This window comes from Diceros bicornis, chromosome 4 (genome assembly GCF_020826845.1).
Source record: "Diceros bicornis minor isolate mBicDic1 chromosome 4, mDicBic1.mat.cur, whole genome shotgun sequence".
Classification (NCBI taxonomy): domain Eukaryota; kingdom Metazoa; phylum Chordata; class Mammalia; order Perissodactyla; family Rhinocerotidae; genus Diceros; species Diceros bicornis.
In genome coordinates, this window is record NC_080743.1 from 34,694,702 (window position 1) to 34,766,790 (window position 72,089).

General features: G+C 38.1%; 1 long non-coding RNA gene across 1 annotated transcript; it reads right to left on the minus strand.

Moving 5' to 3' along the window:
* Positions 1-2,142: 2,142 nt before the first annotated feature.
* Positions 2,143-56,767, minus strand: LOC131404194 (uncharacterized). The gene is made up of 3 exons (XR_009219742.1): positions 56,585-56,767; positions 43,194-43,465; positions 2,143-4,189 (listed from the first exon to the last, which is right to left on the minus strand). It is a non-coding gene; the product is annotated as an uncharacterized LOC131404194 (long non-coding RNA).
* Positions 56,768-72,089: the final 15,322 nt, after the last annotated feature.

Below are 72,089 nucleotides of genomic sequence, written 5' to 3' on the forward strand. Positions count from 1 at the left end.
AGTTCAGGGGTCTCCAAGAACACACTTAGGTTCAATAATTCACTAGAAAGACTCACAGAACTCACTGGAAGCTTATGGTTTAAGATACAAATTAGTTTAGGTTAAAAGACAGAGATTAAAATCAGCCAAGAGAAGAGGCACATGGGTCAGAGTCTAGGAAAGTTCCAAACACAGAACTTCACGTTGTCCTCTCCCCATAGAGTCACGGACAGCATTACTTTCCTGGCAACAACGTACGACACACATGGAATATTGCCAACCAGGGAAGCTCATCCAAGACTTGGTGTCCAGAGTCTTTATTCAAACTCCATGGTTGACTGCCCACATGGCTAACCTCAGTTTCCAGACACTCTGGAGGTCAAGTTGATACCATGTGACTCAAAGCTCCTACTATAAATAACATTGTTAAACTATCCGGCATGGCCCATAGTCCCCAGTCACACAAAGACACTCCTATCAGACACAGCATTGCAAGGGCTTAGAGATTACCTCCCAGAAGCTGAGGGCAGAAGACAGACCTCTCTTGGGCAAGGTTTAATTCTTCACTACACGAAGAGTTTAAAGAAAATCCAAGGTTTTTTCAAGAATATTATTTTCACATGCATTCTGATATATTTTTTGATGTAGGAGATCTGGAGGCCCAGCTATAACTGGGGGACCAGGATGTGAATATGAACATCATCTTCCAGGCCTGCTGTTACTTCAGAAAATAAAATTTAAAAGGGAAATAGAGCTGATTTAGAAGGCAGCCAAGTACAAGTATAAGCATAGATTAGCATCAAACTGCAGTAGAGACCAACATGCAATTATAGCTATTTCATGTGACCAAATTAGAAAATTTAAATATGGAGATAGATTTTAGAGTGTCCTTAGTTTAGGATCGAGTCCAATAACTAGACTTTGAAGTCAGGTGTCTCCTATGTGATTGTCCCAAAAATGAGTCTCCCTCTTAATTCTACCATATTTTCCTCTAGCCCATCCCACAATTTTTGCTCTTCATTCTTTTGACTGTCAAGGAAACAGGTGGCTTGCCCATCTGGAATTCCAAGTTTCACTCCATTCTGTTTATTTTCAAATATGCTGAAGTCTCAAAGGCTTACATCTTGTTTCAATTATTTCAATTATTGGGTCTTTGGGTTGAAAGCAACGGTAACTTAATTCCAATTAATTTGGGCGAAAATTTTTTACACAGACACACACACACAGAATTCCATGTGATTTCTGCTGCTTAAGCCACCCAGTTTGTGTTACTTTGTTACAGCAGCCTTAGCAAACTAATATACAGACTAAATATGTATTTCTGGGTGTTTGAACATCATGTTTTATAGTTATCTGATTGTCGAAATCCAGTAGAGTTCACAAAAGCATTTCCTCTTTTGCATCTGCAAATCCAGTCTCTTTTATTTCATTGTCTTTCATCAGCCTACACATATTGGTTTCTCTGTTCACATCACAAATTTTATTCTATGTGGCAGATAACTACAATTCCCACGAGAATCTAGACTACTTAGCCATATGTCAGGCATAAAGACCTGAATTTTAAATATTGTACTTTGCAGACCCAGATCTCTATTAGATTCTTTTAGTAGATTCCAATTTTCTGTTGAAGTACTCCATCTTTTTACTCATTTTGACCATCTTTTCCTTTATTTTTTTAACATATAAATCATGGTTATTTTGAACTCCTTACTTTATCCCATATTTATATCAGCTCTAAGTCCTTCTTTATTTTCTATTTTATCTCTTGATTATTAGTCACTTTTCCTACTTATTTCCATGTCTAACACTTTTTTATTTTATGCTAGATGTTATAAACGATACATCATAGATGCTCTGAAGTATGTTACCTTCTAAAGAATGTTAAGTTTTTATCTGGCAGGCAATTAAATTACCAGAGGGTCACCCAGATCCTGCCACAGCTTGATTTTTACCTTGTTAGGATAGATCTATTTTACTTTTTTCCTTTCTCCTAGAGTCTAGCCCTTACTCCTAGCATACTCCTAGCATTCTCCTAACTTCTAGGATGTGGTATTGCAATGAAAACAAGCCGAAGGTATTCACTAGCTGGACCCAAACTTTAATGTCTCCCCAGAGTTGTGAAACCTCTGAAATTCCTGATTATATTTCAGCCTCCCCCCACCATTTTTCCTCTGTTCCTTCTCTTGAAATCTCATTCTGTGAATGCACAGCTTTATGAATCAACCAAAGACCCAATGTGAATTTTTATGTAGAAATTTGGAGCTCTTTCTCTGCGCTCTGTCCTGTCTAATACCCTACCCCTCAAATCCCAGTCACCATGGTAACTCCAACACCAGTCTCTGTTTCCTCTAACAGCAAAACCACTGTTTTCTGCTTGGGCTCCATTCCCCATACAATGGTTTGGGAATTGCACTCAGGGAGAGATCAGGGTGAATGCAGGATGTAGCTCACATGCTTCCCTTAGCTCAGAGATTTCGCAGCCTGGTATTAGTTGCTGCTCACTTCCTGAAAACAACTATTTTATATATTTTTCCCTATTTATATACATTTTTGAGAGAGGAGAAGTCTGATACAAGCTAGTTAATCATGGCCACAATTTAAAGTCAGGCATAAAGTTCTTAAACACTGAGTTAAGTCCTCATGATTCATTTCTTTACTCTTCCATATCCCCTTCTCTGCTCTCTCTCCATGCCTTACTAACCATAACATAAGAAAAGCATATTTCCAGCAGATAATTCCATAAATAACTATAATTCTACTATAGGAAGAATAAAATGCTATCATCCTAGAGAAGAAAATCTGTAATAGAGTGACAGTAGGACTGCCAATCAATGAACAAATTGGTATCTAGACTTTTTACCTTCTGTGAGTTTCTAAGGAAGAAATATGTATTCTAAACATCTTTCATAATTGCCTAGTTACTTAAAAGCAACCTTATGAAGAGACAGACCAGGCAAGGGGTAAAGACAAACACTACAAACAACACATAGTGGAGGCACAAAGAAGATTTCTTAGGTTGAGTTACAGATACGGCACTAGCAGAATTCATGTAGTTTCCCATTACTACATGGGATGCAGTAGTGTAGTAGATGTCCACTTTGGCCAGGCACAGCCAGATATCTTTCAGTTTTGTTCTATGAAAAGGACTCTGATTTCAGGTTTTCTCATATCTACAGAAGGGTTACGAGTAGGGAGGAAGCATCCAAACTGACTAGACAGAATCCTGGTCTTTGCAGTCGGAGTGACCTCGGTTTGTTTTCAGATGCCAATTGCCCAATAAGCTTGCATATCCACAGGTTTACAACCTGAGACCTTGAAGCTCTCCTAGATGATCCAGCTGGTCCACTTGACAGAGAAAACTTGATTGTCTCTCCACAGACAGTAAGGAACTGCCAATGGGTTATTATTTCAAGGTTATCATGAAGGCTTTTTCTAGCAGGGTCTTTGTTTCTTGTTAAAACACAAATATGTCTAGGAAACATAGTACAGATTAGTCAGCAACACTTCAGAATGATGCCTTTATTGACTCCTTTTCTGATAACTTGTTTTGCTAGTTTAGAGACACTGGACCAAGTGCCATGGGCTGTGAAAGGAAGGCAAATAGGAAGAAGAACAAAGGAATATGCAGAAAAAAGTTTGGAGGCTTGATGAAATAGCTTCAGATTTAGCAGTTTGGGCTCTCACTGACATCTGGGTGTTTGCACTGACATATCTTATTAAGTGCATATTAGTACATTAGTGCAAGTGGTACCATATATGTCACTTAACACAGTGGTTTTCGATTTGGAGCTACACAGAAGAATCAGCTGGGGAGATTTTAAAACTCTAGGTGTCCTAAACACAGCCCAAACCAATGACATTGGAGACTCCGGAGATGGGGCCCGGGCAGAACTGGGTTTTAAATCTCCACAGGTGATTCCAATAGAAGCCAATTTTGAGAATCACTGACTTAAATTCTCTTGGCTTTAGCTCTCTTCTATAACAACAAAGCATCAGTTAGAGGATACCTGAGCATCTTTCCAGTCTAAGTTCTTCAACTTCATAATCCTGCATGAAAACAATTTCTTTACCCAGTGTTTTCTTTTCCTGCTCACAAAACAATGAGGAAAATCCAGTGAGGTCATTTTTGCTTTGGCTTTGTGACTTTGGTGAATACGAATGTTCTCCAAGGTTTATATCGTTTCATAAGATGTTTGCCATCTCTGCTCACCTGGTCATTCATCAGAGGAAAAGGAGAAACAGCTATTAGGTGTCCAAAGAAAACCACAAGTCTAGCATGAAAGATATTATAAAAATAAACATTTTAGAAGTGAGATGAACCCTTTTTGTAAATATAAGGAAACACATGCTTATTGACACTTTGCTATTGTGGAAATTGTGTATAAATGTTTCATAATTACAGATCCATGTTCCATATATGTAAAGAAAAACTGTTTGCATGGCTCTTTTGCAGAAGACTTTGAGGCCTTTTGCTTAAGCCCTGACAGTGCTCAGTTCTTTTCTCTCTCCCCAGAGCAGATGTGTAATGAGAAACGCCGTGATCGGCCACACGGGCTTTCACGGGGTGCTCTGAGAAGAAGAAAACCTGGAGCCAGGCCCATCTCCACAGCATACTCACCTGCCGTGAGCCGCTCAGTTCATGTAAGGTTTTTTATCCACAGCTCTTCCCACATCACAGCTGTGTTATAAAAGAACTATGTAACGTGTAAGACACTCCAAGGTGCTGTGGAGCAAGAAACTAAATAAAGATAGGCTGTTTACCTTGCCAAAAGGCATCATCAGCATCTCAGCATCCCAAAGGAAGATGCCAAGTCACCTGCTAAGGTCAAGTGGTTTGTGATCTGAAGCAAATTTCCTCTGTTGAAGATAAATGGTGTAACATCCTCAGCCCCCCAAAAATCTTCAGTGTGACCCACTTACATTCTCCTTACGCATACCTGCACATTTAGGCCTTCTCACTCCTGTTCATGCCTTTGCTCCACCGGCAAGATCTGCCTTTATTCTTCTGCTCTGTCTCTCCTATTCCCTCAATCCCAACTCCCACCATGGAAATACAACTTATCATTCAAGCCTCAATTTGACTAAAGCAGCTGCCATTGTTCAGCATTTACCGTGTACCAAGAACTAAGCTGAATGCTTTACATAACATTTTTTTATCTAATTCTCTCAACACATCTCCAAAGTAAGTTTTGTTAAGCCGGTTCAACAGAAGACAACCAAAGCTCGGAGAGGTAAAATAACTTGCTCAAGATCACAAAGCTACAATTCAAACCTAGGCCTGTCTTGATCTAAAGTTGATGTTATTACTTAGTATATCACGCTGTCACTCTTACCAACTCTCCATGAAATCTTTCTTGATGACTCCACAGTATAGCAGTTTCTCCCAATCTAAACCAAGCTCCCGTCCAGAAGATAATTTGATATGCTTTATACTGTCTTGATTTCTGTTTGTTTTATGTTGCTATTTAATTTTAGATGAATATGTTTTATTTCTTTCCCTAAGTACATTAAAGCCTATTAAGGCCACAAAACTGTTCAAAATGCTTCAACTAATACGCCTACGTTCTGTAGGCCAAGCAAAAATTGGTCAACCTTTGTAGTCATGAGCATAGGTTTTTGTTATCCTCTTAGCACCCAGCATGTATTTATGCTCAGTAGTCTAACCCAGCCAATAAATTGTTCCCATTCGTCAAGGGTCCAAATGCAGGGAGTTAAATGACAAGGGTGAAGCTGAGAGGGCCAGTGGAGGTGTAATCAGAGATGAACCTGCCTACTTCCAGGGCATCAGCGTGTGATTGCAGAGTTGATAAGAGCTATCAAAACTTAACAAAATGTTCCTTTTTTGTAACGTATAGAATGTTTGTCAAAAAATATTGATATCAGACAGTATTCTATCTATGCATGAGTCATAATATTTTCCAATCAGCTGTGAATAGTCACTAGTGTCTTCTTTGTACAGAATGCTTTTCAATATGCCATAGCACAAAGGTAGAATCAAGCATAAAATAAATGAACATAGTATTTTACATTTCAAGAATAATGAACACTAGATCTTTCTATGCAAAGTGGTTTGGTGAATTAAGAAAAGTATTTAGAAAATTCAAAAGGAAAAACCCTCTAGTCAGACAAACTTAGAAAATGGAGGGAAAACTTTTAGAGGTTGAATTAAGTAGATAATTTCTTAAGAGGAAAAAGTAAATTATATAAATAAGTACTTATTGATGAAATGAAATAAAACCTAATACTAAGAGATAAAAATAATTAGCACCCAGGAGAAACTGACCCCACAGGGACTTCCTGTACCAACCACAGTATGGTGTTTTTACATAACTATGTGCAGCAGGAGTAAAGGTTACATTCTGTGGCTTCCTGACGAGTATGAAATTACTCCAATGCTCATTTTTCTAATTCCAAAACTCTTGGCTAAGAGTGCGCAAGCTCTTATTTGGGAACACAGAACGGAATATGCAGAGAAATAAGTTCAAGTAGAGAGGCAGGCATCTCAGTGAGCGGTGCCTTTGCTTACTCAGCCACAAACAAGCCCTGAGTACCTCCTCAGTAACCTGTCACCCCTGTGACAGGGGTGTAACAGTCACCTCTGTTTAGAGTGCTAAGAATATGAAGCCACTCCATGACGTAGAAGTCAGGAATGTGAGAGTCGCCTCACTCTTGTCCCCTGTTACAGTGTGTGTGAGCGTAAAGGGCAGTCTTCCTTTATTTATGAGTTTGTTTCCCATTTGCATAGATTGAGATAATACCCACTTACTTTCCTTCAAAAGCCTCAGGGGCCAGCCCAGTGGCGAAGGGGTTAAGTGCTCGCGTTCCGCTGTGGTGGCCCAGGGTTCACAGGTTCGGATCCCGGGCGTGGACCGATGCAGCACTTGTCAAGCCATGCTGTGGCGGCGTCCCATATAAAATAGAGGAAGATGGGCAGGGATGTTAGCCCAGGGCAATCTTCCTCAGAAAAAAGAGGAAGATTGGCATCGGATGTTAGCTCAGGGCTAGTCTTCCTCACACACACACAAAAAAAAAGTCTCAGGGATAATTCATGAAAAAGTCTCTTCAAATTAGCCAGTGAGCTAAGATGTTTTAAATAATAAATAATTTTCTTTAAGCCTATAAAATCTTCCATCTGCATATAACTACTACCTAGAATCTCAACTGGCTTTTCCTATTTTTTATTAATGCCTGTGAAACTTTCAGGAATTATAACTGTGGGCCCCCATCATTCCCCAGCCTCCCTATAGCTATAGATTTTCTAGCCACATGCTCTTCCAGAGTCAGCTTAGTTCCAGATATGGCGTCAAATGACTTATGTTCAAATTTCAGCTCTGCCTTCGTTAGCCTGTGACCTTGATTAAACCAAGCAGTTCTCTGAGCCTCAGCACATTTATCTCTGAAAGGGGAAATAATACCTGCCTGCACTTACCCGCAGGTGTGTGGTGAGACTCAAGTCGAAAGGTATGCAAAAAGGCTGCCTAAATCACATCTCTGTAGCAGGATTGTTCATGCTATTTTAAGACTTTCTTCTATCCCTTTCTTCCCTATCAGCCAGAAGTAACTACTGTTAAGATTTTCATTTATTTTCTTCCAGTCTTTTTCTAGAGTACATGTATATGTGTTTGTGTATATGTTTAGAAATACCTCCTAAAATGCAGTATTGTATTGTGATACAATTATGTATTATGATACTTGCATATATTATGACACATGTATGGATGTATCCCTAGGTTAATAAAAGTTCTTCCAAAACATGGTTAAAACAGCTTAATATAATGTCTATCATATACAATATATATAATGAAGTATGATGTATATATGTATACATTTTCATGTTACTAAAAATTATTTCCAAACATCGTTAATAGTGGCTCCATTAAAAAATACGGTAGTAAGTAATTCTACTCTATGAGTGAACCATAATTTATTGATCATTCCCTATTTTTAACTCATTAAAAATACTTGTTTCCAAGGTTTTTTTGTTTGTGTTTTGTTACTTTTTGTCATTGTTGACGTTATTGGGTTTATTTGCTATCATAAACAAGACTGTAGTAAACATCTCTGTGCAAAAACCTTTTTATGAATCTCTAATTCCATAGAGGAGATTTCTAGAACTGAAAGCGCTGGATCAAAGGTATGGACTTTTCTAAAGCCTTTGCTAACATTTTGTCAGATTCTGTTCCTGAAGTATTACACTGTTTAGACAATGTAAGAGAAAATCAATTTTTTTGGTAGCCTTGTCATGATTACCTATTTTAATCATTACTAATTTCATAGGCAAAAAAAGGATCTCTTTATTTTTTATGTTTATATGATTACTTAGTGAAGTTGAAAATTTGTCGTGTTTGTTGATTTTAATTATTTCTGCCATGAATTACCTCTTCTCATCCTTGTTCCATTTTCCAGTATTTTCCTTACCCCTTTGTAAGCATTATTTACACTTTAAAGAAATTAATTTTTCACTGTCCCTCATAAAATTTTCCAAATTTGTCACCCACATTTTAATATTGCTTATGATTTTTGATATTGTTTTTTAAAGCTTTTTTCTCTTCCAGCTTTATTGATATGTAATTGATGTATAACATTGTAAGTTTAAGATATACAACACATTGATTTGATACGTTTATATATTGCAAATGATTACTACCGTAACACTTCCATCCTGTCACATAATTACCATTTCATTTTTGTGGTGAGAAGTTTTTTAATCTTTTAAAATCAAATTTACCAGCCAGTTTCTTCCATTGCTTTCCTTTTTTATACTTCGTGAACTAAGTCAGGGGAATCCCTACGGCATCCGTATATCAATTCAGTCTTTTAATAAACACCAGCCCCTATGTTCAAAGACTTAGCAATCTAGCGTAAAGTTAAGGTGTGATAATACTGATTATTGCTGTTCTGCCAGGAAGCCAGTTTGAAATCATCAGCAGGGAGATTATTAAGTATTTCTGGTGCAGGAGCAATTGGCGCCAACCCAGACACAGCTCTATTTATAGGCCATTCAGATACCTCCTATGCTGGGGCATTTAGCCAATGGTGAGGACCCAAAAATTCTGACACTTGGAAAGCAGAAGATGTGCAGTGGTACATCTATGAGTCAGAGGGGCTCAGGCTCAGGGCTACTGACACCAAGGAGAAGATGGGAACAGAGAATAGGACAACACCAAAATCAGTTCTGCTGGGGAAGAGTGGCTTGCCAATGTCTGAGATGCAGAAGCTGTAATTAAAGAGGTGACTCTAACAGGAATGTAATTTAACTCCCAATTCTAAGAGTCTCTGTTTCACTGTTCTCTGACTGTATTTGACTCTGTTCTGAGTAAGGGCCAGTCTCTTGCTTGCCTTACATTTAAATTCTACACATCTGTCTTTAGAAAGATCCCTGAGTAGGCAAACTTGCCTCCTCAGTGGCATGAATATTAATCATGGCTAATAAAATTAATATTACTTTACATTGATTAGGCTCTTACTATGGTCCATATCCTGTTTTAAGCCCTTTATATTCACGGAACCCTTCAAAACACTTTGAACTGGTAAGAACTATAATTTTCTCCATCTTACAGTTAAAGAAACTAAGGCATAGAGAAGCTAAATTACTTATCCAGGGTCATACAGACAGCAAGAAGATGAGTCAGGATTTAAAACCAGACAGCCTGTTTCCAGAATTGGCACCCTTACGATATTCTATCATATTCTGTATTTATTAATACAAATTTTGAGAACAAGTATTAATTTTAATTTATATATGTGGAGAAATGTATACATATAAGTTTATACATCTGGAAAGATATATAAAAATTATTTCCTTGCATATCTGTTTTTATTTATTATTGTCAATGAAAGGGAGTGTTAGAAATTAATTAAAGAATTCTTGGATCATCTAAGCCTTTGGTTTTCCCACCTTCCAATGCTTCTACCAGAAAACAAAGACTAGAACAAAGGAAAAACACAAGCATGACAATTTTTTTAAAGTTTGATGTTAGTTCTGCTGAGAACTGGTTTAAAAAGGAAACAGACTGAATGTAATGATCGAAGCAAGATCAAGTTTATATATACACTTATTATATTCCTATGATCACTGGTGCTTCCCTAGGTACCAGTGTAGAGTGGGACAGTGGATGGTATAGAGTATGTTTGGTGAATTCCCAATAACAACACAATTTTACCCATCTCTGAGTGAGCCTTAGCAGCCTAATTGATGGACTCTTGTCCCTTTCTCTTCCCACCTTCGTACCCATGTAGACTCAGGGTCTCTCACGGCTGCAGTTTCAGGACTACTTATGACCAAATCACCACTTGAGGCCTCACACAGTGACTAGGAGAGGCCACTCCACAGTCATCGATGTTGTCTCTCATCTCCTTCCCTCCACTCCATCCTCCACAGCCCTGCTAGACTAATATTTTTAGTGTGTGAATTTAGTCACATTCCTCTCCTTAAAATCCTTCCGCAGATGCTCACCTCCTATGGGATAAAATCTAACCTCCCTGACACGGTGTACAAGACCCCTGACAATACAGCTCCACCCAGCTGTTTGCCCCTCCTGTCCTCACCACCTTCAAGTTTGCAGGCCAGGCTTCCTGATCTCCTTGTAAGTGCTCGAATATGGGCTTTGGTCTCTTCTAGGCCCAGGTCTTTGCATATTCTACTTCCTGTCCCAGAATATCCCCGACCTATCCCCCCACATCAACATATACTTACATTATTAACAACATTGAGTCTCATTTTAAGCGCTGCCTCCTGTGTGAAGCCTCTCTGACTGCTTCAGGCCACCTTAAGTGGTTCACCATAGGAACTATGTTTCAACCTGCCTCCCATGTGCATTCATCACGTTGTGTGGTAATTGTTCTCTTGTGTATCTGTCTCCCACTTAGACTATGAGCTCCTTACAGGAAGAAAGCCCTATTCTTCACCTTTGTGAATGGCATTTAATAAATATTTGTGGATGAATGGATGGGTAGATGAATGGATGGCTCAATGAAAGAATGGATGAATAGTGTCTTTTACACGGTGATAATTTCTTTCATTTATATTGTTCCTTAAAATTAGCAGAGAACCCCAATGAATGTTATCTCAATTAGACATGACAACAAATTTCTGAGACAGGTGTTATGGACAATTTACACATGAGGAAGCAGGCTTAGTAAGGTTAAGAGACTTGCTAGACATCACAGTTTTGGTCACACCAAAACTTGTAGCCCTTCTAATGTGTCACAACTCTTTCGCACAATACATTAGATTATTTAAATATAGTCATTTAATGGTCCACAGATTTATAGAGTTTTACGGCTGGGAGACTCCTCTAGTCAACCCTTCCTATTGGAAACATGAAAAAATTAGGCCCAGAGATATGAAATTGCTCAAATTTGCACCACTCATTAACAACAGAACCAAGGCTGGAAAATGGCTTCCTGGCTCCTAATTCCAACTTTCTAGATTCTTAAGTCCAGGCTCTGGCACTCACTGTCTGACTGTGTGACTTTAACCTCTCTGTGCCTCAGTTTCCTGTACTCATAAATTGGGATAATAATGTACCCACCTCACACGGTTGTTGTGAGCATTTAAATAAGATCATCCACAGGAAACTCTTACAAGAGTGTCTGAGAACCCTGAGGGCTTTGAAAGTATTAGCTATTACCTATCATCACTTCACTTGGGCGAATTCTTCCTCCTTCACAAATCAGTAACATTAAAGAAATGCTCGTGTAGTGATAGCAGTCACACAAGCGAAAAAAGGTAAAAGGCAAAGGCAATATGATGCATCTTCAGGAACAGAAATAGTAAGTTACAGGACTGGAAGATATTATGAGTGAACAACAGAAAAACCCTACCTCGAGGTCACAGGCAAACACGTTGTGTTCGACTTTTCCTTCCCTGAAACTACCCCCACTTTCTGTGGGGAGGTAAATTGACATGAATTGCATTGCATGGAAAATAATAAAGTAACAGGAAACCACTTTCACTCCTTATTCCTCCCTCCAAATAATTAATTTTATTCCTCTCTCTGCTAACTGAAATAGATAAGTGCACAAATATATACATAAAATATAACCAGCAGTGAGTACTTATCTGCTGAAGGACCACTGGATTACAATCATTGCCTCTCCTGTTGAGTTCCAGCCAGCTGGTTTTCTATAGAGGGAAGGATTCTCCACATTTCTCGTTGATCAGCCCCATCAGAATTGCATTTACTCATTGATGTCTTGCCATGCTAGCTTTTAGTAGCAGTCAGATTAGGCAGGGCTATGCTGAATAACAAACAAAATTGCATTAGCTTACAAGAGCAGAGGTCCATTTCTCACTCGTGGCTCATGTCATGACAGATTAACTGCAACCCTACACCTCTTTTCATTCTGGGGCTAGCCTGAAGAAGTAGCCTCTGTCTGGAACATTGTTGGCATCACAGTAGAGAAACAGTGTGGCAAAATGTGAACCCGCTCTCAAAGCTTCCGCCTGGGTGTGACACACATCACTTCCACTCACCTTCATTGGCCAAAGCAAGTTGCATGGCCAACCCGGTCTTCAGTAGGTTGGGGAAGTAGATATTGATCAACAGTAATATAATCTTTCACACATTCCTATTGCCACCATTATTGGTTCTTTTTTTTCCCACTGAGTTTCGGTAGACTTTATTTTTCCAAAGTTAATGTAAATTGTCTTTATCATGCTTCCTGCTTATTTCTGTGTCACTCTTGATTAGTTCTGTGGTATCTGGTACTGAACACAGTATTACTATCCCAAAGAAGACACATATTATGAAAAGGCTAAAGGTTTTGGGGATTTTTTTGTTTTTTTTTTTAGAGCTTTTTTGCCAAAGTTGGGTTATCAGATCACAATATGAATTCATTCTAACATAAATTCTCATGAGTTTCTGTATTCTTTCTCCAACTCTCTGTTAGACTAGTAAGTACGTCTTCTAATCTTCTAAGTCTTTACCCCATGGGGCCTGGCACTTATCATAATTACACCTTTTGTGTTTTCAAAAATACTTGCTAGTAAAATGATTAAAATAAACTGAGAGCATTTCCTAAAATAAAATAGGCTACAATCCAACTCTACCACCAAACTGTTGTGCAATCTTAAAAAGGGCAGCTCTCTGTCTTTGGGTTTAGAAAGTGATGATGTCACTCTTACTGGAACTGGTGAGATGGGAGAGTGTTCATTATTTAATGACTATAATGGGCTCTGAAAGCATCCTGCAATCCATGTGCCTTATAATGCCAAGCCACCAAAATCCAAGAGAAGGAAAAAATTAGTTTGGAAGTCATTCTCTTCATGAGTCAGGGAAAAACCAACTTTTATATAATTTACCTCACATACAGTTTCCAAAATTACATTAACCAATTTGAGTTTGTAGAGTATTTTTACCCAAATTACCTAGACTCACCTCAACTCAGTACCCTATCTCCATGAAATGGACCAGAACCAGAACTTAGGTAAAGCAAGTTACTTTATTCAAAGGGCTCCATAAATTTCACCATTTTGACAAAATTCATCTATAGCAGTGTTTCTCAACCTTGTTTTCATTGTCAGCCCCTTAAGAAGCCTTTTTAGATTTTTGTTTTCTAATCACTCGCATACAATTTTAATACCACAGATATGCTGTGTATCTGATTATTTATTCTACGTTTATCTGTGCTTTATACATAAAAAAGTAATTACCATTTTTACCCTCTTGGGAGTAACATTGCTCCATTGAGAACGCATGATCTTTAAGACAGATGCCTTTTCTCTCCCATGCACTTCTGCCTATTTTATAATTCTGCCATAATTTTCTGCTCTTCTTCCTCAATCATGCCCTTTTGTGTTTTCTCACCTCTTGATCTTTTCTCATGCTACACTTCTTTCTGGAATAACCTCCTATTTCGTTGAGTCCAACCATTTTTCAAGGACCAGATCAAGCCCTACTTCCTCCAAGTAAAATTTTTTCCAAATACTAAATCAACCTCCTTCCTTCCACAACATTTACCTTTAATAGAAGCCATTTTCTTTACCATAATAAAATATCTCATTCTACTTTAGACTAAAGTTATTTAGGTACATGACCCCCTCACTGGATTGTAAACTCAAGGACTATTAATCTTGGGTTTCCCACTCTTCTTAGCAGAAGACTTTGTTCAGAGAAAGTGCCCAATAAACATTTGTTGTATTGAGTTTATTAATTTATGGCTCAATTTATTCCTGCTGGCACCTCATATTAAATACAGACTTCAGCTGCAAAGAGCTCATGTTGTCATTTAGATGAATACATAGATATAAATGCACACATACACATTTTCCACATATGTAGGTGGAGCAGCTTGGGTGGGAAAATGGATTATTCCTTCAACCCTTCATCCTCTGCACATCAAAAGTGGGGTTCCTCCTTGGAAAGTTCCCTGATCTATCCATAGCACAACTATTCTTCATATTGCCTAGGCTCAAAATTTCAGAGGCACTTTAATGCTTTCCTCTCCTTCATTGTCCATCTCTAAGTAGTTGCCCAAATTTGTCCATTCTTCATCTTTCTTGAGTTTTTGATTTTTGCTTTTCTCCAGGATCCTACTACCAACACCTTCCTCTAAATCTGTGACATCTTATCTATAGTCAACTCCTCCATCCATAGTTCACGTCTTTCCACATCACTAGTCATAACCATTCTTCAAACATTCTTACTCAGGGTTATCTTCCTGAAACATAGACTGTGATCTTATTCTGCTGCTCAGCTGCTTAAGAACCTGCAGACACTTTGGAATAAATCCAACCAACTCGACATAACAGCTTTGGACTGAATTGTGTCCCCCTCAAAATGCATATGTTGAAGCCCTAAATTCCAATGAGATGGGGTATTTGGGAGGTAATTGGTTTTAGATGAGGTCATAAGGATGGGGCCCTAATGATGGAATTAGTGCCCTTATAAGAAGAGACACCAGAGAGCTTGCTCTCTCTCTCTTTCTCTGCCATGTGAGGATACCGTAAGAAGGCACTGTCTGTAAGCCAGAAAGAGAGCTCTCACCAGAATTCAACCAAGCTGGCACCCTGATCTTGGACTTCCAGCCTCCAGAACAGTGATAAAATAAGTTTTTGTGACTTAAGTCACCCAGTGATTGTAATGTCAGCCTGAATAGACCAATATAATGGCTTTCAGGATCCTGCTTCCAATGGCCTTACTTAATCAACCCCAACAGCTAAGGCTCCCGAGAAGGAATATTCAGATCTAGTTAGGCCTACGTCCTTTCAAACACATGCTGGGATAAAATTATCTCTACTTAAATTAGTTAAAATGCTTTCCAAAATAATTGTTTACAATAAGGATTATTATTGTTTAGACACATTTTTCAAGGAATGTTCTTGCTAAAGTGGTCTATAAGGCTCAACAATTATAAAATGCATAAATTGCAGGGTCTGCCCTAAGGCTAAGAGGAGAGCAGTTGTATCCCAATTCAAAATACCCTAGCTTGGGCCGGCCCGTGGTTTAGTGGTTAAGTGCGCACGCTCTGCTGCTGGCGGCCCGGGTTCGGATCCCGGGCGTGCACTGACGTACCGCTTCTCCGGCTGTGCTGAGGCCGCGTCCCACATACAGCAGCTAGAAGGATGTGCAACTATGACATACAACTATCTACTGGGGCTTTGGGGGAAAAATAAATAAATAAATAAAATTATTATCAAAATACCCTAGCTTTTTATACCTAAGAAGTAATACCTACTTCTTATGCTTTTTAAATTATACCTAAAAAAGTAATAGTAAGAGGGAGAAATTTGATCACTCATATTCATGAATTGAACAAATATTATTGTTCACCTATTATAAGCCAGGCCTCTAAGCTAAGCAGTTTTAATACAATAGTCAAAATGGACAGTTTCTACTTTCCTAGGATCTGCAGTCTAGTATGATGGAGGAGTACAGATCTTTTCTGTAAGCAAGCATGGAATATTACTTCCTTGCAGTTTCATGTTTGGGCCATAGAGAAGCTAAGTGGCTTGCTCATCGTCTCTCTTTTATTTCCATCTCTGAGGCTGCCTGTCTATCTCTCTCTTTCCTTTCTCTGTCTCTCTTTCCTACACTACTTTCTTCTTATGTGTAGATGAATGGAAGGAAAGTTTTCCCCCAACTGAATTTTTCCTTATTCAACTACAGAAGAGAAGGTTGAAGAGACAACTCTCCACTGTGCTTTAGCAAGACTATCCTGAGAGTCAATGGGCTTTCTGGGAAACTCATGTCAGGAAGCTGTGACCTGAGGCCAAAGGAGGTTTTCATGTCTGAGGATTTACTCCCCATGGACTTTACAAAATAAACTGACTAAGTACAACAGAGGGGATCTAAGAAATTAAGCTTGGGCTCATGTTTTGGAGGATAGTTTTTCTCTTTCTAAAGTTAAAACCTATGCCCTACAAAAGATTTGGATTTAGAGAAAATAGCTTTAAATTCAGATCTATGGATTTTCTTTTTGGCGTTAATGTAACCCCAAACAGATATAATTGCGTTTATTTCCTTTTGTGAGAATACTTTTCCATATTTTATGTGTCCTTCAATGTCACAAAGCAGCATTCTATTCAATTGATGACATAACCTTCTACTTAGACAATTCTTTTCTAAAGATTAAATGCTGAACTACAAGAGGATTGAAGACAGCCAAGCACAATTCCAAATAGACCCTCAGTCCTTACAACAGACTTTTATTCATAGCTAAAAAGAGGTTGTATCATTCACTACCTTACTGTCTTTTAGGAGCTTAAACTCCATCCACGTGAGCTCCCCTCTCACATCTGATGCATGTCTTGCACATCTTTGTGAAGGACATTATCCTTCATCAACATGCCTGATGTCCTTCACACAGGGGAGGTCTCACTAGGCAGCAGTCTTGTCTTTTTAAAGTCACAAATTACGTAGAAAGTACATGTCACAGGTCTTTCGGTGCTATGGGATTAAGGGTGACAAGACTTTTCTGGGAGAAGAAACACAAATGCTGATAACTTGCTTTCCATTGAGCTGTGTACCACAGCAAAGAAAGAAAGAATAGAGAGGCAAGAGATCTTGTTCCTAGAGACCAAAATCTTAGGCAAACTTAATCAAGTCTTTGGCCATTTTGTGCATCATTTTCCTTTGTCTTTCTTTTCCTTTCCTTTCCTCTTTCTCTCAAATAGAAATAATAAAAGTTTCTCTTTCCTAATGTCCTACTAAAAGCAAAGCCTTGAACTTTTTTTCAGAAGGAAGATTAAGCTACTTGAATATTTTCAATGTATTGCACCTTAAAAAGTATATTTATTTCAAAAAATAATAGCCAAAAATTATTGAATGCTTGCTGAGTGTCATATATTTTGTTAAATTCTGTTTCATCTTCCCTACAACCCTATAAGTGGATATTACTATTATCTTTATTATGCAGGTTAAAATATTAAGGCACAAGGAGGGCACACAACTGGTAAATATTGAAGCCATGACTTTAACCAGCGTTCTTTATCACTACACAATATTGCACCTCTGTAATTTTCATTAGGAGCTTCATTACCATCACCAGCCCCATCACCAACCCACTATCTCTACCCGACGAGCAGACAGAAGTGATTCAATACATCAGGCAGAGCTGAGTAGATAAAGTTGCGGAGCATATTGGTTAGGATTTAGACTGCCAGCTCCCTCTTACTCCTATGGGAGCCTAGGCAATTTATTGTGTTTTGTTTTCTGATCTGTAAAATGGAAATGATAATAACAATATCTACTTGCAGGGTTCTTATTAGTATTAAATGAGATAATCCCCATAAAGCGCTTAATGTCTGCCACTTGCATCAGTTATTTGTGTTAACCCATGAAGACTGTATCTTTTTAAGCTTTGTATTCTCAGTGCCTTCTTAATGTTTGACTTATGGCAGCTTCTCAATAATTGTCTGATAAATTAATAAAAATGAGGTAGGCCAGGGTTCATTATCAAAGGAGTGTTAGCCTACCCCAACACCAGGTTTTGTAGCAAATGTGAAGTCAGAGAGATAACCAAGGTCAGATACTCAGTTGCCCAAAAGAGAGATAGCAGATGTAAGCAGAGTAAACATGACCACTGGGACTAAGAGCAAAATCAAGGTCAAAGCTGTCAGAAGCTAAAGGAAGAGAATTTGCAGGACGTTGGAATATGGGTGCATGCACCAGATTATAAAAGGTGACTTTTCTGCCATTTTTATTCCTTTCCTTCTATAAACAAACATTTGCTGGGTACTTTCTATGCATCCAGAACTGTACTAGGCTTTGAGATTATAATTATTAAACCATTAGATTAGTGAATTTGCTTATTTCCTTATTATGCCTATTTGAACTGCAAAGAAGGTTGCTACTAAAGTAGTTAGAGGGAGATTTCTCCTGCCTTGATTTCTACTGAGGCAACAGTATGATCTATAACAGATGCCAAATTGCAGGTGAGACAGATTGCCATCTGTAGAATTTGTCCCCACCAAAAAGTTAGAGAAGTGATTTCCTTAGTCATGGATCCACCTCACTCACTTTGAAAATATAAAAAGGAGAAAGAGAGAGAGAGAATGAAAATGGAAAAGGATTTGAGAAGAGATTTCTTTGGAGAGAGCTACACTTTAAATTTCTTCCTACTTACTCAGGACAGAGGAATGTTCTGGTATTACCTCATTTCTCTCCAGCATAGTGAACAGACTTTCATGGCACCATTTGAAGAACTAGGTTTTCTCTTGCAGCTGATGGGCACAGAAGACTTAAGCCTGACTCAAGCCTGAGCTAGCCAGAGTGGCCCATGGCAGGCTCCCCAATGGGGTGGCACTGTTGGAATTGAGCTCCTCTCCCAAATTTTTGTTGGGACAAGGGTTGTATGAATGTTTGTGGTGGACGAAATGCGAGTCCCTTGGAAGAAAGAGCTGGCATGGCGTCAGAGCATGTCCTGTGAGGTAGAGTCACCTGGAGGAGCAAAGGAATCCCAGGAACAAGAAGCTAGAAGACACCTATTCCTGGGGACTGTGGAATAGAGCTAAAGTGACAGTGCAATATAGAGATAGACCTGACAGGGTCAACAAACCTAAAAGTGAGAGGTCTCCCGGGATGAGAATACCAGAAGAACCCACAAAAATGCACACCAGGGAGAGAATCACCTTAGAAATGTACCCAGCCCAGAAGAGCCAATTTATGACCTTTTCTATCCCCTTACTGCTACCCTTCTAAATCTCAATAGGATCAGGAACAAGCTCAAAAACTGTGATGAGAAAATTGCTAGGGAGGAGGAAAGCACAAGGCATAGAAAGACAGAGCCACCCACATCACTCCCATCATGTCTACCAACTAGAAGACCTGAGTTGGAAAAAAGGAAAACATCTGATATTGAATCAAATTCAGTTCATCTTAGCATCTTAGACTTGGCAACTCTGATTTATTCTTGAGACTAGATTTGTTTCTTAAAAGAGATTGTAAGATGATAATACCTAAGTGTGAGCAGAAAAGTTATGGAACCTACCCAAGTACTGATTCAGCAGCAAGAGATAATTACTCTAACTCAATGCCTGAAATAGGGCTGTGGGAGACAATAATACAGTTGTGTTTTTGTTACATATCATGAGTCACGTTTTTCCACAAAGGGATGAATCTCTCATTTCACAACTAATCTGTTTCAATCTCTCTGTCTTCTCTCTCTCTCTCCTGTGTGTCTATCTGTCTGTCTCTCCTTCTCTTTCTCAAGGATCTTAGGAATTATTATTAAAATGAATTGAAAAGAAATGATATTGTAACATACCGAGATAAGTAAATAACATTCTCAACACATTCCAATTTGCACTCTCTATTAGTCAGTGTTCTGTTGCAGAGAGCAGAACTCACACATAAAGCACTTAGTCCAAACAGAGCCTTGCACATACTAAGTACTCAGCAAATGAAAGCTATCATTACTTTAAACACCACCTCTTGGGCATTGCTGAAGGACAAGTCATCTTGAGAATCACTCTCTCTTTCTTTTTAGATATTGTTCTGCCTACTACTTACAAAGAAATGCATTATATTATACATTCTCTTTCAATTCATACCTTTTGTTTGCAGATACCAAGCCTCTTTCCAATCATTAGAAATAATAAATCACACTTGTACATTCCAAATTCTGAAGAAAGTTAAATATTTACAAAGTTCTGCATGGCAAATAAAGAACAATTCATTGAGACAGGCCCTATAAGAATGACTCTATACACTTTTGGAAAATTCTATCAGAAATTTGGCCTGAACATTGTAGCCATAATTTATCTGACCTTTAATGTTATCACTGCTTTTAACTTCCTCAGATTCATGCAAGAATAAAATGCAGCAAGATCAACAAGAGCTGCTAGTTAAACTAGTATTCTTCCATAGGCTAAAGTTTTGGTAGTACCAATTGCAATCACCTGGAAGATATAGTAGTAGGAAGTGGAATTTTTTTCCATTTTCCTTCTGCCTTTCTCTGTTCCAAAGTCAAATGGTAAAAAGTGCTCAAATTTTCAGTCATCCAATGTTATCAGAAAATCCTAAATTTTCTGGATTTTTAGAAAAACATGCATCCACAAAATTAAACATCCAAATAATAATTGATTTTATGTATCAATTCTAAGGAGCACTTACACTATTCATCACTCTTGCGATGTTCCTCCTTCTCCCATGAGCTAGTCTTTATCATTTCTAGATTATAGATTAGGAAACCAAAGCGCAAGGCCAACCAAGTAATGAGTGCTGGGTTGGAACTCAACCATTAGACTTCTGAACTCAAACTCACTGTTCATTTCAGTATTTCATGCTTTCTCAGCCTCTTTAAAGAAAATACTTTCTGCTGTTTACTGAAAGTTGGTCAACTGTAGGGAAGCAGAGTGATCCAAAATTTAGGACACACGAGGAGGACAGAGGAAATCTTCATGCTTCTTTTCCAGTTACTGAACGACCAGGAGAAGCAGCAAATACTCTCTGGGCTTTCAGATTTCCTCCTGTGAAGTAGTCGTTCTCATTGCCTTCCAGGGAAGGTAGTGAAGGCGGGAAGGGAGCAGGTGAGGGTGGGGAGGCGTATCGCATGGTAACTGATCTTGAAAGGAAGTAGAGCTAACTTTAGCCTTTCCAAGTGTGTGGTTTAGCATGGACATTGGCAGATGGCATGATCACATTCAGAGAGGCTATGGAGAAATGATTAGGAGGATCTCAGCAGACACCCAAAAGCTAGCTGATTTGCTGGCTGCAAATCCAGCATTAGGCGGGGCTGGGCAGCTTTATACACTGAATGTATTAGTCAGCAACTCTGGTTGAACTCCCGTGGTGGGCTGGGTAGGTACAAATGCTGTGTGGGTTTATCTGAGAGGATAAGGCATCTAAAGAAACAGAGAAATTGTCCATGAAGTGCTTTGAGCTCTTTAAAGATAAATACTGCTACTCTGAGATGCCATCAGCCATGACTGTTTGAGATACTAGAAGAGAGATGTTAATTGTGTATTGTAAGCTGGTTTTGCTTATACCTACAAGAATAGTAACTCACCAGATAGACAGTTCATAATCTCACTCTCACTAGTACACAACGGAAAAGGTTTTATCTTAGCAGCATTGCTTGCTCTCTTTCTATGCCATTCTTTAAAGATTGCTCACCCCCATTGGCTGTGTTGTGAGCTATGTTCTTCCTGTTTTCCAAAGACCTGCAAAGAAGAGTTCTGCCCCCGTCTATGATCTTGCCTGCTTCCCCCATTAGCTACATTCTCACCTTTCCTTTACCTAACATTTCTTTCCCATTTACATTCACACCATTAAACAGATATGTCCAAATTTAAGAAAGTTTAAGAAATAGAAAAAATTTGAACTTATAAATATAGTAATCATGAGTGATATTTCTTAAATATTTCTTTAATCTACAAAAGATTATGATAGTGTTGTAAATAAATATTTTCCAAAGTGCATTTAAAATGTTTTTAATATATTTTTAAGTATATTACCAAGTACTTTTCCAATTGCATAAGATGAGATTCACTTTATATTATCTCCCTTTAGAGAACCACTGGATAGCAAAAAAAAAAAAAAAAAAGTCAATAGAATCAGAATTAATCCTCAATATGCAATTATCACATTCTTATATCATATTGACCTCAGCAATGCCATGAAATGGATACTACTAGATCAGCCAATGGATTTCGCGAAAGTTGTAGCTAAATTTTAATTTGGGCTTCGCTACAAAGATCATTTCAGGCCCTCATTACTTTTTGCAATGGGACAATTTTGTGCTTCCTCAACGTACTAATGAGCCTGATGATATATAAAATGGGAGAATTGGACCATTTTAGTACTCTACAGTCTACAAAAAGGCCACCCAACTCGAGTCATCCTTCAAAATTACATGTAAATCTTTGTGGAAGATATACTGGAGAAAAGCTTTGAACAGTTATTTCCTAAAACTCTTTTCAAGGCATAATGTCTTGCTCCTAGAATTCTTTCAACATGCAAACTAAAAGCCAGTTTTAAATTTGTTAAAATCCCCTCACCAAGCCTCTTCTCCTAAGGCCCATCCAGGCCACAGAGACAAATTGCTATTCTCACACCACCGGGTTTAAAATTCCATCCCCAGGGATACCATAGGTAAGCTCCGTTGCACAAAGAGAATTAAGCTTAGAAAATACGCGCAAGCTAATCTCTCTATTAGGTTAGCAAAAGAAAAAGTCTCCTTACAAAAAAAAAAGCTGTGCTTAATGTGGGGCCAGCATTATACCTTTACTTTTCTTTCCCTAAAAGGCTTTAAAAGTAACAATCAAGGTGCTTCAAATAAATTGACTGCTAGGCCAAGGTGAGGTCACGTCTGCTAAGGAGATGCTTTGCAGCATTAGCATCAGTGAATCACCTTGTCAGGAAACAGTTATAAAGAAAAACCATGCCTTCTCCCAGGCTCCACACCTTATAGGCTTGTGGGAAGATAGATAGATAGATAGATAGATAGATAGATAGATAGATAGATAGATAGATGATAGATAGATAGATAGATAGATAGATAGATAGATAGATAGATGATAGATAGATAGATAGATAGATGGATGGATGGATGGATGGATGTAATGACGAAATCCCTCCTAACCTGCTGAAAAGCCACAAAATTATGTATATGCTCATAGATCCCCAGCTGCAGCCACATCACACATATGGTTTATTCCCTTAACATAAGATAAAAGGAGATGGTATACATCAGGGTATACTTGTTTTCATTTCTATCTAGTTCTGACCCAGTATTTAGATATCTGTAAGATATAATTGTTTTTTATTTTCTATTTCTGGACCCCTCCAAGATTATCAAATATCCAGCAACACTCAATCTATCTCCTTCAGATATTCCAGGAAAAGCTTGCTTGGGAGAAACCAGTCATCCTCTGTTTTGATCTTCTGAAATCCACTCAGTTCAAAGGAATCTGTCCCTACCAACAGGTCCCAGGCATGCTTAATACCACCCTCTGTAGTTGCAATCACAACATTTACCACTTTTTTTTTTGCCCACCCACTAATTCAACACAGCCTAACAAACACTTGGACTTAAGTCAAAATTGCCTGTATCCAAAAAAGTTTTAATGTTGCAGCCCTCCCCACTTGCTAGCTACAGCTCATATTTATCAGCCTTTTCTTTTTCTTCCATGACTCTAAGTGTTCAAATAACAATAGACAAGACCTTCTGCACTGCATTTTTCCTTTTAGACACTCAGATGACCTTTAGTAGTAAACAGGGTGATTGCTGGCATCAGGATGGTTAAGGTCAAGCAGGAAAACACAACTGTATGGTGTGTGTTTTGTTAGCTCTGCAACGATTTGCTTAAGACGTATGTTTTAAGGAAAAACTCAATTTTCCACCTGTGTAGGGAAAAACCCAGTTCTTCTCTCCTATGTCCTCCTTTCTGTGTGTTTCTTTCCTCCTCACATAGAACACTTCATTTCTGACACTCTGGTCACCAAATGTGTGGAGATTTTTCCCCATACCATGCTATTCTCTGCGACGCCAGCTGGGTATCCTGCAATTTAACTCAATTCTGACACTATCTACCTGGAGGTTCCACAGAGGTGTCTTAGGGGCCACCTCAAGGGCAAAGGTGGGGCCAATCTAGCAGGACGCCTGCTCTAGCTTAGCACACATACACACACACACCCCCTACATCTGATGTAGCACCACTGTTTTTACTTATTTTGAATTTTGAACTTCTATGTAAGCTTTCCTTTGAAAAAAGGGTTGCACTGTCAAGAAAAAAATTATTGACTCTACTTTAATCCTCTTATTTTATAAATGAGAAAACTAAGGTTTAAAGAGATTAACTAACTTTCCCAAGGCCACACGGATAATGAGTAACCAAACAAGGACTTGAATCCAAGACCTCTGAATCTATATCTAGCCTCTTTTTAATACTTTGGTTTTTTCTTCATGTCAAGCATTCAGAAGTTTACCAAATGTGTCTGATTCTGTGACCTACACTAGTTTATCCAAAACAAGGTAAATCTACTATCAAACTATTAATTCCACCAATTGTGTTGACTGAATAAATAAAAATCAATAAAAGTAAACTTTCTTCTCTCACAAATTTTTTGAAATCCTCCTAAATCCCTAGATGGAATCTTCCTTCAAATCTTTATTCTGATAAATGTCAATAAGTTCAAGAAAGAAGCCCTGTAAAGATTATATAGCTCCCGTATATCTATCTGTCAAGGCAATGTAATTATGTGGTCAAAGATGACCCACATCCAGACAGATTTTTAAAGTTTCATCAATAAGTTTCTGAAAATAAGCCCTTGAGGAGATGGGATGGGGAAATGATATGACTAAGGCTTACGAAGATGATATTTTATTTTTAGCTCATCAATATTGTCTATAAGTATGAACTGATCACAGAAAAGAAAGGGATCCAGAGAAGTAAGCTCTGCATTCAGGGCAAATTTTTTCTGGAGACTTCTGCTCTTTTAGGAAAGAAGCTGAGATTCTGAGAAGAGATTTTGAAAGGCTTTCAGGCTAGAAGAACAAACATTCTCTGGTAAAATACCCCATATTTTGGGTTATGACCCCAAAGATCTGAACTCTAGGAGTAAGGATAAATTTACCAGAAATAATTCAACTTTTGCAAGCACTAAAGCACAGCTTCATATCACATTAATTTCTATAATTAGAGTGAGGTGATCTGGGATTGCTAGTGTCCCTAGGCTCTTGCCAAAGAAAAAATAAGGCCTAGGATAACATTATCACGTGCTTCAAATTATTTTACAATTTTCCATATACATTGTTTAGCACAATCAAAAGTAACCAGGCAATGTAATTAAAACCCAAGGGAAATAAGAGAAAACAGATTTAGAGCTGCAGGAGATGCAGATGATGAAGGTTTTATACACAGACTTGAAGCCTTTATTAATACGTCCCAAAAGACAAAAACAGCATTAAGAATCTTGACAAACAAATAGAAACTATAAAATAAAACCAAACAAATTTTGGACATGAAAATACAATAACTGATATGAAAAACTCAATAGATGAGTCTAAAATTATGTTATCCACAGCTGAGGACAGAATTAGTGAACTGGAAACAAAATTGGTATAAAATCCTCAACGTGAAGCACGGAAAGATAAAAGTACAGAAAATACAGAATAGAGAGTAAGAGATATAGGAGATACAGTGAGAAAGTCTAACTACTTGTGTGTTATTGAAGTCCTAGGAGCACAGACAGCGAATGCAGCAGAAAGAAGGAATTCCAAAGGTGCTGAGCAGGTCTCTCAAGCAGTTAAAATCAGCTAGCTTTAGCAGCGTCTTCTGCAACAATCAACACTGGAAGAAAATAAAATGATAGAATTCTCAGTCACAGCCCAAGAATTTTATAACTAGCCTAATTGCCATTTGCCTAAATTCAGAAGAAAACTATGAAAGCTAGTCTCCTTAGGAAACTATTTTAACTAAAAGAAATTAGTGTTGAAGTGTACGAGTTATATTAATTTTTTTTTAGTGATAAAAATAGTTTTAATGTATTTTATTTTGTTTTATTTTTTGTGAGGAAGATCAGCCCTGTGCTAACATCCATGCTAATCCTCCTCTTTTTGCTGAGGAAGACCGGCTCTGAGCTAACATCTATTGCCAATCTTCCTCTTTTTTTCCTCCAAAGCCCCAGTAGATAGTTGTATGTCATAGTTGCACATCCTTCTAGTTGCTGTATGTGGGACGTGGCCTCAGCATGGCCAGAGAAGCGGTGAGTCGGTGTGCACCCAGGATCCGAACCCGGGCCGCCAGTATTGGAGCGCGCACACTTAAGCGCTAAGCCACGGGGCCGGCCCTAACATATTTTATATTTTTTGCTTTAGCACTTGTAAATAAAATGCGTATTAGCCTATAAAGATCCAAAGCAAAAAGTATCCTACAATTGCTTTAGGTAAGGTTCCAAATGTAACTTAAGTTTCAAGGAAGAAGACACAGCAAATATTTGGCCTACTCCTCAGTTAAATATTCTTATCAAACTAAATGTGACCAAGAGGTAGCTGAACTCTGGGGAATTTTTGCCCAGTGATGTGGCACTGAGTAATCAATTAGGAACACAGTCAGTCTCTGGGGGAAGTTTTAGTTGTAAAATGTGTTCAAATTTTACAAAGATTCTCTCTGAAAAGCTGAGGATAAAAATTTTGCAATTCCCAGGCACTAAAGAAAGATGTCTCTCGTGGAAGCCAATTAACCTAAGGCTTACTTGGATTTTATTTGATATCACATAAAATGAGCTTGATTGGACTAGTAACTCACAGTGCGTGCTTTTGAAGTTGAGAGAAATCTGATCATAAATTGCTTAATTCATTTAACAATAAATGTCTCCGGCATACTGCTTGGTGCCAAAGTTACCTGAAAGGATTCATTTACTTCTAAAATGCGAGTCATTTACTACCCACTCACTGGTTGGATGAGGTCAATATTGATGAGGATGAGGTCAATAAAACTTTTCCAATACTGTCTTAGTAGTATTCATTCCCAGACTAACTGAGAGGGAGGAAAATTGGTTTGATACACAGTGCTTCTGGATAATTGTGCTTCATTTTATCAAGCTTGATGAATTATGCTCAACAAAACATACACAAATGAAATTTCTTCACAATTCCAACATGTTGTGAAAGATCACAGGATTCCACAACACCACTGGGTTAACCTGATGATAATAACAAAGGGTCCTCTTACATCATGCGGTAATTCCATTGTTGTACAGAGAAGGAAATTTAATGCTGAAGTGATTATAGAGGCAAGTACATGATAACAGTGATTTAGAAAGTTATTCTCTTTGGGAAGTTGAAATATTTCTGGAAGGCCTATCAGAAATAAAAAGAGAAAGAAAGTAGAATTCCAAACAGAGAGAAAGCAAACATCAAACCTACCCACAGAGCATAGTTCATGTAAGGACCAGCAGACAAGAGGTCAACAACATCAGAACTAGAATCCAAAACAGGGTTCATAAGTCAGAGCAAAAGTCAAGCTAAGAAAGGTAAGCAACCCAGTTCAAATTCTTTCCACACATAAGCATGAAACTATTAGACGAACCAGAATATTGGGCAATCTGTCTCCTTTATGAAAGAAGAACTGACTGATAGTTTTGGCCTTTGAATGATGCCAATGTGGGTCAATATGTCACTCTGCTCTCATCAATCAACGAGCCATATCTGGCACTGAGCCACTGGCAGGACAATGTTTTCAGTGTTAGTTGAGTGATATTAGGTGTAGCAGAATCTCTCCTTTAATGCAAAGCCCTTTTAGTTGACATAGTAATCTAGTCAACATAAAAAGTAGACAAAGCATGCAATTAGAAGCAGTGTTTGCTGGATTTGACTACAGACTCACTACAACATGTACTTGGTGTATATTTTTTGAATAAAGGCTGAGAGAATAGAGAATGCATTCACATTTCAGGTAATCACAACACATGAACATTAGAAGTCATCAAATTCTACCTCTCATCCATGGAAAGACCATCTCTCTACAACTTCCTTAGGTAATGGGCAGGCACCCTCAACCAGAACACTTCTAGGGAGGGGAACGGGTAAATTCTTAGGATTGCCAATTCTACTTTTTTTCATTTTATTAAAAAATTTGGATAAGTAATATATTCGTAGGGATCAAATTTTTAAAATTGTAAAATGATACTATTGAAAAGCACCGCCTCTAACCCATCTGCCCAGTTCTACAACCACGTCACCAGCACCACTGTACCCCGCCCTGAAACAAAGAACCATCATTATAAATTTTCTGTTTATTCTTCCAGAGATTTTGTGCACATAAAAGTGAATGCAAATATACTTTTTTCCAGTTCCACTTTTAAAGAGTTCAACTTATTAGAAAATACTCATTTGCTATGATTCTAATTTAGCTTCCTTTTGTGGAACAGAAAAGTTATAGTAGTCATGTTCAAAGACATTAAAAAGTATTAAATCTCAGCATATATGAGTGCTTGTACTACCCGAAATGCTTTACAGATATCATACCACCTTATTCTTATAAAAATCCTTTAATGTAGATATTATCATTATAAAGATAATAAATCCTTCACAGAAAAATCAGCAAATTTCAATACAGGTTAGCAAAAATATCCTCTGACCTCGTCTCTTCTTCTCTATCTCCCCTAATGCTCACATCTACACTCATTTCTTCTTTTTCCTCCTAAATTCTGCCATAATCACCTCTAAGAGGACCACCTATCCAATGCCTGACCTCACAATTCCTTAACAGACTTTGGAGAGAGACAAATCTGGATTTGAATCAATTTTCACCCTTCACTAGCTATGTGAATCTGGATTCTTTTCTTGCCTCTCTGAAAGTGAAAAATCGGAAGTGGGGTGGGGTGAGTGTGAGGGGGCACAAAACAGAAGAAACTCTATAGATTTTTGGTCGCAAAACCATAAGTGGGCCCTCAATTTTCTTTCATTTTGTCCCCTTTTTATATATTCTATGGTGGTTAATCCAAACCACTGTCATGTTTTTTCCTCCTTACTTCATGTCTATACCCTCATTATCAGCATATTAACTTCAGATAAAACCATATAGGCAAGTGTGACATAAGAGGAAATATACATATTTAGTCTCTGCCTCTGGTTCCTGGCACACAGTCCCTAAAACCCTTCTAATTTCCAGAGTGATACGGATGCTAGGAGCATCTTTTTTTCTAATAGTTGGGTTTTTACTCCAGTTCCTGACACAGAGCTCCTAAATCCTCTGGAATCCCCTGGGTGATAAAAGAATGGTAATAGCCATTCTTTTAGAGTAAGTCTGTTAATGACAAATTCTCTTAGTTTTTCTTCCTCTGAGAACATCTGGATTTCCCCTTTATTTCTTTTGTTCTAATGAGGCAACTCTTAGTGGGCCCCTGGATAGTTTCAGAATTGGGGCTGGTCACCAGAAAGACCAAGCCATGATTAGAAGATTGGAAATTTCAGCCCCCCCCCATTCTCCAGAGAAGGGGGAGGGTCTGGAGATTGAGTCAATCACTGATCATGCCTACATGAGGAAGCCTCCATAAAAATCCTTAAACTACAGGGTTCAGAGAGCTTTCAGGTTGGTGAACACATACACATGCCAGGAGGGTGGTGCACCCCAACTTCATGAGGAGAGAAGCTCTTGTGCTCAGGACCCTTTCCTACCTTGCCCTTTGTGCCTCTTCATCTGGCTACTGATTTGTATATAATAAACTGGTAAACATAAGCAAATGTTTCCCTGAGTTTTGTGAGCCATTTCAGCAAATTATCAAATCTGAGGGAGGGTTGTGGGAAACTTCAAGTTTGTAGCTAAACTGTGGGCTACAGAAGTGGCAGAAGTTGGACAGAAGTGTGGGTACCCTGGGGACCCATTATTGTAACTGGTGTCTGAAGTGAGGACAGTCTTGTAGGACTGAGTCCTTAAGTCTATGGAGTCTGAAACTAACTCTAACTAGTTAGTGTCAGAATTTAATTAAATTATAGGACACCCAGTTGGTATCTGGAAAGTTGAAATTTTGGTTGATGTAGGGGAAAAATACCCACTCATTTGTGGTCAAAAGTGTCAAAAGAAATCTCAACAAATTCAAGAGAACTGAAATCATACAGAGTGTATTCTCCAACCTCATCAAATTAGAAAAATATCGAAACTTGGAAACTAAACTATACAACAATCCACAGACGAAAGAGAAAGTCTCAAGGAAAATCAAAAATATATTGAACTGAATAAAAATGAAAATACAGCATATCAAAATTTGTGGAACACACCTAAAGCAGCACTGAGTGGGAACTTGATAACATGAAATGTATATATTAGAAAAGAAGAAAAGTTTCACATCAATAATCTAATCTCGCACTTCAAGGTCTTAGAAAAAGAAGAGCAAACTGAACCCAAAGCAAGCAGAAGGAAAGAAAGAATAAAGATAAGAACAGAAATCATTGACATTAAAAACAGAAAAATCAATGAAACAAAGAGCTGTTTTTTACAAAGATCAATAAAATTGACAAACCCCTACCAAGACTGACAAAGTAAAAAGAGAAGAGAAACAAATTACCAATACCAGTAAGGAAACAGAGGTTCATTCTAGAGATGCAAGGCTGGTTCGATATTTAAAAAGCAATCAATATAACCCACCATATTAACAGGCTAAAGAAGAGAAATCATTTGATCATATCAATTGATGCAGAAAAAGCATCTGAAAAAAATCAATATCCATTCGTGATAAAAACTCTCAGAAAACTAGAAATAGAGGGGAACTTCCTCAATTTGATAAAGAACATCTACAAAAAACCTACAGCTAATGATGAAAGACCGAATGCACACACCAACACTACCACCACCACAACCATTACCTAGGTCAGGAGCAAGGCAATGATGCCACTATTCGACATAGTTCTGGAAGTTCTAGCTAATATAATAAGGAAAGAAAAGGAAAAAATAAAACTGCTCCTATTTTTAGATAACATGATTGCCTATACAGAAATTCCTAAGGAATCTGCAAAAGAACTCTCAGTACCTCCTAGTGTGAATAAATGAGTTCAGCAAGGTCACAGGATATAAAATAAACATACAAAATCAATTATCTTTCCATATACTATCAATGAACACATAGACACTGAAATTAAAGATGCAATACCATTTATAATTGCTCAAAGAAATGAAATACTTAGATGTAAATCTAACAAAACAAGAACAAGACTTATGTGTTGAAAACTACAAAACACTGATGAAGGAAATCAAATAAGATCTAATAAATAGCGAGACATATCGTATTCATAGATTAGAAGACTAAGTATAAAATTTTGTCAGTTCTCTCCAAATTGATATACAAAGTTTAACACAATTCACATCAAAATTCAGCAAGATTTATTCCATAGACAACACTGTTCTAAAATTTATATGAAAAGGCAAAGGGTTGAAATAGTTAAAATAACTTTTAAAAAAAAATAAAGTGGGAGGAATCAGTCTACCTGAATTCAAGACTTTTAATATAGCTATAATAATCAAGACTGTGTGGTATTGTTGGAGGGATAAGCACATAGACTAACGGAACAGAATAGAGAACCCAAAAATAGACACCCACAAATATGCCCAACTGATTTTTGATAATGGTACAAAAACAATCCAGTGGAGGAAAGATTGCCTTTTCAACAAATTTTGCTGGAGCAATTGGATATCCACAGGCAAAAAAAAAAAAAAAAGAAGGAAAGAAACTTGATATAAGCCTCACCTTATACAAATATTATCACAAAATGGATCATAGGCTTAAATGGAAAACATAAAACGATACAACTTTTAGAAGAGCACATAGGAGAAAACCTAAGGAACCTAGGACTAAGCCAAATGAAAAATTGATAAGTTGGACTTGATCAAAATTAAAACTTTTTCTATGTGAAAGATCTTGTTAATGACAAGCTACAGACTAGGAGAAAATATTTGCAAACCGCATGTCCAATAAAGGACTGGTATCTAGTAACTAGAATATATAAAGAATTATCCAAACTCAATAGGAAAAAAAAATCCAATTAGTAAATAGGCAGAAGACATGAAGACACATTTCACCAACAAAGATATACAGATGGCAAATAAGCACATGAAAAGATATTCCACAGGATTAGCCACTACAGAAATGCAAATTAAAACCGCAATGACATATGACTTCACACCTATCAGAATGACTAAAATAAAAAACTGTGACAACCCCAAATGCTGGCAAGGATACAGAGAAACTGTATTACTCACATTTTGCTACTGGGAATGTAAAATGGTAGAAAACTCTTTACCAGTTTCTTCAAAAACTAAACACAAATACCATAGAATCAAAGAGCAATTGCCCTCTTAGGCAATTTATCCCAGAGAAACAAAGACACGTTCACATAAAAACCTGTGCACGAATGTTTATAGCAGTTTTATTCATAATAGCCTAAAACTGGAAATAACACACGGCACTTTGTGTACTGGAATTATACGCTCGAAGCATTTTAGTTATTTACTTCCACGTCCTTCTCCCCAACTGAAAAATGGCGTGTTTGCGGTCACAGGTCTCATCTATCTGTGAGATGTAGTATAGAGTGTTAAAGAGTGACAACTCTGGAGCCAGACAGTGTGGGTCAGATCCTCCGTGGTAGCTGTCTGGCCTTGAAGATGTTATTTGATTTCTCTGTGTTTTTATTTCCTCACCTATAATAATGATAACAATAAGGCACCTAGCTGCAAAGCACTTGGAACGGCTGCTGGCGCATAGTAAGCCCACACCACATACACCTGGCTCCTGACATCTCACCTAGAGCCTGGGAAAGAGTAAGTGCTTTAATAAATGTTTGTTGAATGAATAAGTGAGTAAATGAATGAATTATCAAGGTTCTGAAATATTTTCCCCACAACAATCCAGCTATCCTACTACTGGGTATTCACCCAAAGAACATGAAAACAACAATACAAAGAGATTTATGCACCCCTATGTTCATTGCAGCATTATTCACATTAGCCAAGATGTGGAAGCAACCCAATTGCCCATCAACTGATAAATGGACAACGAAAATGTGGTATATATATACAATGGAATACTACTCAGCCATAAAAAAAAGATGAAATCGTCCCATTTGCAACAACATGGATGGACCTTGATGGTATTATGTTAAGTAAAATAAGCCAGACAGAGAAAGACAAACACCACATGATTTCACTCATAAGTAGAAGATAGACACATGGGTAAAGAGAACAGATTGGTGGTTACCAGAGGGGAAGGGGTTGGGTGGGTAGGCAAAAGAGGTAAAGGGGGACATATGTATGGTGATGGATAAAAACTAGACTATTGGTGGTGAGCACAATGCAGTCTACACAGAAACTGATATACAATAATGTACACCTGAAATTACACAATGTTATAAAGCAATAAGACCTCAATAAAATAATTTTTTAAAAATCTCAAAAAGAAAAAAAAGAATTATAAGCAGAAGTGAAATATTACAGGATAAAGTGCTATGATGGTGGAAAATTAGTCTTAACTGGTTCAGGTAAAAAAATAAAATAAAATTATTAATAAAAAAAATTTTTTAAATAAATTGTTGCCTCTTTCTATCTCTATCACTATAAATCTAATCAAGTCCTTTATCTTGTTATACTAGTAGAATACCTCTGATCTAATAAATTAGATAATGTTTAACATAGCCCAATGCCTGACCCACAGTAAATACTCAATAATTATAGCCATGATTAAATTACTATAGTCTTGTGAATGCTTTCACAATTTTATCACAGGAAATTATTCTTCACTTGCTCTCATAATAAAGTATAAATCTCTTAGCATAACATTTAAGGCCTTGTAATCTGACTTTAACCTAGTTTTACATACAAAGAAAGTGCTCAATAAATAATAGCTATAATTATATTTACTGTTTTTCTCACTAGATTCTTTTCCACAGCCTAAATTCAAATCAAAATACTCACTATTTCCTGAAGACACGATGGCTCAATCTGAAATGTTCTTCCTCTCTTCCTTATCTGACAAATATTTTCTCTTCAATAAAGCCTTCATGTCACCACCTATCTCTATCTAAACCCCACCCATCCATCTATCCATCTAAATCATTCTTCAAGCATTCATTTATTATCTTTTTTTTTTTTTCTGAGGAATACTTGCCCTGAGCTAACATTTCTTGCCAATATTCCTCTATTTTGTATGTGGGTCGCTGCCACAGCATGGCTGACAAGTGGTATAGGTCTGTGCCCAGGATCTGAACCCACAAACCCAGGCCACCAAAGCAGAGCATGCAGAACTTTAACCACACAGCCACTGGGATGGCCCTATTATTTACCTTTTTATCCCCAGGGGCCAGCACAGTGCCTGGCACATAATAATGTTCATTCATGTTTGTTAAATTGGATTGAGGAAGAGAGAGAGAAGTGCTAAAGCCATCAATTTTCAAAACTTCTAAAACCTGAACTGGTTTCTTCAAAATGTAATCGTTATCATTGAGTGCCATGTGCAATGTTTGGTAAATCGCTTGAGTTTTTGAGAAGTAGGACATTTACTTTTAAGATGTTATGAAAAGTTGCCACACAAATCTCCAAGGAAACCCTGAGTGTGTGTCTCGAAGGGGTGTGTCTAAAGCTGGGTGTTAAAGGAGGCTCCACCATTCTGACCCTCCTCTTCCTCATTCTCGGCCCCCCAGGAGCACTCTTTCCAGCTACCTGAGCCTCCGTGCTATGCAAAGTTCACACACACACACACACACACACACACACACACATCTGGGCCCACATTTCCACTGTGTTCTTTCCATCTCTTTCAGCCACCTTCATTCTCCTTCCCATCAAAAATTCCAATGCCTAGGATCCTATTCTCAGCTATTTTAAATGATACTAATACCTTGATGACTAACATAACTTACCATTTTTCCTCTGCATATACCCTTGTCACACCATTTGAGCACTTGAGTATTTTGAGGTAATTCCTGGTTTGACTTCATAAATCCCAGCCAGGAATTTTACCTCATCCTTCAAATTACTGCCACCAGAAAGACAGTGCCAGTGAGGAGAATATAAGCTTTACAACACACATTGAGCCCAACTTTGTGTAAACCCGACTTCCTTTTCAAAACTTAAAAATGTCTACTTAAAAAGGAATAAATTTATGTTCATTATATAATTGAATCAAATAATTCTTAGAGCAAAGAAACCACTATCAAGTTACACAAATCTAGTAAGACTTTTATTTATTTAATTTTCTGTGTGGTAAAATTTTCTGACAAGGTTTTGACAGATGTTTCTAAATAGATTTTTCTGTCAGAATTTTTTCCACATCTTTAATATACTAGTTCCTTTTTCCATAATAATTCACTCTTTGACCAAAATTGACCTACACAGGCTTAGGGAGCTCTTTCTTCAGCTGGCTTTAACTCCTAATCGCTGTTTCACGTTGACGCCCTATTTTGAATCTTCATTTCTCTACCACTCAGGGAATTAAAAATATAATTGAATTTAAAAATCTATGATTTTTGTTTTCTCTTTTCTTGTATATATGATATCAAGTCTGATCATATAAACACATTTTCCCACTGCAACCTGAGTAGATTTCATAGATTCCACCACCTCATAACGTAGAACTTCCAGCCCCAGGCAAATTCCGTATTCCCAAAGTCCCACCCAGCCAAGGCCGCTGATCCACAGGTAACCAGAGCCTCCGAGGTGATCTGTGGAGCAACGAGGATAATACCTCTCTCCTACTCGGGTTAATCTCTAAAGGTGGGAATTCTCAGAGGTGTTTCTCAAACTTCACTATTTATATTTTTAGTGAAATGGATTTTTCTATTTTTATTGTCTTTCCCTGTCAAAAGACAAACACTACACTTTCAGGTTCAGAATCATTTTTCCTCTTCAATGTCTAAGGCTTTATGGCTCAGGCAAGCATGGGGTCTGGCTCCTTTGGCTTTTTGGATGAAGTTCCCCCCAGACTTGCTCAGCCTATAGGAACAGTTCTGTGAACTGCCCCAGCATCTCACCAGATATAACCAGTCTGCCTCAGCCCTGAAGGAGGAAAACCCAGGTTCGAGTTGATTCCCCACTACCCATTAGGACTAAGTGAAGGAATAGAACAAAAATTGGCTGTATTAAAGCCTCTTGCAGATTCTTCCATTTCGAAAGAGAACATCTGAAAATGGTAATACTTTAACCCAAAGAAACAAATGCCTAAGAGCAAAACTTCCAACCAGGGGGCAGTAGGTGAGGAAATATTTTTAGAGATTTTCTATCAAATCATACTCTAAACAGGATCACAGAGGCAGACTCCTCAGAAAATCCAGGCCTTTCTCAACTCACACACAGGATCTCTCTTGATGAGCATTATAGGCCTACGAGATAGCCTCAAGCCCTGGGTCCTAGGAACCCAGGTGGCATTATTTCCTGTCTCTAGGACACTTAACTGTCTGCACTCAGGAGCTGGCCAGCTGCCACCCACGGAGAACCCTCACATAGATTTATTGTGGTAATTTTGGGATCCAAAAACAACCTGACATTTAAGTTTTGCCACTAATTACTCTAACAATCAACCCACTGTTTTTCAATCTCACCTCGAGTTTCTTTCATTTCCATCCATCCAAGCTTTCTTTGTAAAATAAAAGTCATTTCCTACCTAACTGCTTTTGCTTTCTGTCTGTGCAGGTTGGTGAAAATCTTCCCTCTAGATTTATTTTATTTTTAAAGCCATCTGAGGCTGCTCTCTATTCTGTTTTTAGAAGGCTTCTTTTCAAAGTGTGTAGACAGTGGTTGATCATGTAGTTGTTAGACTGAGCGTTTGCTCAATGTGGGGAAGGGAGAAGTGGGGGCCTTGACATTTATAGAGCCTTATTCTGGGCTCTTTACACAGGTATGAAAGTCTCACAACTTCCCTCAAGAATGAGTAGTATTGCCTTTGTTTCACAGATGGAAAAACAGAGGCACCAAGAGGCGAAGTAATATGCTCACCATCAGGCAACTCTTAAGTCACGGAGACCAGGTTCGAGCCTAGGTCTGTCAAACTCCAGCTCCCATTCCCTTTTCAAATGCCAAAAGCCTTCCATGCATCAGAAAGAGAGCTCCAAAAATAGTTTTCTCTATGCCACACAGGGCCCTGATTTTAAGTATAGCAATCTGTTTCCCAACACACCTCTTAATGGATGTTCTTGTATTCACCATGCTAGAAGAGTATTTCTGCCTGTGTTTGTCTCCAAATAGATGTCTCCACTATTTTGTCTCATTTGTGTATTTTTTGTATCTCAGAGGTACATAGTTTTAGAATTAATCTATATTTTCTTACAAAGTCCTAACCTGTAAATGCACTTTCTCATTCCTGGAGACTAATAGTTTGGATGAAATTACTTGGGAATATTTAGCCAAATTACAGCTGTTATTGAAGTACGAAATCAGGCTGAAAGATTTAAATCTGCAATCTCAAAAGATCTTGCTTCTGGATGGTAAGATTAATTGTTAGTTTCTTCAGTGAGTTGGAAAAAGTCCATGATATAAGATGATTTGGGCACAATTGATTAGGAAAACAGTAAGCCTTAAAGTCTATAACCGTTTGATAAGCTGCAACCAAGTGGAAAATTAATGTCAATATATTTGGGTAAACACAATCAGACATATTAGGTGAAGGTTACATAGAGTCAAATATTTGTATAGAACATGCCTGGAATTCTGAGTATGTAACTTTCCTCTGTAAACTCTCCTGAATTTTGATTTGTGTGGGCAGCTTTGCTAAAGAATTCTGCAAAGAAATACTCAACCAGTGAGGTCAGCTTAGATAAGTATCTGTGGGAAAAAAAATGAAATGTGTATACAAGAATATAAATCGCTGAGTCAACACTACCTCAAGAAAACATAGCACCTATATGTACAATGCAACCAGATAATTTTGAAATCCTAAAGTAATTTACAACATATTATCTCGTTACAGTAGGCTACAACAGCATTTTGTATACAAAGGAAAAAGTGGTAAGGTCTTGATATGGGCAAAATTCACGTCACGTGCTTTGGATTGATCCTCACTTAGTTGAATTCTGTGAGCAAATAAAATGATTTTTATTTAACTTTCTAAATATTTTCTCTTTTTTCCTCATGTTGGGAGAAGATCTGTGGTACATCAGCACACTCCTTCTTGGTAAAAACACTCCCCAATTTTCTCAAAGTCCTCCTCAACTAGAAAATGTTCTATCACCTCTATGACACAAAACACCATCTCCTGCTCCTAGTAGTATCTTGTATTATTATTTATCTTTCAGAGCTGATTATTTATATCTTACATTGATGCAATTTGTACATCAATAATAGACTGTACAGACCTAGAAACAGAGGCTGATGAGCCATCTTTATAGTCTCCCCAACGTGCAATGTGCTGCTGGATGTGTAGTGGGTGCTCAATGCAAAGCTGCTGATTTACTGAGCACTGGATTTTTGAGTTTTAACCAGGGTTATCTTCTTCAATAAACAGGAAATATTTTCACTAAAATATTCTGCTAATGTGGAAAGCTGAATGAGATTAGATTTTTTTTTAGTCCGTATATAGATATGTTTATTGCAACTGATATGGATAAATATCTGGTGATGAGACAGTCACTAATGAAAATTACACAAAGTCGAAACATAACATGCAAGAATTCTAGAAATATAATACCAGAATAGGCCTTGACAGATTGTCAAATCATCATTCTGCCTCAGCACTAAATGATCTTTTAGCCGTTCATTTCAAAACATAGTATAAATGCTATAACGTCTAAAATTACTTTTTACCATAGCTTTGATGTATTACATGTCATTCATTAATAACTCTTGTATATTACTTCAATTGAAACGCTCTAGCACATATTTACTGCTCTATAGCTGCCAGATAACATTGCAGTATAAATCTTTTTAAAGCTTTGAATCTTCTAGATATATGGGTTCATTTGCTGCTTTGATAGGTCTAACAAACTATCTCTAATTTTATTATTTCATTTCCTTTCCAATGATCCAAAGCCTCTTATATTTTTTAATTTTCATATTTTGATATAGATATTCAACTATCGTTCAACATATACTTAATTCTAACCTTGAATAACCCATAAAGCAAATACATGATAAGATTGACAAGAATTTCTGGACCTTACCATGAATTCTGACTTTCTTTGGAAGGCAAAGGAGAGGTATATATATCAAAATAGTACAAGAGAATCATGACAAATGAACTGATCAAAATGACAATTTTCCAGTTTTTTAAATGTATCAACCTTTAACAACCTAAGATTATAATAAACTTTGAATGAAAGCTGAAAGCCTTCCCCTACCTGTGACCATTATAATACTCAGACTATATCCAGCCTGTGGGACTTGACTCTTATGTTAACTCTAAACCTAATCTCCGGAGGCCAATCCTGAAACTAACATGACTGACTCGTAATAATAAGCAAGAGATTTGGCATTCAATCTGGTGCCCAAACTCCTGCCCAAATCTCTATTGTTCATTAACCTTGAGTCCAAGCACCGTTGCTGAGAAAGATTCATGAAACTTCCGCCTCACCGGAACATTTTGAGGTAAGCTGGAACTGGGAAGAACGCTATTGTTTGTGAGAGAACCTAACACACAACTCTGAAGAAGGAAATCCGATTTTACAATTGAACCATCAAGCCCTGGAGGAATTGAGACCGGTGACAGCTTTAGCAGAGGAGAAATCTGAAGAGAAAGTCCCAGTAATGAGTGGGGTGTAGCACAGAAAGGGAAGCAGAAAGAAAGTGGGGAAAGAGAGTAAGAAACTAGAGACAGGGAAGAGGGAGGAGACCAGGGCCAAATTTGAGACCTTCTTAGGAGGTAGGAAGGTAGATAATCCTGTCTCCCCACTTTCTGAAAGCCACCCCCCTCCAACTCTCTGTCACACACACATGCACATAAACACACACTACACACTCTACAAAGGTGAGATTACAAAAGAGCATTGATTACAATAATACGCATTGAGATGTAGGGCTATGCAAAGGAGACAGGCAAGAAAAGAATCCTTGCCCTGCCCAGTAAGGTGAGGCGGGTTGGTGGAGATGGGGAGATCGGGACAGAGGAGCTGAACTCTGAAGGAGAGCTTGGAATGGCACCAGAATGCCTGTCGTCTTCTTATCTAGCATCTGACTCCCTGACAGATTGGAATCGTTCCAGAGCACAGCGTTTTTGCTTACCGGTGTCTCACCACAACTGTATGAAGGGAAGCTCTTCCAAAGGTGAAGATGTCTATTGGGGGGGGGTGCTCTTCGCCTTTCTTCTTCAGGCTTAGATTAAGAGAAATAGGTCAATAGAGATTTCTCTTTTGAAAGTCTTACTCAGACTTTTCTTTTAGGCAAATCTGGCAAAGACATTATTGTTGCTACTTTTTGTAATACAGAGGCTAGAAGTGAGATATTCCGAAATTAACTTAAATGATTAAATTTTTATATTTCAGCACCCTCCTATCTGAGGCAAAAATCATTGCTAAACTATAGCGGTAACAACCCCCCCACCAAAAATGCAGATTTTAATGCAAATTAGGGAAAAACTTCCTTAGAGTATACAACGAAAAACAGAATAGGTTGCCTTTTGCAAGACTGAGGTCTTCACTACTTGACTTCTTCAAGTAGAATTTGGGCCCTAATTAATGATTAGAGAAGAATCATGAGTCAGATAGTTCAGTGAAATCAAATGTATGTAGGTGGTTGGGTGTGTGTGTGTGTGTGTATACAGAGAAAGAGAAAAATAAATATGGCAAAATGTTAGCAATTATTAACTTTAGGTGGAAAATATATGAGTGTTCATTATTCTTTCACATTTTCTGTATATTTGAAATTTTCATAATAAAATGTTGAGGAAAAAACCTATATAAACTTATTATGTGCCTAACTTGAGCATCCCCAGTCAAAATCCCCACTGCTATTTTGTGACTTTTCGCCAAATATATCATGGCTACTTCTCCACATGAATAAATTTATGTTTACATCTCCATTTTTAAAAATTGTCCATTGTTTGGTTTTGCTTTAACATTTTAAAGCTAATTCTCATCAGTATATGAAATATTTAGTTTCCATTTGCTGTTATATTAAATAAAGCAAGGATGAGCATCTTACATACACATCTTTGCTTATGTGTGACTATGTCCTTAGATAATCCCTAAAAGTATAAATACAAGGTCAAAGAGTGCACATGTTTTGCGTTTTGAGACAATGGTTGCAAGATTGCTCTTCATACAATTTGTACCATTGCATCTTCCCTCCCACAGTGTATGAGAGGGCCCATTTCCTCACAGCCTTGCTGAACAGTTGTTATTACCAATTTTTAAAAATAGTTTCTTTTGATAAGATGGTAAGCATTCTTTTAATTTGCATGTATTTCATCATTGGTGAGTTTAAACTTTATTTCACATGTTTATTGGCCTTTGTATTTTTTCTTTTGTGTTTCTCCTGGAATGTCAACTATTTCCCTACTGATTTTATAAACCTCTTTTATAATACCTCTTATACAATAAAGCTATGTACTTTTTATTTGTCTTTCAACTTTGCTTATAGTATTTTCTATCATGGAGATATTTTCATGTAACCAATCTATGAATTTTTCTTTGGATTTTGGCTTCAGATGTCATTTTTAGAAAATCTTTCCCTATTTCTAGATTATGAAAATCTCGCTTAAATGTTTTTCCACTACCATTATGCTTTATTTTTTACGTTTAAATTATAATCTATTTGAAATTTAATTTGACATTAAATAGACCAGACTTTTAGTTTTGTCCTGGTTTTCTTCAGAACCAGTAAAAATAAGTATTTTTCTTTCATGGCTCCATGTCCTTTCCCAAGTATCATTCACCAACACTTCAAGATTACTAATTCTGCATCCTAATTCTTACTCTCTACTCCTAAATTGCTTGCCAATTATGGTCAATTGAATTCAAAAAGTACTATTGACAGAAATATTCATGCAATGATATTTCAGGAGAGTCATGCAAATTTCTGAAGTTCTGAAAAATCATTTCAAAACCACTCGAGTCACCTACAACATCTGCTTTCCTGCCGCCCCACTGGCAGGAAATGGGCTAAGTGTCTCTGCTCATTTAAGAAGTGAGTTAAGGAAAAGGTAACATTTCTAGCCCTCTGAGAGTTTATCAAAGTCTCCTGCTCACAGAAAAGGACTGAATTTTCTCCTATGCCATTGTCGCTTCACTTGCTTTACACATGTGACAAGTCACAGTGCAGCATTTTCTTCACAAAGACTTTTCAGGTGTCCTCTGATCACAGATCTGACATTAGAAAGACAGGGAAACTTGAAGCGAATGGTAAAGACAGGAATCTGTCCCACTGTATTATCAAAAATTGGTGTCCCTTTTTCATTCAGGTTTATCTATAAAGATTTCCTCATCACTCAGTGATAGCTGTGAGTCTGGAGTCTCTGTGTATATTCTGTGGAACTGAGGTCCGAGGAGGCATATTTCTGTTCCTACAGAATAAAGTGTAAAGCCCTTCCCATTTTTTTCATAAAATAGTTAATTAATTTAGTTAATTAAGTAAAAAATAGATTTCCTTGAATCAGGCAACAAAAACTTAATGTGTTTGCTATTTCCGAATCACAATGGCTCCAATTTCTCATCTGAAAACCAATAATCTCAGTGTTTTACATCAATGAATTTGTTTTCTTTTGAACCAGCTGCTTTAGGCCTAAGGTTAAAAATTGCTCAGCAAGTGTTAATGACAATTTTATTTCATCTCTCCCAAGCAGGACGTAACCTGTTCCTCCAACAATATCATTCCCACACCCTCCCCACCAATTCCTCCAGGGAAACAGGCATCATTCTTGCATTTGTCAGTCTTCTGTTGTATTTTTTTCCCAGTCACTGGAATAAGGATGAAGTCATCTGGCTAAACAGGTTTATTTCTTCCCAGTCAAGAAAAACCAGGCCAGCCCCTTCCATAGAATAGCCACTGTGAGTTATGATCATTTAGTGATCTATTACTGAGTATGTGACCTATGAAACTGAATCAGAAGCCACTAGAAATGTTGCCACATTCTACTCACCTGGTCAATGATGTAAGCAAGTAAGAAGTCTGTGAAACTTAAGTGTTTAACTTCTATAACCTAGTTGCATTCATGGAGTTCACCATTTGAGGATAAGAAAATTAGCATAAAATAGCATATCTCATGGTTATTTTTTGTGGTGTGAGCTATAAGCCAGTCCACTACTCCCTGTGTACCTGAACTATTTGTTTCTCTCTTTGGTCTCTGCCTAAACAGTGTGAGTCCAGATCATACAGAAAGATTGGCAGTGATATAGGAGATAGTTGGGAGGTACCATACCTTTTGAAAAGCTGTGATTTAGCCACGTGGAATCCCCTCTGTCTCACATAGGGAGCTTGCAAGCTTTGGCATGTCTCCCTGTGCTGGTCTGCCAGCCTCCACACATTATGTTTTGAAAGTACTTCCTCCAACTGCCGCTGAATCGGCAGGGTGGGCCTCCTGTGGGTCAGTTTTTCCATTCTCTCAGACCTGCTTAAGCATGGTGATCTGTTGTCTGTTAATCTTCTATTCTAGACCAGGCCCTGCCCTTGGCCTGCTGAGAAACCTGGGAGCTGTTGGAAAAGAGAGCACCCTGTTAATGGTGTGTACCGTACAGTCAGGCATCTGAGCCTTCCCCACCTCTCCAGCCACACGCCACTGGCTTTGGACCAGAGATAGGGAAGGGCAGAGCAGAGGGTATGTGATAATTTGGTTTGTTTAAACCATATTCTTTTACGGAATGTTCACTGGTCTCCTCGCATATTCTGTGCACGTGTGATGTGTAGCCAGAGTCCCTTTTGGTCCTCTTGAAGCCCAGGGATCATCTCTCTCGACCCAGCCCAGAGCTATCAGTGACATCTCATGAGCTGTCCTTTTGATCTGTTCCAATGAAGGAATATTCATTTAATCACCTTCCAAATAGAAAGTGAAATCAACAGTTGTTTATTGAGCACCAGCTCTTTGCCCAGCACCATCTAGAATGCTCAAAATAGTGCAAATGTGGTAGAAGGCATGATCCCTGTCCTCGATTCTATTCTATTAAATTCTATTAAAGAGACAGAACCATGTGAGAGCCATGTGAGAAAAAACAAGTAGTGATAAATTAAATAGTATGGTATAGGTCTTAGTAATATGAGTGACAGGAATTTCAAGAGGAAAAGATGTGAGTAAGATGGAAGTGTTGGGGAATACTTCATGAAGGAGGTTGAACTCAACAGATGAATTGATAGTGTTTTGCTTTGTAGAAGTCAGGAAGTAGGAAAACTGAGTGCATCATAATGAAAGGCTTTGATGTTTTCAAGGGACAATTGAATAGGAAGTATCTTTTACCAAAGAAAACATTTATAATGATGATAGTAAGAGTTATCATTTAATGAGTGCTTCCCATGTGTCAGTATAATGTTATATATGACACAACATATGATGGCATTTAATCTACACAATAAACTCAGATACTATTATTAGCCTCATTTAAAAGATAATGAAACTAAAGTTTAAAGTGTGTAAGTAGTTTGCTCAACATCACAGTAAGCAGCAGTGTTAAGATTCAAACACAGTTCTATTGGACTCCAGAATCAAGACCATCACCAGCTTCGCCCAGACCTCACGCTATATTATTATCACCCACGAGAGGACATTGCTTGAAAAGTAGTTGGTCACAGAGTTCCCAGTCAGAGCCCATGTTGCTCAAGGTTCCTAAAACCTCCACCCTTGAGTGATATCAGTTTAGAGAACCATGATAGCAGTCTGCCTGAGGAGAGCTCCAGGCTATTTGCTCATGTGCCTTTCATACCAAATGGACTATAATGCCCTATTGGTGAAGAATGTGGGTGCTGGGTCGTGTAGGGTTATAGTACTGCTCACTACAGTCCAGAGTAGTCCCGGAATTTACAACCTAGCCTTACACAATTGACAACCAAAAAAGTCCTTTGCATTGTATAGGGACAATGCTTACTTAAGTCCCCACCGAGACCTTACAGATTCCTTGGCCGACCTTAGAACAGATGCAAATACTTCAGGCCTGCCTACTTGTGACCAGGCCCAATCTAGATGTCTCAGACTGCTCTACTATGGGGCACAGTCCTTGGACCACCTACCACCTACGCCATCTTTGACATAAACCTCAACAATGCCCACCATGGATCCATGAGCATCTTCTCTTAATGCCCAAATTATAGTAATTTGTTCATTTAGTCAATAAATATTTAACAAGTGCTCATTATGTGCTAGTCTCTCTTCTATCACACAAGTGGTATCAGGAAAGGATTCTTTCTCTTTTTTTCCCCTTTTGTCCTTCTTCATCCTCACCTCTAGTGGGAAATAGGATTTGTTGCCTAACCTAATTACATTAAAGTTATGCTATGAAAGGTGATCAGTATTAGTAAGAGAGGATTGTTGGTTTGTGGGAGTTGCAATCTAATGACAATAAGGCTATTTCTTAGTTTTTCTAAGACAGAACCAAAAATGGATCTCACTGGCCTTGAATGTATCTTGATGAGAGCAGGATGGAGCCAGGAATGATGGCAGAGGGGTATAAAAGGAAGGTGGGGAGTTAGAGGAACAGACGGAGGAGGAGATCTCCAGGGTCCACCTGTTTTAGTTATCTCTTGCTACATAAGAAGTTACCCCAAAACTTTGTGACTTAAAACAATAATAATCATTTATTATCTCATGGTTTCTGTGGATAAGGAACGCACAGGGCACAGTGGGGAATAGCTTGTCTCTGTTCACGGTGCTCAAGCCTCAACTGGGAGACCTAAAATCCAGGGGTTGAACACCATCATGTGGCTTCTCCATATGGCCCCAGGCTTCCTCACAACATGGTAGCTGAGTTCCAAAGGCAAGCATCCTGAGAGAGACGGGAGAGAGAGAGAGGAGAGGCAGAAGTGCACCCTTTTATGACCTAGCCTCAGAAGTCACAAAGGATCACTTCTGCCATACTAGATCGGAACCTAGGTTCACAGAATGGTACATAGGACCCAACTCTAGGTCAACCCACCTCTAAGTAGTATAAGTCACACTGTAAGAAGAGCATGTGGAATTGGATAAACTTATTTGTAAGGCCATCTTTATAAAATACAATCTGCCATACCACCTATAGCTGAATCTGAATGGACTACTAGAAGATCCAATGTGTATAATAACTAGATGTTTTTGCACTCTTCCCTAAACTCTAAGGAATCTAAGGATTCCCTAAACTCTAAGGCATTTTTTTGGTAGTAGACTATACTTACACGCCTTTCCATATGCTGTAAGACGGTGTTATTATGCTGGACCTTTCTATTACCAACATCATTAAGCTGGAAACCAAGGTCCCCAGAATCCTCTTCCCCATATGATCCCAGGCTACAATTGGCCAAAAGAGAAATTTGTGTGAGATTTGATAGATGGAAGTGAAGCAGTAGGCATTACTCCCTAAAAGTCATTGTAGTGAGATATAGTGAGGGACAGAGCTGCCCAGCATGTTCCAGCTTGTCTTTTCTCTCCTCCACCATCTATCCAGCTCTTCTTCCTCTACAGACTCTGCTGACCAATGGTGGCCTCATGCCCACCACCAGATGCTTGGCTGTGGACCCACAGAGGCAGTTGCTGTACAGATCAGCAGCTTTCTATAGACATTACACAAGATCCTGTTCTCGTTCCCACTTCAATGGCTGGACGTGCTTAGCTTCTCAGATTTTCCCTACAGTCCAACTTCTCCACCTGTACAAGTGCTTTAAGAGGAAGAGTTAGTCACTTTTCTCATCTTGCAGTTTTTTAAAGTCTAATGCCTATAATAAATCCTGGATTCTATAACACTCATAGTGGCTCATCTTTTCTTCCTGGACTCTGACTAACAGAGTTCCATATGGAAAATTCACAGGAGCATCTGGATCAGTGATATCAGCACATCCATTTCCTGCCTGTTAAGACAATGTGAACACTGGGGCACAGAAAGGGCTTTTTCGTGTCGTATAAGGGCCCATGCCAACTGATGGCGATTACACTGAGCCTAATAAACAGCCCTCTGGAGAAGGCCATTAAGGGGCTGCACCTCTAGCTCCATGCCAGTCGTGGGTAAAGAGAGGTAGTTCTCTTCTTTTTCTGTTAAAAATGCCTGTGACTTGAGGACTTCTGGAACTTGAGGTCCTGTGAAGCTAAGAAAATATAGAATCATGAGGAGAGGAAGTATTTCTTGGCAATGGACTAATCTACAACAACACTGCTATTCACCAGGAGTGAGTCCTGAAGGTCACAAAGCCACGTCTTAGTTCACACAGGCTTCTAATACCCGAGTGGAACCACACACTCCAGACCTTGAGGGAACAACTTGCCTAACAAAACAAAGACAACAGTGAGTGTCTGTTAGAAATCACTTCCTCTATAATATCGAGAGAACAGGAGCAGGGCAGCCTCTGTTCCAAGGCCGGCGTCCCCTTGTGAGAGGACACACTCACCTTTGTTCTCCTACCTTGCCAACCTGGCTCCGCTCCTTCAGGCTGTACCTCTTTGATACCTGCCAGCAGGCATCAGCTAGAGCTGCTAGGCATCCCCCTGAGCACTCAGTATCATTGTCCCCTCCTTACAGTAACATAGCAAGTGTCTACCACACACTCAGAACTCAGTCCACAACCAGAGGAGCTTTGCATCTTAGCCCTTCTCCTGTAGGAGTAGAACTGTTCTTTGTTATTGCAAAATAAAACTCCCAACACGTCAAAACTGAGCCTCAGTCTTAGATTTCCTGAAAGAGTGAGTAGAGCACTCAGGAAGAGGCTAGATTAACAAACCCCTAATGTAGATGATCACGTTGTTTTCTGGCCCAGTCAGAGCTCTCAGGAGAAGTGAAGAGCCTTTTACACAACAACCTCAGCCTCCATGTCTTTTCCCCAAAGCCGTGACAGAATTGTCCTATCAACAACAGGCTGGGTGCAGGTGGCATTTATTAAATGAAACTCTTTGTGAAAGTGATATTGTATCTTAGAGGCAGTCCTGTCAGAGGGATTAGAACAAGAGAAGGTCAAGGATAAATCACAAGTGCTCAAGCCCACTACTATTTATGAGCTTCTGATACCCTTCAGAACATTCTTCCAAGTCACATATGCTCTAAAGCAACTAACATCAAGTTCAGACAATGTCATCTTGACAATCTTGTTAATTGAATGCACTGGATATCTAGTGCTATAACAATAAATACTCTAAAAAGATAAATTAAATGAAAAATCAGTTTAAATTTTCCTTATGTATGCAAAGCATCAACTACTGATTTTACGTAACCAGGGATGATACATAGAAGAGGAAGAGACATTCATAGACCAGAGCAGTAGTTCTCAACTGGCAGTGATTTTGCCCCCCAGAGTGTATTTGGCAAGATTAGGAGGCATTTTTGTCATCTCAACAAGGCAGGGAGGGAAACTGCTGCTGCTGGCATCTACTTGGTGGAGGCCAAGGATTCTGCTAAACATCCTGCAAAGCACAAGACAACCTAACAAGCAATTATCTGGCCCAAAAGGCAAATAGCTCTGAGGTGGAGAAAGTCTGGACTAGAGCCACCAAAAATTAACTTATATTCTTTTCAGCAACCGTGAATTTTAAAATATAGTGTAATACTTCCAATCTAAGTTCACTCTTTGAGCCCCCTTCATCCTCCCTAAGCCCTTATTCCAACCACAGTACTGTTGGATCATACATGGAAAAAGAACATCAAAAACACAAAACTATGCTTACAAACAAGATAAGCATCTCTGTGAAACAGAACCAGACAGCAATGTAAAATGAAGAGCCTTCCAGACTCTGGGTACAGGTGCAGTGGCAGCCAGGAGTTTGGTTCCTGTACACGATAGAGAAGGTGGGGAATGGAGCAAGTTACACTGTATGAAATCAGGTTGTGAAAATAAGTTGAGAAAAGCTGCTGCACACAACTCTCTGAGGCAATGGCTTGCAGGATGCTAGATGCCCAGGGAGGTAAAGGAAAAATACAAAGACTCTTGACCAGGACTTGAGCCTCACCACTCACTGCCTGAATCTATGATATCCTTAATAGCACTGTGGGACAGGAACCTGAGCCACTAACATAAGAAGTGGTTCTGGGTTTTGGGCCAAGGGGCCAGTGACAGTGGCTGCAAAAGTACTGGATAGCAAAGAGTATGAAAGAGTAAATCTGCACACCAAATTCCAAAACACGTGGAAAAAAATTAACACTAAAAAAGTTACTTTAAAAAAATCAACAGAACATAAATTCACTCTAGATCAGTGAACTTGTTCTCAACTGGGGATGATTGCTGTCAACCAGAAGATATTTGGCAATGGCTGGAGATATTTTTGGTTGTCTCAACTGGTGGGGTAAAAGTGTTACTGGCATCTAGTAGGTAGAAGCCAGGGATACTGCTGAACATCTTACAGTGCATGGGACAGCCCCCCAGAACAAAGAACGACCTGGCCCCAAATGTCAATAATCCTGAGGTTTAGAAACCCTGCTCTAGATGAAACAAACATAATGGAAATGTCTAAAATCCTTGAAAAGGTAATTGAGGCAATAACATCCATTTAAAAAAGAGAGAAATTTTGAAACAAGTTCAGAGAAATAAAACAAAGGAGTGTAAAATGAATGTATTAAAATCTTAGAAATGAAAAATATCATTAATATTTAAAAACTCAAATATGATAAAGTTTGATAAAGCACAGAAAATTAATAAATTAGTATAGTGTACTGAAAAATTCACCAAAATTCAAAACAGCATGATGAAAAGACATTTTTTAATATGAAAGAGTAGTTAAAAGATATGAAAGACAAATTAAGAGTCTCCAGTTCCTAACAGTAGCTCCAGGAAGGGTATTAGAGGGGATAGTGCTAATGCATACTCAAAGATAGAGTGGACAAAATGGTTTAAAATATGAAGAAGGCTATCAGTACTCACGAAAAGAGCACTCTAAGTACAAGCAAGATAAACTAAGATGAATCTGTGTCTAAACACATCAGAGTAAATAGGCAGAATATCAATATGTAAAGAGAAAACTTTTAAGAACTACCAAAGAAAAAGAATAGCTAAAGAGTAAGGACTATCAACATTTTTCTTAATATTTTCATTGTCAATAGATTTCTCATGAGTAGCAATAGATGCCAGAAAATAATGGAATCATATCTTCTAAAACCTTAGGGAGAATAATGCTCAACCTAAAATTCTATACTCAGCCAAACTATCTTTCAAGAGTATAAGCAAAATAAAAATACTTTCAGACATAATAAGAACACCCATAGACTCTGTATAAACAAGGATCTCTGTGTGTACATAGAGAGACAAAGGTGTTTGTATGTTTAATATATACAAGCATACATACATACATATATACGTATACATATATCCTTACATGTATAATTGTATATAATCACGTATGTGTGTATATAACACATGCATATGCATATATACCTGTGTATGTATATATATATATCTGTGTGTATGTGTATATGTATATAATTTTAACTTCTAAAAAAGGGGAGAGACATAAAGAGGGAGGATATATAAAACTCATCACTTTGAAAGAAAGGGAAGAAGGGAGAAAGAGAAGGAAGGAGAGAAAGAGAGAAGGAAGAAGGAAGGGACAAAGGGAAAGGATGATAACCAGAAAACACAAATAAGATAGTAGAAACAAGTTCAAATGTACCAATAATCATAATAAATGTAAATAGATTAAACCACCTATTAAATAACAGGGATTATCAAGGAAAAAACATACACAGTGTACAAGAAACACACCAAAATAAAAGTACACAGAAAGTTTGGAAAAAAAGGACTAGAAAAGATATATCATGAGAATATGAATCAAAAGAAAACTCATGTTTCAAGCAAGAAAACGTTTCGAGGAAAATAATTAAAAGGAAAAAGATGAGCACTAAATAATAAACAAAGAACATTCCTCTAAGTTACAATAATAAACATGTATGCACCTAATAATTTGACTTCAAATTTATAAAGCTAAAACTAACAGAACAAGAGGAAGAACTAGACAAAACAATGCTAGTGGGAGATTTTGAAACACCTCTATCAGAAATAGATCAAGCAGGAAAAGAATTCAGATTTAGAAAATTCAAACAACGTAATTACAAGTTTCATCTAATAGACACAAAAAGAATCCTGCACCTCACAAACAGGCATTTTTATACATACATGGAGCATTTGCAGGACAAATTCTACAGAATATTTTATTAATCTAAAGAAGCACATGCTGAAAGTTTTATATGCCAGGCATTATTTAAAGGGAAGCGTTCTTGAGAAGAGGTAGTTAGGGGGGAGACAGAGGTGAAAGAAATACATTTTCGTTTATTTAGTAGACAAATACTTGAACATCTAGTATGTTCCATACTCCAAATTAGTTTAAAAAAAAAAAACTTTCCAAAGTGCTTGCCACCTCCCCCCGCCCCCGCCCATTACCTGCCCATTCTCCCAGATGCTTCTCCCCTTCCTCCTCCAAACAAAAAGCAGAGATCACTTTTGAAGGATGATCTCCTAATAAACAGGTGTGTAACTCTTTTAAGTACATTTTGGTTGTTACTATTTTAAACTACAGAAAGCTCGTAAGGGCCAAAGGGGTGAGAATCTCATTAAAGGGTCAAGTGATTACTGAGCCTACTCAGCTAATCATTATTAGTGATTCTGGGTTTTGTTTAATTGCAAGAACTCAGATGAGGGGCAGACACGCTATTTTAAATCCTTTTTCCCATCTCAAAATCCACAAAACTCTGAGCCTCTGCAAAAAATGTCTGTGGGGCTGAAGGATAGGAGAAAAAGGAGATAAGATTCTTCCATGTTCTCTCAAAGGCAGCAGCAGCGCAAAAGAGCAATTTTGACATGAATTTGACCCCACCGCTTTTCAGCTTAAGCAACCTCTAGCAAAGGTTGCTTCTTAAGCTCCCTGAGCGTCAATTTCCTTCTCTGTAAAATAGAGATAATGACACATTATAATGCGAGTCTCCTGAGATTCCTGTGAAGATTAAATGACATAATGTTCAAATGTGTAGATGGGCCTAGTACGTAATAAATACTCAATCCTATAGAATCTAAATCTCTCATCCTGAAACAGTCTGCTGAGAGCCCCCCAAACCAGCTCAAGACTGTTCCTCCCCTTAGTGACAGATGCCTTGTCCCATGGCCAGCCCCCCTTTCCTGAGTTGGTGACATCAACTTCCTGACCACTTCATTATTTCCACATTGGGAAATAGGCAGCTTGGATTCAGGAATACAGAGTCTGTATTAGGTACTAATGCTACCAGGGTAAGGTATTCAGGGAATTTCATAGATGCATTAAGAACGTATAGAGACTAAACTCAGAGCTCCATAGCCCTGGGATTCCTTGCTTTCTTAACGTTCCGTTCTCATCAGTGTTTAATATTTCTGAGAGAGGAATGCAGTGGAAGAAACAACTTCCATGACTGAAACAAGATCGAAGGAGAGGTCTGATCATACTGTTATTGTAAAATGGGGAATCCTAAAATCCTGCTAAGATGAAAATATATAAAATGTAGAATATTTTAACTTTCAGAGTTTTCAAATGGCAATACCTGAATTCAAAACAGTTGCTTAAAATTTAGCCTGAGTATTTTAACCTATAATCTTCACCATAATACTCCTACATCATAACATTCAGCTACATTTGGAAAGGCAAAAATTGTCCACAAAAGTAAGGCAGACTTTGGTTTTGACTTAATATGGCATGAGGGCTACATCTACATAGATATAGGGGGTACCAGGCTTTCTGATAGCTTTTTTATTCGTTTGTTGGTGTGTTTTTTCTTTCTTATCTTTTGAAATGTTCCAAACCAGATATTCTCTTTCACTATCATGTTTAGCAAGAAAATATTTCCCAACACCTTCTTCCAACCCAGTGTCTGAGCAACTGCCACTGTGAATCAACACTTCCCAAATCCTGGAGCTGGTGTGCAGCAGGACATTGGCTCTCACACCCAACGTACGTGTGAGTTTCAGCAACGTGCCCTCTGCCCCAGCTTCCCTTTGATGTAGCCAGGGAAAAAGACTACTTCCCTCCTAGGAACTGGAAAAAGTGTCAATAAAAATCAAAGGAAATCTTTTCAATGGAAGGAAAAGGAACACATCACACTTGTAAAATCCTCTCTCTTGCTAGACCATAAGCTTCATAAAGACAGAAACCATGGCTAAATTGGTAATAATAACATCTTCATCAGCAATGTTTTGTAACAGACAACAGAAAGCACTCTGGCTGGTAAAAGAACAAAGGGATTTATTAGGAGGTATCAGGAGCTTATAAAATTATTGGAAGTCAGTAGATTCTAGACTTTCAGGAAGCACCTAGACCTCAAAATCATCTTTCTTCTGCAGGAAGATGCTCAGCACAGGACCATACTGCCTCTGTGTCTCAGTCAAAGAACAGAGCCACCAAGAATGACATAGAATATGGATTTATTGCAGGAGTCTGGCCTTACTCAATTGTGTGAGTGGTTCAATGATTTATATATCACTGTTGCTCACACACCTGGTGTTAGACACTGACCACCTCAGGTCAGCAAGACAGGCAGTTGGGGAAGAAAGATGGATGTGAAGTAGAAGAGAGCAAGTATAACCTGGAACCTGTAAGGAGGAGCTGGAGCCCACAAGAAAAACAGAAACCCACATTGGTCTGTTATCACTTCTAAGCCTCCAACTTCAAAAATGGGTTGTCCTGTAGAAGAAACTGGCATCCTTTACACATGAACCTAGTCCAGGGGTTGGAGAAGCTGAAGGAGGGGATCTAGTAGGAGCTAGAGGAGCTGTGAGCTCAGCTACTGCCCCACACCAACAAGGCGAACCAACAGATAGCAACAACATACACAAGCTGCAACAGTGCCTGGTGTCCTGCACAAATCTTCTGAGGGTAGAAAGAATACTGCTGCTGCTTCATTTCAACATCCAAATCTCATGCAAGATCACATAGCCCATACTAATCCAGAATTATACAGAAAAGGGAATTCTGAGAAATGTATTTCAAGTTTAGCTGAGTTAACAGAGTACACATCTACTACACTCTGCCATGAAATGGCTTGTGCCTTCAGGTCAAAGTCAAACCTCACACAAATGCATCTGATAAGAAAACTCTAAATCATATATGACACCTTAGCTGCAAGGGAGTCTGGGCAATGTAGTTCTTCTAGCTTTACAGAGATGCATGATCAGAAACTGGAAAAGAAGTTGAGCCAGCCAACGTTTATTGAATCTTTACTATGTGCTATGTTCTGTGCTTAATACTTTACATTTATTATTACAATTTATAATAAGGAATAAGGCTCACATGACTATGCGGGCTGAGAAGTCCCACAATCTGCCGTCTACAAGCTGGGGGTGCAGGAAAGCCCACGGCATAGTTCAAAGGCCTGAGAGCCAGAGAGCTGATGGTGTAGACACAGCCCAAGTCTCAGGCCTGAGAACAAGAGAATCAAAGGCACGAGAAGATCAGTGTCTCAGGTCAACCAATCAGGCAGAGAGGGAATTCAACCTTCCTCCAACTTTTTGTTCTATTCAGGCCCTCAACAGATTGGGTAAAGCACACCCACTCTGGGGAGGGCCATTTGCTTTACTTAGTTCACCAATTCAAATGCTAATCTCCTCTGGAAACATGCTCACAGACACTCCCAGAAATAATATTTAATCAGATACTGGGCATCCCGTGGCCCAGTGAATTTGACACATAAGATTAACCATCACAGAGCCTAATTCGACAAGTGCCAATTAGCAAACCCAGAGAGGTTTCACATGGACCAACACTCCCTTCCTGTTTTTTGTAATTGTTCTTTTCCCTGACTCTACCGAGCTCTCGCTCACCACCCTCCCTATTCCCTCATTCTCCCTTTAAAATGCCCAGTCACCTCTTTACAAATCGAAGTTGAGTTCAGTTCATGCTGGACTCTTTCCTCTATTGCAATAGATTATTATTGATTAAAATCTCTCTTGATCACTTTAACTGGTGTCCAGCTTTGTTTATCTTTGACAATCCTTAAGTATTAAAATGAAATGACTTTCAAAACTACCAACTTAAGAGGTAGAATTATCCCACTTTCTAAGGATCATATGAGAAAATTTATGAAGTAGAAAAAAAAGGACAAAGAGAAAAACAAAGCCATACTGCTTATTTTAATATTAAATCAATTGACTAACACCACTAAATTTATAAGGTAAATTTTGATGCTAATCAATGTGAATTTTGTAAGTACCTCCAGAATGGAGAGTATTAACATTGTCTCAGAAGTAAATACAGATGACAACCGCAAGACTTCCTTCCTTCATCTATTCAACAAATTCTATTGAGTACCTAGCATGCAAGAACCAACTAAGCAGACAGAATAAACTCGCAAAAAAGCAATATAGAAATCAGAACTCAAGCCTAATGAAAGAAAAGAGAAAACAAAAACAACATAGGGCCATACGTAATTTACTATTTATTATTATTATATCTTAATTTGTATGTTATTATACCATAATTTGTTCAGGAACACTTGAATCGTGTGCCCCTCCCAAGCCCCCACTTCCACCCCTTCTCATCAGCATTCTCAGTCCTACAGGTGTGCAACATGCTACATAGACTGTAGAATATGGTTTGAACTGAGGCCCCTACCATCCAGTCTGCCAGAGGGATCTTGTGAAAGATCTCCTGAACCACTTGAGGTTCTGCATTACTGAAACCAATCTAGTTACCTTGTTTTACTCCCAGTGAGGGTCAAATGAAGTAGTCTATGTGAGCAGGCTTTTTGAACGCTATACTATACCATATAAATGCTCAACCTTATGAGATATTTCCCCTCCAAGCTACCCTGAGCCAGGATGGTACACGGCTCAGGACTGAACTGGTCCTCAACTTTCATTGAGTTGAATGGTACTTTGACCTCATCTACTGTTTTATGTATCCCTACTACACACCAAGCGACAGGAACTTGAGAGACTGGTAAAATTCATTATTATGGCCTACAAGTGTAAGAAGTCATTTTCTTTTTGCACAAGGGCCAGTTCAATACAAATAAAATTTATGTAGGCTGAAAAAAGTTGTTAAAGAAATGAAGAGATTTTCTACAGTTCCCACAACCAGTCAGTTCAGAGAAGTAGCTAGAATTAGTCCATTTCATTTAAGATAACATTTACTGATGAGTGCTCAAGAAAGAAAAACAAATGATATGAGCCCTCCATCCTCCACAGTTAGTTTTCTCACGGCTTTAAAATCTTCATTCTTCTTGGCTAGATCACGGTCCTAGGAATGACACCATCATTGCCACCAGTTTCCTAGAATGCCAGCTGCCCAGAACTGTGGAAGCCAGGCAGCTGCACAGCTCTCTTGTGGTTTCCTATGCCAGAAGGTCACACCGGGTCATGGCCCGGCTCTGCCACATAGGATCCTCCACTCCCAAGACTGCACCTCGGCTGCCACCCTGAGGGCCAGCAATTCTTTCAAGTCTGGTTGCTGTGAAGACTCTCTCCTCAATTCCTTTTATTTGTATTATTAGTTGAAAAGCATTGGTTTGAGGTATAAAACTAGAGGGTCACTTGCTCAAGTTGCTGGTGACTTCCAAGTTGACTAAAGATTTTAAACCCAAATATGTAGCATCTTAAAGTAAAATCCAGCCCAGAGGTCAACAATCCTTACTGTACTGATTCTGCCATGATGTTAGTAGGTAATATGACACAGACCACTGGGGAAAGCTTTGCAACATCACTACTTACCTGTCGAAGATGAAGAATTCCCTTGGCAATCTCTATCATTACCATATTTGAATTTGTGTTGCCAAAAGGAGGACCCTTGGCAATTTTTAGTGGCTTGGAGAAATTCAATTTACCTGAAGAATAAAATAAGGTTAAAAAAAAAGTTTTCAAAAGAAAAGAGAGTATCAGACAGCCTAATCTTTGGAGACTGACAGAAACATATCAAGAACTGAGGTCTGAGAAAGAGAAAGCATTCATAGAGGCAACTCTTGGGTATGAAGAAAACAGTGACCACAGAGAAAAGATAGACCTAGCCCTCTAGCTTCAAGAGGAGAGCAAACCAAGGGGAATTCTGAGGGGGAAATGTATAAGGGATTGAGAAACTTCATCATAAAAATGACTGAATTTGAACATGTCAAGGGGAGGGAAAGCAGAGAAACTAAACCAAAAGAAACAAGCTTTTCTGCTCAGAGAAAGCACACAATGTTTTGAAGAGGCCCAAAACTTCGTGAGGAAAAGGTTATTATTATTGTTTGCTCTTTCCCATCACAGCAGCCTAGGTGGAAATAATAGAGTCAGCTAGAAAAACACAATGCAGCCTTCTGTTCTAGGGGAAGTGGGAAAAAAAAGAGATCCAAGGTTGCCTCCTTCTTACCCACTCTTGAGGCACATTTTATACCATTGTTGGACTTTGCGGTTTCCCTCTGGTTACCATGGCATCAGAGTGTCATATGCCTTGCTTCCATTTTAAAGTTGAATTCTCTTTCAAACAAAATTGTTTCCGTTTGAGAATATTCTTACCCTCACACCCTATCAGAACCGCTTTCAAAAGAATGCGTCTTTTTAAAATATGGATGAAATTCATTGTGTTCTTCTGTTTATAGAAGGAACATATTCTTCTTTTTAAAAAATTAGAAAATGCAGAAAAACATTTTTAAAATGAAATGAAATTGCCCTATGTGCTCTCCACCTACGGATGACCATGGCTTACATTTTGGCATATTTATTTCAATTCTCCTCCATGTTTATATATTTTTTGTATTACAAATTGCAAAATTGCAGCCCTATTACATATACAGTTGTACATGCTCTTTTTTTCACTTTACATCCTATAGAAGCACTCTTCTAAAGCCATATAACCCAGAGATGGTCCTTACAGAGCTTTAGCATTTGTCTCATTTGCATCTTACATATTCTTATCAAAAGAAGAATTTAATAAGACAGCAATCTGGTCTTTATGTCCCTGTGAATCTAAAAGTTTGAGAGAAGTTAGCAGCAGGGAAGAATGAGTTAACTCTATTAGGAAATGCTTGCCATAGCCGTTTGCTTTCCATTAATTCACGCCGTTAAAGCGCGAGTACAGACAGCTTCACGTATGGTCCTGGGTTTCTTTGAACAAAAAAAATCTGAGAAGGTAACTATAAAATGTCACGATTTTTCTTTCTAAAATTGCACGTTCCCTACAAGTACTAGAGTGCTTTACAACTAGTAATTCATTAGCCCATTCATTCTTGCAAAACAGATTTAAGATTACTCAGCTAGTCCCATAAACCAGGGAACCAGACTCTAAAGGCTATAAAAACACGCATGAAGACAGTGAGCTAGAGTGGAAATTGTAATTAGTTTTGCATCAAACAAAAGTGGGTTCAAGTCTAAGCCCTGCAATTTAGTAGATGTGTGACTTTGAACATGTCATTAAAATTTCCTAAATCTTAATTTCCTTATCTCTAATAATTTGGACTGAAAAACTACCCAGCCACAGGATTGCACTAAGAATTAAATGAGATGAAATATGGGGGGAAAAATGCCTTATGCAATGCCTGACACACAGTAGGTGCTCAGCAAATATTGATACCTTTCTTTCAATGGCAACTTGAGCTAAACTTAAAACTCTCCCTGAGAATTACCCCATTTCTGCAAGCAATGGTGTTTACATAGTTCATTATATAAGTGATTAGTGATCCTATGTTGTTTTTCAGTTCTGCATTAACAAACATTCTTGGTAAACTCTGCCTCCATTCTCCTCTTGATAAAAGTTATGTAATGTAAAAAGTTTTCTAATGAAACTTCAGAGTCAGGAAGAACAGGAATGTTCATATTTCCAACAGATTCCTTTTTCTGAATTCCCAGCTCAATAGAGGAAATGAGTTAATTTGTGTACCATCAAAACCAAGAGAGAAAAAAAGACTTCCCCTGTTCACTGTTAAGAAATCTCCTTAAGTATTCCACCAGAGCTTCCAGAATCAAGATTAAAAAGAAAAGGAAAAAAAATGATGTTTCCACACGTTTCATATCAACAGAAGGATGTTGAACTTGTGCTGGTAAACACAGTAAGGAAGCAAAAGCCTCATTAGATCCTAATTGTTTTATAATTAACCATGCTAGAGGCAGTTGCTATGAGGGGTTTGCTCAAGAGATTTTTGACGATTACAGGATTAAATTAAACCAATTATTTACTAAATCTGAAAATATACAGCAGGCACCAAAAAACATTCCCTTTTTAAAATATTTCCAGGATTGGTTTATGTCCTAATAAATAGTAAAAAGTGTGATTTTTTTCTTTTGGCTATTAGATTTATTTATTTAGCATGTTTCACATCAAGGTAACTAAAATCAAAACCACTTGTGTAGATAAATCAATGTAACACTGGAAATTGGAACAATTCACATCCCTTATTTATATCCACTCTAAGTAAGAACTACTACTACTACTAGGAGATGGATGATAGATAGATAGATAGATAGATAGATAGATAGATAGATAGATAGATAGCAAGCAAAATATTACTTTTGAACCATTTAAAAAATTATTTAGATATGTATCTGCCCTAGGCTACTGAGATAATCACTAAATTCCCATATGTCAATGTCATTTTACAGATGAAGAAAACAATATCCAGGAAAGTTTTGTGATTTGGCTAATGATCTGAAGACTTGAAACCCAAAATTGAAGTGTTCAGATTTTCTTCTTGGGACATGATGAATCTTCAAAAGTTTTGATCATGAAGGTTAGATCATCACTAAGATGTTTTAAGATCATTCAGAAAGTAGTTTGCAAAATAAACTGGAGGAGGGAGAAATTGGTGGCAGGGAGCTAAAACAGAAGACTAATGAAATAATCTAGCAAAGGGCTAATTTTAAAAAGAGTGATATGTGACAGGTTTGCTTCCACTAAAAGTAGTTTTGTTTGTTTTGGTTTCATTTCTGTTTTGTTTTGTTTCTGTTCTTCCAACCCTGTTAGAAATACCTTTTCTGTTGTCTCCTTTTCTTTAGAGGAAATCTGGCCACTGTTCTCCCCCCACCCCTTTCCTCAATGCATTTTTTTTTTAAGATTTTATTTATTTATTTTTCCCCCAACGTCCCAGTAGATAGTTGTATGTCATAGCTGCACATCCTTCTAGTTGCTGTATGTGGGACGCGGCCTCAGCATGGCCGGAGAAGCGGTGCGTCGGTGCGCCCCCGGATCCGAAGCCCGGCCGCCAGCAGCGGAGCACGCGCACTTAACCGCTAAGCCACGGGGCCGGCCCTCCTCAATGCATTCTTAGAAACTCCTGCCTTGTGACATCTCATTCTTGCTTTAGATTCCAGCCTCTGATTCTGAAACTTCTCTGTCTGTAACTCTAGGAGCAGATGTCAAGATCAGCCATAATGTTTCATATTCACCCTTCCACCCTCCCCACTTGAAGTACATACAAGTTTGGGCCCCCCCCCCCCCCCCCCCCCGAGAAGCCACATCCACATACAGCAGTAAACTATAAATCCTTTGTGAGATTACTTCTCAACAAAAGAGAGACGCAAAATGTCTACCATCCAGCGTTCCCAAATAAGTCTTGACTTTTAACCCTACAAGATCTTTCAAACTGAGATGAATTTCTTTGCAGTGAGAAATTGCAAATCCACAAAAACCATTTTCTTTTAAAATACCCATTCCTGAGGTTTTTTGTTGTTTTATTTTTGTTTGGGTTTTTTTCATTTTGGGAGTTTTTTTCTTATTATTTTGTTGAGGTCATGTTGGCTTATAACATTGTGTAAATTTAAGGTGTACATTATTATATTTCAGCTTCTGCATAGACAGCATGATGTTCACCACCAATAGTCTAGTTTTTATCCATCACCATACATATGTGCCCCTTCACCCCCTTTGCCCGCCCCCTACCCACTTCCCCTCTGGTAACCACCAATCTCTTCTCTCCTTCCTGAGGTTTTTGAGAGCTGAGGAAGGCTGACAGAGCTTGGTAACTGTAGAGTTTGTGACTTAGGGGCTGCATTTCAGGACCCAGCCTTCTTATAAAGGTAACAAAGTAACCTCATTCTTTTGAGGTGTGGTGTTACCTTAAGGAATATATGGTATTTTTTTTTCCTTTTTCACTATGAGAATATTTTCCTTCTTTGGGATATGTTTCTCTACTTGAAATAAACTGAAGAAATAGGAATCTTGATGATGAAAGGAAAATATGATGATATTTTTATGGGATCAATAAGTAAACGTTCTTCACAGGTCTAATAAACAGCCAAGAAAATGCCACATATCTGACAAATCTCACTGACTTTTAAAATTGAAAGATATTTTTAAAAATGTATACTGTAAATCTTCATTTTATATATGAAAAAGGGAAACAGCTTTCCACTTGGTAAGGGAAGAATTCCTTGGTGAACAGAGGAAAATAAACTAAAGAATATTCCCAAATTTCCCTGATAAAAATCTAAAAAAATACCTGACAAATCATTGAGAGTTTAGATATTATCCAATGCGAAAAAAATACAATGAGAGTTTTATTTTTGGAATAATATGTTTTCTATGTTCCAGGTCTAGTTAACATGCCATATTTATTAATTTTGATACAAGAGAAAAAAATATTTTTTAAACCAAGTGCTTATCCAATTGCTTTAAACTTCCGTATTGTCTTGACCCACCACTGAACTGCAAGCTCTGGGAGGAGAGGGACAGCATCTGACCTGTCCATCATTATTTTATTGGTGACTAGAGATTGTAATTTTCAGCAGCTATTTGTTGAATAAATTAAACAACTAACTAATCAATTAATATTTTGACACCAGGACTGTTTTTTAATAAACTTTTTATTTTTTAATAATTTTAGGTTTACAGAAAAGTCACGAAGATAATACAGAGAGTTCCGGTATATCCTTTATCCAGTTTCAGTTTCTCTTAACATTATCATCTTACAGTGGTACATTCTCGAAACTAAGAAGCCAACAGCAGTACATTACTATGAAGTAAACTCCAGACTTTTTTCAGATTTCAGTTAATTTTCCCATTAGTGCTCATTTTCTGTTCCAGAATCCATTCCAGGGTACTACATTGTATGTAGTGGTCATGTCACCTTAGTGTCCTCTGGTCTGTGACAGTTTCTCAGTGTTTCCTTATTTTTCATGACCTTGAGAGTTTTAAGAAGTACTGGTTATATATTTTGTAGGGTGTCCTTAGAATTGGTTTTGTACAATGTTTTTTTCAAGATGAGACTGGGGTTATGGGTTCTTGGAAAGAATGCTGCAAAGGTTTTCAATTCCCTTTTCAATACACCACATCTAAAGTACATGATATGCACATGACAACACTGGTGATATTGACCTTGGTCACATGGCTAAGGTAGTGTTTGCCTGGTTTCTCCACAATAAAGGTACTATTTTTCCCACTTCCTGCTCTATCCTTTAGAATTGGGTATGTCCAACTACATTCAAAAAGGGGAGGTGGAAGAATCTACGTAAATTATTTGGAATTCTTCTGTTAGGAAGGTTTGTTTCTTCTCTCCTACTGACTTTTTTATTCAATCATTTATGTATATCAATATGGATGCATGTATATTTACATTATATTTCATATTACAATCGTATGTTACTCTGTTTATTTTGCTGCTCAAATTATTCTAGTTTGGATTTCTTCAGTTAACTCCTGTCCCTTTGACATGCTCCATCCTTTAACCTTTTGAGCACGTCCTTACTTTTTGGCACTACAAGACGATCCAGGTTCATCTTTTATTTTCCCTGCCCAGCCCTAGAGTCAATCTTTTCCCCAAGGACCCCTAGTTGCTTTTATAGCAAAACGATATTTAAAAAACCAAGACCTGTGCACTGGGAGTGCTTGTCTCTCCTGGGATGTCCTTGCTTCTAGACTCTCAGTGGACATAGCTAGCTAATATATGTATATAAACCTATATATACACACATATCCATAATTTTTTCCCTATTAATCCATCAGTGTATATATTAAGCCATATATGGGTTCATGCTGATGTCTTCGACTCCAATCCAGTGTCACAGGGTTCATTCTAGCCTTCCCCTTTTGTGACCTCCCAGTCCAAAAGTGAGAAACATGGCACCCACCGTCCACCATCCATTTACTTATTTGTTCGATCTCAGTGTAAATGTACAGCAGCTTCATAATTGTTAACTCATACTTCCACGAGAAACAAATTTATCAACTAGAATACAGTGTTTATATATAGTTCTTTTTGTCTTCACCCTTATAGTTTCCAGTCAAAACATCACTTTCCAACTTAGATCAGCTCTTTTTCCCTCGAAATTCTTTATGTAGTTGTGGAGTACCTTTGTACTACAATTAGAACCATTGACCAAAGGTTGCCTTCCATCTTGGGATCACTAACATCCTGGTTGACATTTATAGCTTGCATATGTTAAAATTCACTATATGTGACAAATGCATTTTGACAAATGCATACACAGAGTTATGCATCCTCCACTCCAGTGCCACACAGAACAGTTCTATCACCCTAAATTTTTCCTGTGCATCCGCTTTGTAGTCAATCACTCCCCTCATCCACCAACCCCTGGCAACTCCTGATCTGTGTAGTTTCGCCTTTTCCAGAATGTCATATGAATGGAATGATATGATATGTAGCCTTTGGGATCTAGCTTCTTTCACATAGTAGAATGCATTTAAGATTCATCATGTTGTTGGGTGAATCAATTGCTCATTCCTTTTTATTGCTGAAGAGTGTGCCATTAAATGGATATACCACAGTTTATCCATTTTCCTGCTGAAAGACATCTTGGTTGCTTCCAGTTTTTAGTGATTATGAATAACGCTTCTATAAACATTCACATGCAGGTTTGTGTTTGAATATGTTTCAATTTGGTTGGGACATACCTAGGAGTGTGATTGCTGGGTCATATTGTAAATCTATGTTTAAATTTATGAGAAACTGTCAAACTGTCTTTCAGGGACCTTTCAAAATATATTACAGACTGCAGAATGAAAATCATTTTTAAACCAATTCAGCTATCAAATTAGATTTTAGCATTAAGAATTTATTACCATAATTTTTAAAATCATTCCAGTTAAAAACTCCTCTAAAAATGTCTACAACTACTGGTGACTGGAGGACCTTGGGCCAATTGTGTGCAGCTAATATCATGTATGGATAGTGTTGTATTACATACAAAAATTACTAGGTTAAAGTAGTCTTTGTCTTGAGGATATTTGTAGCCAATGTAGCTAACTGATAAAGACAAACTAATTTCAGATGAGGAATGTGGTAATTCTCTACAAAGCACATTAAAAATTCTGCAAATATTAATGAACAACTCGTTTGTCCTACTTTAAAGCATCATGCTTTATATAACAAATATAATAGCACTAGACTTTTAATTTTAAGAAAAATTAAATGACAGTCTCTCAGAATTATTAGTGAAGCCCTTCTTTTGTATATCATACATCTTACTTGGTGCTTTTTTCATTGACCTCTTGATTTAGGTAAATTATTCCCCAAATATTTGGAACTCATTATTATATCATTTTTAATATTCTTCAAGTTCAATCATACATTTTCTTAAGTATTTTTCTAAATCTGTTTGCTGAAATGTAAGCTATATTGTCAGTTCTTTGAAAGGCAAGACTTTTTCTTCCATCTCTTTGCTTTTCCCTACAGCTCCAGAAGGTCAGAAGACAATTAAGTAGGCATTTTCAACTACTCATCTGTGTAATTTAGGTGGAGTCTACCTTTCGTCCTCTGTCTCAAAGAGAAAAGATGGACAAAATAATAGATTATTAACATAAATAAAATGTATTTTCACGTTCCTATTACCTCCTCTGTCCATGAAGTCACAGGCAGTTTCTGAACAGCTGAGCCAATTATGGACTCTAATTCTCCTTCGTTTATTAAAATACATTTCTCTCACTCTTGTCTTTGTCCCCCTTCCCCCCGAAAAGGACAAAATTATAGACCTAACCATTCTAGAGCTTGTCTGTGCTTGTAAATAACATGCAGACTAAAATTTAATGTGAAATTTACTCTTTACTCCACAATGCTATTAATTGAGAGATTGACAACCTATCAATCTTTATAGAAAGTTATCTTCAATGTAGATCAATAAAAAGAACTGGGTTCAGGATCCAGGACCAACTTCACAGGCATGCCACCTGTGTGCAGTCACACAGGGTCCCACACTTACAGAGGTCTCACATTTGGTTTAATGCTCTCCTGTCTCTGCTTTGAAATTCTTAATTATTTTTTAATAAGGGGCCTCTCATTTTCATTTTGCATTAAACTCTGAAAGTTATGTAGCCAGTCCTGTCAAGATCATATTTTAATCACTAATCAAGACACTGCAAGGGTACCCTGTAGAAGTGTACGTACTTTTTCCTTCTAGCAGAATCTATTTTTAGGGTCATAGCCTCCTGAATCAGCCAACTTGGTTCTGCAAAGACTACAGTTCTATAAATTCTTCTCTTCTTATTTGTCAGTGATTGAGGTAGAGTATGGGAAAAGTGGGGAGGGGTGTTATAGTCAGAAAGCTTCTTTGTAGTTTTTATGGACTTTTCCAATGGGCCAGATTAATGAAGAGGCTTCTGATTTAAGGAGTTACACCTAATAATCCCACCCTGCTCCCAGACCTGGAATCAGAGGGAACAAGGTGCGATGGATGAGATTTGATATTAGTAAGTAGATCTGGGTGTGAATTCCATTTTGACCACTCACCAGGTTTTTGATGTTGGACAAATTATATGAACACTGATGCTTAGTTGTTGTTTTTTTTAATTTAAATAATGGAAATAATGATACTTCTTTGCAAATTTTTGTAAAGTTAGGAAAAAAACTGGAACACGGTATGAGCTCAATATTATTGTGGAACTATGCCCTTTATAAAAATACACACCCATAAGTGATTAAGACTTTAAAGACTCCTTAAATTTCCTTCCTTTGGACTGTTCTCACTGCAGGGCTCTTTTCTACTTTGTCATGTTGCCATTAAAAGTTCATCATAGGGTTGGCCCCAGTGGCGTAGTGGTTAAGTTCGGCAAGCTCTGCTTTGGCGGCCCGGGTTGGGATCCTGGGCATGGACCCACACCACTCATCAGTGGCCATGCTGTGACGGCCACTCACGTACAAAATAGAAGAAGATTGGCAACAGATGTTAGCTCAGGGTAAACCTTCCTCAGCAAAAGAAAAAAAAAGTTCATTGCATGTATTTATATCCTAGCTGAAAAACACAAAGAGATTGAGAATAGGTTCCAACACATAGGCTCCTTACACTTGGCAAACCCTTATTAAATTGTTTGGAAATGAATAAAAGGAGATTGAGGAAATGCATCAAAAATAACCTTTATTCACAGTTTTTCAAGAACTGGCCTACCTGTCTCTCTCACCAAAGCCCTATAAATCTGTTCCTCTTCCTCTTGGACTGATAGCTCCAGGTTTCTCCTTCTGCTCGCTATTTAAAATAACAGAAATAAGAAGACAGCTTGTTAACCTAAGTTTTACTCATAAGTCTTGGCTTCTCCTTGGAAAAAAATTATCTATTTTTGAATTCATCATCATTCTTGGGAACACTAAATAATATGGTTTACTCTATTAAAAAATCTAAATTTTCAGTGTCTTTGTACTGAAGAAATCAGGCTAAAAATTATTTCATGCTATTATTATCACCAAATGATGTAACTAAATTCCAAAAGGATGCCTTCACAGAGGACATTCAATGTCAAATTTGTTCAGAGCTATTTAAAATTAAGTTTCAGTTGATGAAGGTCATAAGTAAACAATCTAGATGTTTTATCAAATTCCACCATCAAAACTTACCCTGCCACAGTCATTTACACATTGAAACTTTGACTCAATGGGTTTCTTTGTGTGTGCCTGATTGTTGACATTGGCCCTTGAGAGGAAATTACATTAAACAAGAGACCGGTATGCCAAGGTACATAGCCTTAGAGCTAGCCCTCTCAAACCTTCCTCAAAAAGTTCAATTCACTGAAAACCAGTTAGAAGATTAGTTTGTCCTGTAAGACTCTGATAAAAGTTCTGAAGCTACAATAGGTTATTTCAATCTATTTTGCAAATTTGTTCATTTCTAATATGGCTCTGTATTATTTCCCAGAAAAAAGACATCAATCCTGTTACTTAATGAACCTATTTTCCTGTTAAAATTGTCATTGAATTTTAGACTTAGTACCTTTGAAATTATCTCATCCATCTCCTTTATTTTACAGTCCAGAAAACTGAGACCAGATAATTTAAGCGACTTGCTCAAATCTTGCAGCATGTTAATCGCAGACCTGGAGCTAGAAGTTGTCTCCTGACTCCTGGTCTAGTCTTTTCATTAAGAAGTGAAGCCACTCTAAGGTTTGCTACACCTGTCTGTGTCCTTTGCTAAAAACCATCTCTTGCTCACTTGTAGCAGAATCTGCTCAATATGTCAGAAAAGCATGAGGCTCAAATACAGATAAGTATCTCTGATACAATAAGAATAAATATTCTTGCCTACATCTGGGTAAAGATTAGGAAAATAATATTTTTTTAAGTATGAAAATTTTCCCTATGAATTTGTAACACTTACAGCACACCACGTCTAAACACCAACAGAGTACAAGGCCAAGGGGCTGGGTTCAGCTGCCACAAACATGAAACAGTTGCCCAGGAAAGTAATTTCCAGATGGCTATACCAAGTTGACAAGATCTGAACTTGTTTTCCTCATGTCTTCACCATCTCATCAAGGGTCTGGATACGTATTCATTCAAGCATGTCTTGTTTTATTTTTTTGCCAAAGCCAAAATACACATAGAGCTAACCCTAGCTGTGGCAGGGTGTTTGACACTAGGGCCAAGGGAGCCATTCAACCATTTAAAACACAGGGTATCTCCCCAAAACTCCATTATTACCATAGTACCATGCGCATTCCACCCTGGTTCAACCTCCATCTCCCATGACTAGCTCAACACTAAAGACCTTTGCAGTCTAGCATCATATGGGAACTTGTTAGAAGTACATTCTGGTGCTCAACCTACTAAATCAGAGATACTGCGGTGGGGCCCAGCAACATCTGTCTTACTAAGGCCTCCAGCTGAGTCTCAACCACACTAAGGTTTGAGAACCACCAGACTTGCCTATATCCTTTCACCTTAATTGTCATTGGTAATAGGGAGAGAGAAGCATGAGGAAATAATAAGAGTTTGATAAGATTAGAAAAAGTCTAAAACAGCTGCTGTAAGGAATTCAATGAGGACTAAATAGGACTTTAAAAAGTGAAAACAAAATGTCCTGTAATAACCAAGATTCAATTGAATTTAGTTAATCCAATCTGCAAAAATTTTGCCTCTCATCTTACCATCCTTGCAGTTAAGAAGAAATAAAGAGGGCCGGCCCCGTGGCTTAGTGGTTAAGTGCGAGCGCTCCGCTGCTGGTGGCCCGGGTTCGGTCCCCGGCGCGCACCAACGCACCACTTCTCCAGCCATGCTGAGGCTGCGTCCCACATACAGCAACTAGAAGGATGTGCAGCTATGACATACAGCTATCTACTGGGGCTTTGGGGGGAAAAATAAATAAATAAATAAAAATTTAAACAACAACAAAAAAAGAATGTACGGGGTGGGGAAAAGACAAGGCAGAGTATAGCCTAGTGTGGTGGGTTGGCATTATGTCAACTTAGCTAAATTTCCCAGAATTCCTTTCCCTACACAGGACCAGGTGAGTTTGGAGCACAAGAGACATTTGCATGACATTTGGAAGGCAAAGGAAAAGAAGCATTCATCTTCCTCTTGTGCTGGGAAGGTCAGGGTCAGGTTCAGACACTGCTGCAGCTCCTGGACATGGTGCTTCTGTGCTGCTCCCCTGGTTGGCACAGGGCTGCAGCCAAGCGCACTTGTCCAGCTCCTGCGGGATCTCCTGCTTCAGCTTCTGCAAATCCTGCACCAGGTGCATGTTTAGCTCTGTGGCAAAGGGTGCCAGCTTCTCTCGCAGGATACACTCATCGCCCAAGTCGAAGGCTTAGAGTCAGGGAGAGGCTGATTCAGTGCCAGTCTGTCTTCAGGACCATTTTGTGTTTTCTCCCCTTCCCAACTGCCTGTCCCATGAACTTCAGGCTCTATTAGGCTCTATTTCTTTCAGAGAAAGAAAGAAAAGCCTCATATAAGTTGTACAATCAGCTCCCACAATTGCATGAGGTCAAATCCCTAAAATAAATCCCTTTATAGTATATGCGTGTATTGATTTTTATATGCTAAGGGATATAAGGATAGATATAAATTATATAGATATAGATGACACAGATATAGATATAGATGTAGATATAGATAATGGTTCTCTGATCAAATCCTAACCAGTACAGATTTAGGTACCTAGAAATGGGATGCTACTGTACCAAAAATTTAAAACATGATAGAATGGCTTGAGATGAGGTGACGTGCAGAAATAGGGAGGACTTTGAGAAGAATGTTAGTGAGAGCCGAAAGAACTTCGAAGAGACTGCTAATGAAAGCCTGATGTGCTTCAAGGAGGTTTTCAAGGAGATTTAAAAGAAAGTGAGTGAATAGATAAACTGTGGTACATCTAGACAATGGAATATTATTCCACACTAAAAAGAAATGAGCTATCATTTCATGAAAAGACATGGAGGAAACTTAAATGCATATTACTAAGTGAAAGAAGTCAATCTGAAAAGGCTGTGTATTGTATGATTCCAAATATATGACGTTCTGGAAAAGGCAAAACTATATAAAGACAGTAAAAAAAACAGAGGTTAGGGAGGAGAGTGGGATGAATAGATGGAGCACAGAGGATTTGTAGGGCAGTGAAACTACACTGCATAATACTGTAACAGGTGGACACATGTCATTATATATTTGTCAAAACCCATAGAATATACAACACCAGAAGTGAACCCTAAACTACAAACTTTGGGTGATAACTGTGTCATTGTAGGTTCCATGTATTCATGCCTTGCATAGTCCCCTCATATAATGAATTAGGTCTGTCCTTGTGCTACCGGTACAATATGGCAGAAGTGACAGCATGTGACTTCTAAGACTAGGTCATAAAAAGCATTTCAGCTTCCGTCTTGGTCTCTTGATTCATTTGCTCTAGGGGAAGCCAACTGTCATACTGTAGGAGACCAGAATATGTCACTCCAAAATATGCCAGTAGGATACCAGAATATGCCACCCCAAAATACGCCTCTCTGGCGCAAGAATTATTTTGAGCTTATTATTTTGAGAAATAGGAGACACAGGAGAAGCTCTGAAAACAGAGTATAAGTTAACTTTTTGTAAGGGAAATTTACATTTGTAAGAGTGTCTTCTTATTTGCACCATGAAAAGAAGGATGACTCTAAATAACCAGAGACTCTTACCGATAGAGAAAGCACCTAAATCTGCATAACAAACCTTACCTTTGTTTACTGTACTCCCTACCCACCCTCCCCATAACTTGCCTTCCCCATACTCTTCTTCCTTTGTTTTGGCTGAAGGTGGGATTTAAGCCAAAATTTTAGGCACCTCTTTGAATTTCTCATCCATGAATTTCTCCCGTGTTTATAGGAGATATGCATGTTAATAAACTTAGATTTGTTTTTATCTTGCTAATCTGCCTTTTGTTATAGGAGCTCCAGCCTAGAACCTAGAAAGTTAGAAATAAAAAAGATTTTTCCTCCCCTACAATACCATGAGGAAACTCAAGCAGCCCCATGGAGAGGCCCATGAAGAGAGAAACTGAAGCCTCTGGCCAACAGCTATGTGAATAAACCACCTTGGAAGTGGATCTTCCAGCCCCTGTTAAGCCTTCAGGAGATGGCAGCCTCAGGTGACATCTGATTCAATAGCATGAGATCTTCCTAAATTCTTGACCCACAACATGAGAGATAATAAATGATTATTATGATTTTAAGCCACTAAGTTTTGGAGTGATGTGTTACACAGCTATAGATAATAAATACAGCAAGGTTGGAAATGTAGGAGATCTGTAGGGTAAAGGACTTGACCATGCTAGATAGCAGATCTCTGACATGATTAACAACAGGGTCCAGGCTGCAGAGGAAAGCAAATGACGCTTAGTAGAAAAATCACAGTTTTAACAGAAAAGTTTAAAATGAAGTGTAAGCATTCTGAGATATTCTGGCATCCCTGGTAAAGGTACTGACACAGCATAAATTCCTGTGGTTAGAAAAAAGTATGGTTGTGGCGGCAGTCATTCACTTCAAAAAGATTTTATGAGCAAACATTCTTAATAATTTACATGTGTCTGGGGCTTGCACAGTTATTTTCACATACCTTACCATGTTTAATTCTCACACTAACCCTGTGAAATAGCTATCATTAATTCCATTTGATGGATGAAGAAACGGGGGCTTGAAAAAGTTGCCTAAGGTCACAATTAGAAAATGGCAGAGCCAAGATGGAAATTCAGGTCTTCTGATTCAATGCACAGCTTTCCTTCCATTGATCACAGTTGTCCTGTGGAGAATACAAAAGAAATGGTAAGCCCTGTAGCCCTATCCTCTCAGAATTTAAAGCTTTGGTAAGGAGAAAAGATATAAATATACAGAGTAGGTAATTAATGATAACTAGCATTTTATGCTCATCGAAACAAGGGAAGAATGTAGACAGCAAATGCAACAGGAATTTACAGAAGGAAGAGATTCGTTTGCACTAAAGAAAAGCTTCATGAAGGGCACAGGGGTTTTAATGGAGGAAAAGTACAATTTAGATAGTGGGAGGGGAGGAGTTATTCCTTTCAAAGACCATAGAATAAATCATAGCAAATAAATCATAGCAAAACTTCAAGTCAAGAAGCACAGCACATTTAAGAAACAGAAATGAGACTACTTGTCCAACAGAAGATCCACGTTGGATCCCAAAAGAACAACTAGAAGTGAGGGACACTGGATGCCAATGTGACGAATTTGAGCTTGATACCACATTCAGTGGGAAGTCATTGGAGATTTCTGGACAAGGCAGTGACCGATAGAAATGTATATTCATAGAGGTAAGACCCTCTTCCAGCTTCTAGAATAAATACAGTCATATCTCTTTTACCTTTCCAACTTGTTGCTGGAAACTGCATCTGCCCTAGCAGAAAGTCTGGCATCTCTCTCTTAAAAATCGTATCCTATCCTAATCCTGAATTGGCCAAGAATTCCAAGGGCTTTCACCATTCAATCTAGGGGTGATTTGTTCTTCCAAATGGTAGGAGAAGGAAAGAATGGAGAGGCCCATCAGTCCACTAGCACCATAGCTTGGTTCAGTGTCACAGAGTTCCTCTACAAACTAAGAGATGACTG